Source organism: Poromitra crassiceps (assembly GCF_964638095.1).
Source record: "Poromitra crassiceps genome assembly, chromosome: 3".
Classification (NCBI taxonomy): Eukaryota; Metazoa; Chordata; class Actinopteri; order Beryciformes; family Melamphaidae; genus Poromitra; species Poromitra crassiceps.
The window spans coordinates 21,310,491-21,382,579 of NC_139625.1; the positions used below are offsets into that span (position 1 = coordinate 21,310,491).

At 43.0% G+C, this 72,089-nt stretch overlaps 2 protein-coding genes and 1 pseudogene across 4 annotated transcripts in view; 1 reads left to right on the forward strand and 2 right to left on the reverse strand.

Moving 5' to 3' along the window:
* Positions 1-2,006, forward strand: part of LOC310773018 (bridge-like lipid transfer protein family member 2 pseudogene) — a 6,705-nt pseudogene extending 4,699 nt beyond the window's left edge. The window contains exon 1 of the transcript in view: positions 1-2,006. This exon is cut by the window's left edge and continues 4,699 nt beyond it. The product of the transcript in view is annotated as a bridge-like lipid transfer protein family member 2 pseudogene (transcript).
* Positions 2,007-16,640: 14,634 nt separating this feature from the next.
* On the reverse strand, positions 16,641-37,739 carry ndfip2 (Nedd4 family interacting protein 2). The gene is made up of 8 exons (XM_083633747.1): positions 37,574-37,739; positions 28,946-29,168; positions 25,913-26,043; positions 23,732-23,819; positions 23,012-23,136; positions 22,736-22,802; positions 20,898-21,003; positions 16,641-20,687 (listed from the first exon to the last, which is right to left on the reverse strand). The coding sequence occupies exons 1-7, from the start codon at positions 37,598-37,600 to the stop codon at positions 20,900-20,902; spliced, it is 765 nt and encodes a 254-aa protein (XP_083489873.1). The 5' UTR covers positions 37,601-37,739; the 3' UTR covers positions 16,641-20,687; positions 20,898-20,899.
* Positions 37,740-60,310: 22,571 nt separating this feature from the next.
* The window catches only part of LOC310773791 (gamma-aminobutyric acid receptor subunit beta-3-like), a gene marked incomplete at both ends in the record, with an annotated part of 125,488 nt that continues 113,709 nt past the window's right edge, over positions 60,311-72,089 (reverse strand). The window contains 3 exons of one of the 2 annotated variants that reach the window (XM_083633744.1): positions 60,311-60,679; positions 65,397-65,465; positions 66,489-66,736. In XM_083633744.1, the coding sequence (XP_083489870.1) occupies positions 60,311-60,679; positions 65,397-65,465; positions 66,489-66,736 (686 nt within the window). The remainder of the gene's footprint in view (positions 60,680-65,396; positions 65,466-66,488; positions 66,737-72,089) is intronic. The other variant, XM_083633743.1, reaches the window with a different exon arrangement.

Below are 72,089 nucleotides of genomic sequence, written 5' to 3' on the forward strand. Positions count from 1 at the left end.
AGACTGATGATGTCTATAACCGCAACTGGTCTATCGAGTTGGTCAACTGTCAGATGATGCTACGTGGCGCAGAGACAGTAGGCTGTGTACTGGTGTCTGCAGCCAAGGCCCAGCTGCTGCAGTGTGAGCACCACCCAGCCTGGTATAATGACACTCTGAAGCAGAAAACGACCTGGACCTGCCTGCTGGATGGCATGCAGTACTTTGCCACCATGGAGCCGAGCCCCTCTGAACAGGATGACAGGCAGCTGTGGCTGGAGGTGAAAAACATAGAGGAGCACAGGCAGCATAACCTAGACTCTGTGATGGAGCTGATGGAGAGTGGCCAGGCTGTGGGAGGAATGGTTAGCACCACTACAGACTGGAACCAGCCAGCCCAGGTGAATGAGACGCAGCAGGTGCAACGCATCATCTCCCGCTGTAGCTGCCACATGTACTACATCGGCTACAACCACGACATCGATCCAGACCTGGCCACACAGATTAAACCACCAGGGCTACGGAATAACCATGAGAAAGATGACCTGTTGAAAAAACAGGCTGGGGCTGTGGACACTTTTACCCTCATTCACCATGACCTGGAGATCTCCACCAACCGTGTCCAATATGCTATGATCCTGGACATAGTCAACAACCTGCTGTTGCATGTGGAACCCAAACGCAAAGAGCACAGTGAGAAAAAGCAGCGTCTGCGTTTCCAGCTGGAAATCTCCAGTAACCCCGAGGAGCCACGCTGCAGCATCCTGCACATCCAGGAGGCCGTCAGACAACACATTGCACAGATTAGACGCCTGGAGAAACACATTTACTCCAACATCAGGGCACAACCCGTGGAGCTGAGTGGTGATGAACTGACAGAGATCAACGTGAGACTGCAGAACCAGCTAAACCAAGAGAAGACTGACATGCAGATGAAGAGTGAAGAGCTCAACATTCTCATCAGGTGTTTTAAGGACTTCCAGCTGCAACGGGCAAACAAGCTGGAGGTGTGTAAGCCTCCGGAGGATGTGAGTGTGGTGAGGAGAACCGAGATCTACTTTGCCCAGGCTCGCTGGTGTTTGACTGAAAAGGATGGCCAGCTCGGAATCGCAGAAGTGGAGCTACAGAGATTCATGTACAGCAAGCTGGACAAATCTGATGACACAGCAGAGCATCTCCTGGAACTGGGCTGGTTCACAATGAACAACCTGCTACCCAACGCCGCCTACAAGGTGGTACTCCGTCCTCAGAGTGCCTGCCAGTCGGTCCGCCAGTTTTCTCTGCGCATCTTCAGTAAAGTGCGCCCTCCTGTGGGAGGCATCTCTGTCAAGGAACACTTTGAGGTGAATGTGGTGCCTCTCACCATCCAGCTAATGTACCAGTTCTTCAAAAAAATTATGAGATTTCTCTTCCCCGAAAGAAATGTAGAGGAGGAGGATGTTACTGATGAGGAAGGCAAGTTACGATTGGTTACTACTGGTATCCCAGTCAAGCCACGGCAGCCGTCAGAGGACGCCATGGGTGCTATGGGCCTGAGCAAGGGTGTCGCCCAGGGATTGAACTGCACAGGCGGGGTCAGAAGGTCGTTCAGAAAACCTCCTGAGCATCCAGTTGATGACATTGATAAGATGAAGGAAAGAGCTGCTATGAACAACTCCTTCATCTACATTCAGATTCCCCAAGTGCCCCTCTGTGTCAGCTATGAGGGAGAAAAAAGCAGTGTGGACTGGAAGGATCTGAACCTGGTTTTGCCCTGTTTGGAGTACCATAACAACACCTGGACGTGGCTAGACTTTGCCATGGCTGTGAAAAGGGACAGTCGGAAAGCGCTTGTAGCACAGATGATAAAGGAGAAGTTGCGTCTGAAGCCCGCTGTAGGCTCAGACTTGCGGGGGAAGGCATCTGAACGGAAGGCAGACAGCAACCTGCAGCAGCAGGAGGAAGACGAGAAGGCAAGGCTTCTCATTGGGCTCAGCACGGCAGACAAGAGCTCTAGCAAGAAGAGCATCTTCATCCGACACAAGTGACACACCCACCGCACCCACACACAAACAGACACCAGAACCTGACTGGATGATCTACTACAGCAGCTACCATACCATGTTAAAGGAGAATTTCGTTTTTTTACACCACGGTCCTCATTTCCAGCTTAAAATATTATGTTTTACTCACCGAAATAGTTTGGCTTCATTCGGATGCCCACGGAAGATTTTAGCTCCGAGTAGTCTCCTCAAACAGGCTACTGTATAACGAGAGCCTGCGGCGAGTGCGGGGCATGCTGCACACGCTCTCTAAATGACACTTTTTCTGTCAGATCACGGTTCATTATGGTTGTAAATATAATTATTTAGCTAATAGCTAGAAGCTAAGCTAACATCAACACAACAGTCAACGTTGATCTGCCCCGGATGAGGTTACAGTGCCCATCTTCCCCCTGTGAAACCACACTTCTTCAGAGGAACCACAGAAGGGGGAAGATACGCACTGTAACCCCATCCGGGGCAGATCAACGCCGACTGCTGTGTTGATGTTAGCTTAGCTTCTAGCTATTAGCTAAATAATTATATTTACAACCATAATGAACCGTGATCTGACAGACAAAGTGTCATTTAGAGAGCGTGTGCAGCATGCCCCGCACTCGCCGCAGGCTCTCGTTATAGCCTGTTTGAGGTTACTACTCGGAGCTAAAATCTTCCGTGGGCATCCGAATGAAGCCAAACTATTTTGGTGAGTAAAACATAATATTTTAAGCTGGAAATGAGGACCGTGGTGTAAAAAACCGAAATTCTCCTTTAAGTGTAAGAATATCAGTCTGGCCTTGGATCTGTATGTCAAACTCATTAAAGTCTGCTATAATAAATAGGACTATGGAAAGCACACTGAGAACCACTTAAATGCTATCAGTTGTGAAAATTAAGTTTAGAAATACACACACACACACACACACACACACACACAGTGCACTCCTCTTATAGTGATCACCTTGGTACGGGTCAAATTCATCACTATAAGCTGATGATCATTATAACAGTTTTTTTTATTTTTCTTTATTTCTCATGCAGATTATCTAATTGACATTTGTATATTATGTATTACATGAATACAGTACATATAAAGTAATGTTTAAAGTAATGTTATTGACTTTAAAATACATACAGTAAGTTAGGCCTCCAGCTGTTTCAAACAGTGGTCTCGCGTAGACAGATCTCTCCATCTCTCCACAGACAGAGATGCCGCGATCTCTCAATATACAGACAGACATGCACCGAGTATCGCTGCTGTATCTTGTTGGCTCATTTGTGGCCGTTTGTAAGTAAAATAAATAAATAAAATTAGTGTAGTTTTAAACATGTTTTCCATTGTTCTTGGGTCGGACAAGGCCCAAAATGATCACTGTAAGCGGAGTATTGATCACTATAAGCAAATTATTTAAACAGCATGTGTATAATAGGAATGATTCAGGACCAAGCTTTTTGATAAGCAGATTCCACTGTATATTAGGGTTGCCATGATGGACGATGGCATCGACCATCGTCGATGGCCCGACCATCGACCTCTGACCCTTCTACATCGGACCATCGCGATTAATTATTATTATTTTTGCAGATTTAATAATAAAAAAGGCCAACTCCACTCAACCACGGGGGACACGCGGGCAGCATTAAACAAGCATACCCTGTACTCAGTTTAGAGAAGCGGTAGAGCGGGGAGTAGGAAGGGGAGGATAAGCAGAAGTCAGTTGTGTTGTTGTGAAAATGTTAAAACAAAGAAAAAACTTCACACATTCTTTCCTGTTTTCAACCCAATGTGAGTAATTGCACAATTGTTACAAGTCTTCAACTGTGAATTCAACTCGCCTGTTTCCATGAAGTCGCTCCAAGGCTGCTGCTGCTGTGTTTCTATCTCTCCTTAACGTAATGTTGGATCAAAACTGAGCCCACACAAATCTAACATTATTCTAACATTAAAGGGATAGTTCACATTTTTTTAAGTCTAGCCCTATTTGCTCCTTGCCAATGATTATGTTGATTGGTAGAGTTCTTTCTCAGCACAATCCATCCTGTTCCTCATAGTAGCTCTGGGAAGTTGGGCAGAAACGAAGCAAAGGTCACTGGGGTCACGCTCCTGCATGTACAAGCTGACTGAAGCTCACTGAAGTTTACTTTGTGTGCTGTGTGGATGAAATTTTAGCGATCCTCAGTCAGCTTGTACATACAGGACCATGACCCCAGTGACCTTTGCTTCGTTTCTGCCCAACTTCCCAGAGCTACTATGAGGAACAGGATGGATTGTGCTGAGAAAGAACTCTACCAATCAACATCATCTTTGGTAAGTAGCAAATAGGGCTAGACTTTAAAAAATGTGGACTATCCCTGTCATTATTTGTTTTGCGCCTTTCAATATTGTTGGTATAGTGAGCCTACTGCTTCAGCCGCCTGGCTCTGTGCTGTAGTAGTAGCCTCCAAGCCTGCTGGTCTCTCATGACATGTAGAGCTCAGCTGTCCTGTTGTAAACGTGAACGTGCGGCGCAGCAAAACGGCACTGCAACGACTTCATGAATCATTAATTAATCCCACCCCCTAAACACACTAAAAGCACTTTTTATGCAAGGTATTTTGATATTTTTGTAACAACGATTGTTTCTGTTCAATTACTTGTATAACTGTTGCGTAAGCAAAATATTTCAGTCACATTCCTACTGAAACATATTTTTGCCCTAAACATTTCAATTAAGCGGATCATAACGCAATGGATCGACTCGTTTCGCCGTTTTCTCACATTTATTCTCATTTCAGTCAGGTTCGTTTTCTGTCACAACTGTCGCTGCGTAGGGGTGTCAAAAATAATCGATTATACGATGCATCGCGATGCGGACGTGCACGATTCTGCATCGATTAACAAATATCAAAAATCGATTATTAAAAAAAAAAAAAAAAAAAAAAAAAAAAAAATGTATAATCAAATAAAATAGAATGTAAGTACATGCAGTTGTTTATTTTAATTATGGATCATAATACAATGCAATTCCAAATGCACTTTTATTTTAAAAGTAGCCACACAGTGAGAAAAAAGAAAGTGAGAAAAAATAAATCATGTATTGCGGAAAAAGTGATGCATCGATTTAAGATGCATCGCGATGCATCGTGATGCATCGTTTAATCGAATCGAATCGAATCGTTGACAGATGAATCGTAATCGAATCGAATCGGGAGGCCAGTGAAGATTCACAGCCCTATCGCTGCGCTTATTATTTATCTGTCAATAAGATTGTTAAATCATTGTGGGGGGGAGGGGGGAACTGGCCACCAGGCGGAGCCGTCATCAGTGACCTGGTAACTTTCTTTCGTGGGGACATAGAAGTTGATGTCATCAGTGATGTCATCGGCGATGTGGCCACGTATGACATCATCGGTGACCTGGCCTCTTTCTTTTGGCGAACTGGTCACTTTCTTTCTTTCTTTTGGATAGACGGATATACAGACATATGGTCAGACCCTCTTATAGATACCTCGGCCCATAGTGGCCATGCCGTACAAAGTGTGGCCAGTACTGACATCTTTGCCCATGGATTTTCTTAAATACATCACAACAGCAAATTGCAAATGGAGAATCTGTATTATGGGTATGTTACAACTCTATTAAAGATTTGGGGGGAAAATCTAGGGATGTACCTGGAGGGAAATACCTGGCTAAACATTTGTGAAAGAACACATTTCCCATTTACAAGTAACAAAACCAAGGAAGCCAACTTTAAGTGTATTCATAAATTCTATCTCACGCCCATAAATATGCATACAATTTCCAAAGATAATGTGTTGTGTCCCCACTGTCCCCTGTGTGCTGTGTTGTGTCCCCACTGCCCCGTGTGTGCTGTGTGACTTCTTGCTGGAAGTTGTGTCCCCACTGTCCTGTGTGTGCTGTGTTGTGTCCCCACTGTCCTGTGTGTGCTGTGTTGTGTCCCCACTGTCCTGTGTGTGCTGTGTTGTGTCCCCACTGTCCCGTGTGTGCCGTGTGACTTCTTGCTGGACGTTGTGTCCCCACTGTCCCATGTGTGCTGTCTGTGGGACTTCTTGGGCTTAATGGAACGTTGCACGTTGGTACATTATTCTCAACTGGCAGAGCAGGTGGCATCCACTGATGCTGTCAATATTTGCGGACGTTGAGCTTGTACCAGTGTCTGTGCGTGTGTGTGTGTATATGGGCATGCAAACATCCAAGTGTTGTTCCAGACACACAATGCTGGGAACCAGGGATACATGGTGCAGAAGACAAGCAATTTATGAAAGAAAGAAAGAAAGAAAGAAAGAAAGAAAGAAAGAAAGAAAGAAAGAAAGAAAGAAAGAAAGAAAGAAAGAAAGAAAGAAAGCAAGCAAGCAAGCAAGCAAGCAAGCGCATGTTTTAGGCAAGTTGTTCACTCACGGCTGTATTTGATGGGACATGGACAACAAAATTGAAGCAGGAAGTATGGGGGGACGGGGGGGGGGGGGGGGGGCAATTCTTACTGGATCAGTTTCATCCGTGTCGCACTTCAAACAGCAGTGTTAGCTTCACGACAGCCCAGTACAATTTGATAGCTAACGCAGCGTTTCTGTTTGTTGCAGCTCAACACCATCAGAGGGGCTGTGTGGCTGGTGTTGATTCATCCTCGCTGGTAATTTCTTGGCCTAAATAACCAGTAATTGTTTGGAAATCGAATTTTAGCCTATTTTAATACAATTAATTTGTGCTTAGAGGGAACTATGTACAAAAGGCTGTCTATCGGCGACACACTCACCAAAGTTACATAGCGCAGGAACAGGCGTTAGAGGCGCCATTCTTCCTATTAGAAGTCAGTGTAACCATCAAAATGATTTAAAAGCTGTTATATGAAGGGGAAACAGTTACATATTGTGGCTTTTATGCAGTGGGTTCCACTGCTAAATTTCAATACTTACTTAGGTTTGGGTATTGACAACTTTATTTTTTTAACCATTTGTTTTAGTCTAGCTACCAAATGGTAAAAGTAAACTTTCCAACGCAACAAAATTGTGCCAATGCATTACAAGCAGCCACGAAACACTAGTAATTACACCAACAACAATACTAATTCTAAAATGTAATGAAAGGCTTTGGGATCGTTTCTACATCCCAGTGACAAATTAATATGTCCTCTAAAGAGATAACCTCCAGGTCACTTTGGCGGTAGCCCGCAAGGCCGTAATCTATCTAGATCACATTCGTGGGAAATTACCTATATGACCCTGTGTGTCTGTGTCTCTGTGTGTGTGTGTGTGTGTGTGTGTGTGTGTGTGTCTGTGTGTGTGTGTGTGTGTGTGTGTGTGTGTGTGTGTGTGTGTGTGTGTGTGTGTGTGTGTGTGTGTGTGTGTGTGTGTGTGTGTGTGTGTGTGTGTGTGTGTGTGCGCGTGCAGCAAATGTGAAATGTCGCAGTTCCATGTCATGACACTTAACAACTGACAGGTATATGTTGTGGAAACTGTTCCAAATGGATTCTTCCTCCATGGACGGGGGAGGGACTACTGTTTGTGGTGACTTCTCAATGAAAGAGGCGTGTGTACTGTGTACATGTAAATATCCAAATGGGAGCAGACTAGCTATTCTCTTCTTCCTCAACACCATGTTGTCATGCCCACCTGAAAGCTGTGCAGCCTTGTGCCAAAGAGATTGCACATTTCCTCAAGTAGTACCACAGGGTTAAGAAGCTTGTGTGTCGTTTGTGTGTGAATTAATGGTTGAGTAACAGTAAAACACACACACAAACACAACACACACACACACACACACACACACACACACACACACACACACACACACACACACACACACACACACACACACACACACACACACAAACACAATTACTTAGTGCATGTTTTGCCCTAGAAATACAGGGCCTATACAGTTTTCAGTACTTTAGTAGTTTCTACCATGCAAGTACAACAGGAGCCTGGTGTGCTAAACTCGCGACATAAATCAGATGGGTAAGTTTGAACCCGATTGGGCTAGAAAAGGTAAAGGACCTAAACTAAACTAAACTGGGTTGAACAATGACCTGAAAATCTAATCTGTAGAAATGGGCATTACGAAGTTTATCTTGCCAACCTAAGTTCCTCAGGTAGGGGCCATTCCAAAGCCTAATGTAGATGCCTCAATAGAGAGCCAAAGTGAACATCACTTCCTGCTTCAGCACTGTAACAGAGATTTTCATCCGCCATTTCCCCCCCATAGACATTTCGTACAATGCTTATAAAATTAGTTGTACTTGGTCAAACCAAACGGTTCAGTTATATTTAGAATCAGGAGAGACCATAGATTAGAACATTTCTCTCGGACCAAAAATAAAAAATAAAATTTTCTTTAAATCCGCAACTTATTTGTTGGCTCAAGTGAAATGTTATGTGGTCTCTCCTGTTTCTAAATATATCTGAACCGTTTGGTTTGAACAAGTAAAACTATTTGTATAAGCATTTTACAAAATGTCTATTGGAAAATAAATGGCGGTTGAAAATCTCTGGTACAGTGCTGAAGCAGGAAGTGACGTTCACTTTGGCTCTCTATAACAAATGGGTCACCTTTGCTCTTTAGCCCAAACATGACGACGGTCATGAGGTCACTGCCGGAGAATCCCTCACAGTCACAACGTGAAGCCACAACAACATGAACGTTTTAAACAACTCAGGAAGAGAAGCAGCACCTTTGAACCAACTTTCACAGAGAAGTGTGACAGAGAAGCCACCTATGTTAGCATGATTTTGCAACTGTTTGGAGTAACCGCGGTGGGTGTGATCATTCACATAGTGAGTAAATTTTACAAACTGTATTACATACTGAATCTGATCTTAACCCGATTAAGCCATTGCTAAGGTAATGTCATCAGAATAAGGATAACACAATTACATCTAGATTTGCGCTTGAACTTTCATTTTGTTAAGGTGCCCAAATTAATTCGTCAGATGTGTGTGTGTGTGTGTGTGTGTGTGTGTGTGTGTGTGTGTGTGTGTGTGTGTGTGTGTGTGTGTGTGTGTGTGTGTGTGTGTTCTGTTTGTTTTCATTTCTTTTTAACTGGGCATGTCATAACTGTCAGCAGACGCAGTGATCCCAAAGCTATTTTTACAAACAAGCGCCTGACAGCATCTTCTGAATTTGCAAAGGATTGCAAAGTAAGAACGCTGCTATTAAAGTGTTCAGCACGACGCAAAAAAGAATAAAGCAGCTTGTGATATGTTCACATGCGGACAAGAACGGAGAGGATGTGCTGGGAAGGCTCGTTCTTACATCGGTCCCTTTAGACATACTCGGTGTCAGGTAAGTTGTTACGTTAGTCATAGAAAAGTATACAAAGTTGCCTTTTAAATACTTCAAATACTTGTATCACCGATTCACTGTATCGTCAACCCATCGAATTTGGCATCCAAGTATGATCAAATAAACTATAGTATAGAAAGCATTGGCAAGCACTTTTTGAACCAGGTCTGCTGTTGGCTTTCAACAGAGGCGACCACACACCAGAAAGCAGCCCAACGAGAACAGTGTTGTGCCCGATTCGCTCGCACACAAACGCACGCACAAACACACGCACAAACACACGCACAAACACACGCACACACGGTAGTAGCCAGGCAGCCGAGGACCTCAGATATGCTGTTGACAGAGATTGTCAGCACTGTTCTCTCCCTCTCTCGCACTGCCTCTCTGCATGTGACAGAGTTGACTTTGGGCTCTAGCAGCTCCCCCTAGTTAGAGCGAGGGAGAGACAGATAGATAGAAGAGAGAGAGAGAGAGGACGAGGATGGAAAGAGGAGAGCGAGAGAGAACATGAGTTCAGGGGGAGGGGAGGGCCTCATAAAGGGAAACATTTGCCAACCGGAAGGGAGTTATGTAAATGGGTTAGTCATTAAGGCCTTCTAAAAGAGAGGAGGCCGGATTGGGGCCAGGGGCAGGCGGGTGGATTGGGGCCAGGGGCAGGCGGGTAGGCAGGCCGGATTGGGGCCAGGGGCAGGCGGGTAGGCAAGCAGGGGAACATAAACCCGTTATGTGAATAGGCTTCTCTGTTCAAAGTAAGCTCCTCTTTCTTTCTTCCTTAGCGTGGATTTTGTTGTGGGGGGTGTGTAGGCCTTACTAAAGGGCCTATATCAGCGATACATTTACACTTCCCAGAATGTCGACAGGAAGGTTGAAGCGGTGGTTTGTTCCTAGTGCAATGAGGCTTTGTACCTGATTCGTCCTCTCAGCGAGGCCTCCCGCTAGAAACGGATGGTTCTTCAGCGTGTCCCTCTTCAGTATCCCTCCCAGTGTCCCTCTGTATCTTAATGTTGTCTTTGGCTACGTTCCACATGGTGAATTCCAAATTGCTTCTTGTACCTGATTTTCTTTGGATGACTGTTGATGATGTCTATCGCAGGATGTAACAGGATGTAACCCATATCCGACCCACACCAATATGATCTGACAGCGACGTGCATTTGCAGCCTAACGATAACAAGAGATGTCATCCAGGCTTCTCTTGCTTGTTCCCTGACTTGTTTGGAACACTTTTCAGGTCCAGTATGTGCCAGTATGTGTTGAATTGAGGCTTTCCAAAAGTCGGCTATTTGGCTCTCCTTCCATTGTTGTGTCTCCTTGTCCTGCTAACGCTAGCTCAGCTGCGATATTCTGACTACCGTCTCATGTAACACGTACCTAGGCCTATTCCATGGCAACACTAGTCGTGTTTCCATTCAGGTTTTGTGCAAATTCTAAACGAGCGTTCCAAAAGTCGACAATGGGGTTGCAAAATTCTGTGCATTTTCCTTAAGCGTTGGTTGAACACGTTAACGATCAATTAATCCGCTAATCATTAACGCAAAAAGAAAAATCAGCCCGGCTCGTATTGTGCTTCTTGCGGGGACGCGACAGAATGGTTCTCAATGTAGTTCAGTAGTCTAGCTCACGAAATCCCTCAGAGCCCACCACGTTTTTCTGCACTATGTCGTTTTCCACCATAAAGCAGATCCTCTGAGTTATTGTCTCTGCTGCGTGCACATCACTACAGCTTCTTCTAACACAGTCATGAGTCTAACTTTCGCCTTGCACTGCAACCTCGCATCGGGTACAACATTGATGATGCAGGCTACTGAGCTGTCTTTGAGAACGGCATCGCAATATACATTTCGCATTGTCCTCTTTTCTTACTGTGGAGGACGTAGCGCGTGGGAAGATCACGCTATTCCCCAAGGAGGCACTAGTGCAGCGACCAGGACTCATACTCCACCGGCTTCCCACCCACAGATACGGCCAATTGTGTCTGTAGGAAAGAATGGCCAAGCCGAGGCCAGGCCAAGTGCCGCTGCCGGGAATTGAACCCGGGCCTCCGTGGTGGTACGCAAATGCTTTTACCTTTCGAGCCACACTACCCAGACGCCCCTCTGCCTCCACCGCTGACATAAAAAAGGTCAATATGAAGCGTTTTGGCGTCTATTACTGATTAAAGTCATCTGCTACATTTTCATATAAATAAATGTGTTATGCTACTCTCTTTTGCCGAGTGATGTAGTATAATATTGATTCAATCTATACCTACCCAGTTCATGAAAAATAAAAGAAACATGGGTCTTGTAGATTATTAGTTTAAAGAGGGCCTTCAATTTAATCACCGCAAAGGTTCTATCATCTTAACTTTATTAGATACAAAGCGTTGTACTTATCAAGTAGACATTGCAACGCCAACAGCCAGTTCTTGCAGTTGAAGCTCGAGAGAGAGACACAGAGAGGAACAGAGAAACAGAGAGACAGATAGAGAGAGATACATAGCTCTGTTTACACATCTCTGTATTAAAACAGGGTAACATTAATAGCTGTGCTAGATTTTTGTTTATAATTGTGTTATTATTATTATATTATATGTTAAATTGTATATTATTATTGTGCATTTTTGTTTTGTTTCACACCTGCTTTGGCAATGTAAACATGTTTTCCATGCCAATAAAGCCTTTTTTAATTGAATTGAGAGGAACAGAGAAACAGAGAGGAACAGAGAGAGACACACACACACACACACACACACACACACACACACACACACACACACACACACACACACAGAGAGAGAGGAACAGAGAAACAGAGAGAGGAACAGAGAGATAGACACACACACACACACAGAGAGAGAGAGGAACAGAGAAACAGAGAGAGGAACAGAGAGATAGACACACACACACACACACACACACACACAGAGAGAGGAACAGAGAAACAGAGAGAGGAACAGAGAGATAGACACACACACACACACACAGAGAGAGAGAGAGAGGAACAGAGAAACAGAGAGAGGAACAGAGAGAGAGAGAGAGAGAGAGAAAGAGAGAGAGAGAGAGAGAGAGAGAGAGAGAGAGAGAGAGAGAGAGAGAGAGAGAGAGAGAGAGAGAGAGAGAGAGAATGCGTGCACAGGCCAGGGCTTTGAGGCTAATGTGACACCTATCAAAGCCTGGTGTATAATTGACACAGGAAGGGAAGAGCAGCAGCTGAGCCGTGTCTGTCAGGAGGCAGGAGACAGCTTGTAGCTTCAAGGCTTTCAGTGTGAACGGGCAAATGTGATCTGGCAGGCCTCCTCTCTCAGGCACACAGAGACATGGCCTCCTCTCTCAGGCACACACAGGCATGGCCTCCTCTCTCAGGCACACACAGGCATGGCCTCCTCTCTCAGGCACACATAGACATGGCCTCCTCTCTCAGGCACACACAGGCATGGCCTCCTCTCTCAGGCACACACAGGCATGGCCTCCTCTCTCAGGCACACACAGGCATGTCCTCCTCTCTCAGGCACAGAGACATGGCCTCCTCTCTCAGGCACACACAGGCATGGCCTCCTCCTCTATCAGGCACACAGAGGCATGGCCTCCTCTCTCAGGCACACAGAGACATGGCCTCCTCTCTCAGGCACACACAGGCATGGCCTCCTCCTCTATCAGGCACACAGAGGCATGGCCTCCTCTCTCAGGCACACACAGGCATGGCCTCCTCCTCTATCAGGCACACAGAGGCATGGCCTCCTCTCTCAGGCACACACAGGCATGGCCTCCTCTCTCAGGTGGGGTAGTAGTCGAGTCTAATCTCGGCCTTGAGTTTAGTACTGGTCATAATTCCAGATCTCTATGGTCTTTGGGACTCAAGGTTATTGTAATCTTCAATGTGTTCTATTTTCATCAATGTCCTTTTCTCTGAGGTGACAACACAATTCCTTCCTGTGGATCATTAAAGTTTCATTTAAATCTCAAAATAATTGTTTTGACTTGTGTCATCTATCGCTATGTTTCTTTGTTTGCACAAAATGTACACAGTTCTTCGGAGAGAAAAGAATGCCTATGCTCTCCATAGTGTAGGCCAGAGGTTTTCAAAGTGGGAGGCGGGCCTCCCCAGGGGGGGGGGGGCTTCCAGGCTTGGGGAGGCCCACAGTCTCAGACTTTGAAAACCTCTGGATCCAGACCAGAACACCGTGATAGGAATGCAGTTGCACAATATTTAGTGTACCCTGCCTTTAAATGTTCTGGTCTTGAGAGAGATCAGCTGTTCCTGTCTGGGACTTGGCTCTAGACTCGAGCCAGTCCTGGTCCTGTCTAAGACTCGACTGAACTTATTCTCTACAGCTGTGAGTATAGACTAGTTCTCAGGGGGAATGTTGCTCACTGACCAACAGAGTATCAAACTGTGAAATATGGTAATACAGGGCTCCACTTGGCTCAAACTACCGTAGGATGTCACTGTTCTTCAGTACCTCGAAGTCCGAGGGGCCAAGGGGCGAGATGGAGTGGGATCCTTGGTCTTTGCTTTTTTTTCTCAATAAAGATCGGAAGCTGCGGTAGCCTGAAGGTTATAGAAACTCTCCCTTCCCTCAACAGCTGCCAGCAGTGTCCATGAACAAGGCACCGCCCCCATAACTACTGAAGTCAGTGGTCTGGTCTTCCTGGGGAGCTCCAGGGTTGATGTGCATAACCCTGCCTTCCCACTGGTAAAACATGGCCTCATGCCATGCTTACCAGGGCTGGGAGTAGATCTAAAAGACTAGTCTGTAATTTGACATGCATTCAAGAGGACATGGTGCTGCTCACAACAATGGCCAAGAGAGGAGGACAGTGATTTATAAATATAAGCCCTTAGGTAGCTTCTTCACGAGAATAAATTAGGCTCTTTATGAAAGGATTGCAATCTGACCACTAGTGAGACGCCTCCATGCTATTTTAAATACGAGAGACATAATTACAGGACCTTTGTGCTGAAAGGAACACCTTGAGACGGAGAGCCACATGAAGCTACTTTAACCATGATCCACTGAATGCGCTGCCTTTTGACCAATACAATCCTTTCATGTAAAACAAAGCTTTTTGATGTGAAGAAATATGGGCTTTGAGCCAGCTGTGTAAGGAGAGAGGAGCTAGCTAATAGCCTGAGGCATTGGGGTTTGAAGAAACACTGATCTAGCAGTAGTGACAACTATTCCCAGCAGTGCAAAGAGGCTAGCTATTTATCAAGTCTTTCTGAGCAGGGCCACTAGGTTCACTGGTTAGGTCTACTATCTTGCTACTATAATTGGAGAGCTGTCTGTTTGTCCGGAGTTGCAAGGCGCACTGTTGCTCCGATCGCCTCCTAAATTTGCCAAAACACTTTTCAGCGGTCTGGAATGGAATGTTCCTCCACGTGCGCTACGTCCTCTCGGTGAAACTCCTCGCTGTCAGGTGAAAAGAAGCAACTGGTGATTTCACATGCGTCGAGGAGGCATGTGAGTGTCTACAGTACCCTCCCCAGATTGGCAAAGGGGGTGGAGCAACGACCAGGACCACATAGACAGGGGAAATTGGCTATGTACAATTGAGAGAAAAGGGGGGGGGGGCTCTGAAAATACTACTACTAATGTTGTAATAATAACAATAATAATAATAATACAACAATCAAATTAGATTTTATAGATAAAACATATCTTCTCATCAAATACACAAGAGCTATAAACTTCGCTGACTCAAAAGCGGCCTGGCATCTGCACTCACATCCCGGCGTTTTCCAATTTGTAAATACAATTGTGAAAAGGTCTATTGGCTCGTTTCATGAATCTTTCAACTGATAAAATAAATAATTATATTATCTGAGCTATTTGGCCCTGACAATTATGATCTTCTTGATGAGAGAGAGGCTGAAGACAGACAGGCGAACAGGCAGAAAGTTGACTAATTTAGTTGGACAGGAAGGCCAGTGAAGGGAGACACATGAAGACACGATGTTTGTTCAGAGGACACTGCCAGTTGTTTCAGTGGAGGAGGGATCCACTGTCAAATAAAGGGACAAATAGGTGAACAGGCTGCCAAAGACACACAGGCAACATGCCTTGTATAGTAAGAGAGGACACTCTAGGGGTGGAGAGCGAGGCTTTCTCTGGCACAGACGAGGCTAGACTCTGACAAGCTATCTCTGGCTCCATCTAGTGGAATTAATAAAAACTGCTCCAGTGCTACCACGGGCAATACTACCACATAGGTGTTGGTAAGGTAGTTTCATCAACAGGAGAGCACAATTTGCTGAACGTCAAGGACAGGCAAATAAGCTATACAGGTGGGCTAGTTCTTTATTTAACCAGAACAGCTCTTTAAGTGTGATGCAACTTTACATTTTTGGCTGTTCTCTGAAACTCTGTGCAGAAGGTGCGCACGCTGCACAGTAGCATCAAAATGCCAAATAAAAGGTTTGGTACCGCTAGAGGGAACAAGAAGTTAATCTAGAAAAGTACTCAATAATTCATACAGTACACATTATTGTCAGTATGTACATGACAGATGAGTTTCACTAGACTAAGAGCATGGCTAAATTGGTGAACTGTTATCAGAAAAAGTTGTCTTTAAGCTATCAAATTAAATGAATGAATTTTCCTCAAGAAACAAATGAAGAATAATTTATGAATTGACTTCTTGAATTACATAAATATGTGAATCTGTGGCATATGTTTGAAGCTTCACTTCACATTACTTGCCTTGTGGGTGAACTTGTTCTTTGTCCTTTGTAGCATAGGCCTAATTGAGTTCCCAAGCATGGGGGGACAAAAAGTACAATAGAGACCTTGTCAGAGAATAGACCCTTCTCACGGGGGCCATTTTGTGTCGAGAAGCCAGGGTAAACACAGGTGCAAGCAAAACACTAATGAGGGTTTCCAACTTCCATGATTGGGATTTGGAAACCCTCATTAGTGTTTTGCTTGCACCTGTGTTTACCCTGGCTTCTCGACACAAAATGGCCCCCGTGAGAAGGGTCTATTATGAGGACAGTTTAAAAAAATAAAAATATAAGATAAAATACAATAATCGTTCACTAATTGTAATTGAGGTAAAAGTTTTAAATAATCGTGATATTTAGTCACATCGCCCAGCCCTAATGTAGCCCTTCTTAGTTGTCAATTAAAATGACTGAGGCACAATGAATGACAAAATAAAGTCAAGACAAAACCTCCTTTGACTGTTTTGTAATGACATTTTGGATATTTGTTTTATCATTAAGTCCTTTAGACATGAAACTAAATCAATCAGCCATTTGATTCTGATCATTCACGGGTAGCCTTCTTTTTTTTATCGTTACGTATTCAAAAACAATTTTATTCATGAGTGCTATGTAGCAAGACACCGAATCAAACATGAAAACTTGACTGCAGGCTTTTGAACTTTATTGGCATTTTTGCAAGACATCACCTTTGAGTTTTATTCCAGTTACATGAATGCATAACAACCATATCTGCTCTAGAGGATGTTATGAGGATTATCTTGGACAAAAATAAATTTGGTTGTTGTCTCTTTTCTTCTTTTATTTACAAATAAATGCAATTGTACTTCTAACCTTGTATATTAACCCACTCAATCAGGTGCATAAATCATGCATCAGAGCTTAATTCATTGAAAGATGTCGAGATTGCTGAAAGAGGCTTTAATGGGATATGTAGCATTTAAAAAAAAGTTTGGCAATACTTAAACTGTCACAGTTTAGGCTAAAAGCAACGAAACAAGACACACAATAACAATATTATCATTTTGGAAACAAAAAGTGCAAAAGGCAAAAAATATCCATTTGGGATGATTAAGAATTCCAGTTGAAAAACTTGGATGGCTAAGATAATTTTGTCTACCCACCACATCAAGTTAAGCAGATTCACAAATCATATACAGAAGTTCTTGAAAGTGCAAATATCATGAATTGGCATAAGCTGGTATATACATTTCATTTTCTGGATGAAAACGTAACAAAAAAGAAATCGGCAAAAATCACGTCTTCTTTGTCCAGGAGGGCTCCATTTTCATGGTGCACATGATCATAGACATTATGAACTCAATAGCCCATTCACAATGGATAGTAACCCCCAATTCCCTGTTTATCACTGTTGTGCTCACGTGTAAATTGATATCTTGTGATATCATTCTGATGTTGCAAGTTCAAAGTTTGAGAAAGGTTTTCTCCACACAATCCAACTGCAGCCTTCATTGTGCTGCAACCTTCTCAATGGGTGCTCACTCCATGAAAAGACAAGAAAATAAGTCAGGACAGAAAGAAGATTTAATTTAATCTAGTCCTAACAAGCCAAATCCAAGAGAGAGATCCGCATGTAGTACTGTAGGACAGCTTTTCTCTAAATCATGCCGAACATGCAGACCCGGTCATATTTAAAATGGTTTAGAACATTTTAAAACGTTTTGTTTTACTTTTGTATTGCTCATCTTAAGATTTTTTGTTTTCTCTGAGAGACTCAATCATAAGGATCTTGTTAACAATGTCTATGTTTATGTCTATAAAGATTCAGAAGAACTGCTTGTTCAATCGATAGCACCTCATCCTTGTCCAAAAACTCCTAAACTCTTGACTCTGGATCTGATGGTCAGATTTGGATCTCAAATTGGGATTGAACTCCACCTCTGACTCAACTAAACAATTCAACTATAGCTAACTCATTATCACAGGAATTGACATTCACAATTAGGTACTTATGAAGGACTAAATTGCATAAGAAGACCCCCCCCCCCCTTTTTTCCAAAGATTATTTTACCCAAGCCTGGCGAGTAACAGTTCTGTCAAAGCCTATTTGTTCTACTTCCATGACAGCCCAGTTGGGCGATGCACTTGCATGAAGTCCTGCCTCGGTGCCACTCTCCATCGATTCTACATTAAGCAGAGTGCTTGACTGTGTGTGCTGCACTCCACTGTGGCCTAAACATAATATTTCAACCAAAGTACCTCCCCTTTGATACGCCGTGTTCCTTGCTAGCATACAGATACTGTGTTGCCAGACATACAGATACTGTGTTGCCAGACATAGCTGGCAATCAGTTAGGAGAAAAACAACATATATGAAGCATGCTGATGCCTACCAATGAAACAAAGTACTCTTCTCTATTGCTGTAATATCACTGGCGGGTTCTGGTGACCTGCAGAGCACTTTTTAAAAGCTTTTAAAGCTATTTGAGAAGAACTGGTACAATAGATTGTGGAATTGTCTATCTCCTATGTTGCAAAACATGGCCAAGAACAAATGCAGTTTTGGTTTCACTAGACAGCCGGTGGTTAGGCAAGCTTAGTGGAAACATTCTTTTGATTAGTCTTTGATTTAATCAAGAGAGATCGCTGACCAAACAATAGGGCAGTCATTGTCATAACAGGAAGCCTGTTATTAGATGAACAATGGCTGGACGGTGGAAACATTTACCCACCGCTATTTAAAAAAATGTCATGATGGGAAATGGATAGTGCATAGGTCTGACCACAATGACAAAGTTCTCATCGAAAGTCGAGAGCAATCAGAAAGTGATACACTCCAATCTCTTAAAAGCTTTTTTGCTGAAGTGTGTGTTCAAAGTTTGAGTTAACTTAGGTTTCCAATGAGGTTCAGGTAAGAGTTGAGTTACATTTAGCATCAACTTCTTTACGTAGCAAGTTCAGGCATTCTAGATCAAGGTTCTCATCCTGGACCTGAGAGATGTGTTCTTCAACTCAACTCAAGGGCAATTTGTACGGTTCGCTGTCTGCGGGCCAAAAGTTCTCCGGTCAGGGCGCATACATTACTTCACTTGATCCGTTTACCCCCCCAAAAAACATAAAAGGATGATTCCTCAGCAGGCATATAGTTTAAATTAAAAGAATATAAAATGTTTTCAGTCCTGTGTTCTAAATATTCTCTGCCATGTCTGGCCATGGTATAGCAAAAGAGAGTAGATAACTAGAGTCAACAGGATTTAAGCGCCTTGGGAACGTTTGATGCATTCAGTCTTGAAAACTAAACAACTTCAGAGTCTGTGATATGTAAACAGATCAATGAATATCTCTTGGCTTTCACCGTCCACTTCATGCACATGTGTAGCCCTAGCCGACTTGGCTCACGCTCACGCCCCCGCTCCCCTCACCAAGCCCCGCGCTCCCCTCACTGAGCCTTCTCTAGACCAGTGGTTCCCAAAGTGGGGGTCAAGACACACCGGGCGGTCGTGGGACACCACTGGGTGGGTCGCAAGATGATTTCCAGAATGTGTGAACTACAAAATGTGTGAAATACAAATGCATAAAAAGAGCACATTTTAACCATAATTGTTACATTATGTGTGTTTTGTTTACGAAATTCTCATGTGCACAAAAACATTTGCACGCTTCAACCACGTCCGGGGATAGTGGGGGTCGCGACCCTCTGGCACCGTTATTTTGGGGGTCGTGGGCTGAAAAGTTTAGGAACCCTTGCTCTAGACGCAAACCTCGCCTTCTAATCTTCAGCTTTGTCAGGGTGGACGGGGTGACATGTGACACATTTTCCATTTTGAAATTATTCCCCAGACATCCATTTCTAGACATTGGAGATTTATCATTCAACTCAAGGCTGATAATATTACCGTTTCTTACTGCAGTGGTGTACGCTAGGCAACTCATTCAATGCACAGTGTAAATTCAATAAATGTGGGTAAATTCATTCAATGCAAGGTAAAAAAAATTATAATAATAATTACTGACTTTTGCTCAACAATATCATGTTTCTTATTTCGATTTCCCATACTTTGGAGACCAGCTTATTACCCATGGTGGGAGTGCTGAAACAGTATCACTCTTTGAGTCATCTGGATATGAAGACACCATTTCCAAGATGCTACACTTTTAGGGTGAAATATAGAGAATCCAATTGGTTTAAATATTGCTTTGTCAATTAAGGACTCAAGTGACCGACTAGCCTTCAAAACAAGTGGCAGAATTTGCATGTCAGAGTTGATGTCACTCTTTTTCAAATGTTGGATCTCTCCTCTCTTCGTATGCTCATTTTGGAGGAGTGGTTTCAGGTAGACACTCCTGCTCTTGAGATCCATGACGCATATGGCAGCCGGGTATTTCAGACGATTCCAGCACAGACTACATAGATAGATAATAGACTATATAGAAGATAAAAGAAGCCAAGGTCAATGGGGAGGGGGGGTAGTTTTGAATCAAAGGAGAGGGGGGAGGGGAGGACAACACAAAACAAAACAAAACCAGGAAGAGATATGATCATCATAGAGATGCTTGAGCAGTAGAAACTTCAGAGCGAGTCATGTTAAGTTTTTAATGAGACCGGTGACACACTCTCCCCACTTCTTTCCTTCATTCCTTCCCTACCTCCTCTCTTCACTGCAAGGCTTTTAGGTCAGGTCATTCAGGGGGGTGGAAAGGAACTTCACATTAGGGAGGAATGGAGATGGTGTGGAAACCTGTGGAAATAGACAGACTCATCAGGACTTCCTATCATCTACAATTGTTCCCTTTAAAAACACCAAACTTTTTCCAGACCTTCATATCGTGACTAGATTTGAAGATCCTGGTTAGTAATCGGTATGATGCATGCTGACATAGGATGGGCAATATGACAGCATGACAAATAGGACACTAGATTCTGTAAGATCGGACATAAGAGCCTTTACCTTTAGTAGAGGAAGAAAAGGCGTGTTCGATGAGAGGTGGCCATGTTCTCTGACATGTTGCGGACTTTCAGATAGTTGACGAAGCCCCTGAAGAAGAGCAGCAGACCTGGGGGGGGGGGGTCAAGGTAGTTATTATTTACTCATACGCATCATCACAACAGAGTCCACTGCAGAGTATGGATGGAAGGATATTATATGTGTACTATACTGCTAATATCCTGACACGGTGTGGGGTAACAAGTAAGCAACCGTGAAATCGCACAAATCATTTTTATTTTATTTTTCATATTAGCAAGTTGAAGTTGAAGAACACACTCGATATAACAAACAGTTTTAGGATCACTAAATGCTTAATTTGTTAGCAAACTAAGCTTGTTCACCAACTGTATTTTCTCTGAATGTTGCTTTTAGGAGTACAAACATTCAATTCAATTCTTTTCCGATTTCAATTTATGAGACGTCATTTTAAAGCTTACAATGTGCACTTTCATAAGCTGTAAAAACTGAAGACCTTGGCCTACCCAAACACCACTCCCTGATAGAGTTCCTTGTTGAATCAGACATAACCCCCCTCCCCTTTTTTTTAATCACTCAGACTATTGAAAATTGAAAATGTCAAGTGATACGGTAGAACCAGTGGGCAAGCTCTGCACTTTTCCTATGAGGACGCGGAAGTAATCCTGAAAGCTGTAGTTCCTCAAATGGCCACTTGAGGCAGAGCCCAGAAGTGATGTTAAAATGCCCCACTTTGTAACAGTGATTAAGCAGCTTTAAAGCCAGCAGACTCTCGCATTGGTTGGCTTTTATATACAAATCTCTCCTAAGGCATGGTTCCTTCTTATCTGTGTGTACGGTATACATGTGTAAAAAACAAAATCAATATGGCCGACGTTCTCATAATACTCTTCAGATGTTAGTCCCCAGAGCTAGAACTGAATTAGGCAAAAAGGCCTTTAAATACGCTGCCCCTTCCTCCTGGAACAATGTAGGGAAGGACCTGAAATTATCACAGCTGATTACTTTGGGGGAATTTAAGAATTTAAGTCTTAAAGGATCGAGAAATGAGTACTCTCGATCAATGTAACTGCCCCTAAATTCTTAGTGAAATAGTTGATTGTACCTACAGTATATGCATCACTGTATTTTTGTCTGTGACCTTATGAACTGGATACTGTGTTCTCCCTTGTGTGATTGTGTACTTATCTGTTGTATTGCTTGTGTTTTGTTGTAACAAGGTTTTATGCTGCTCTCTTGGCCAGGTCGCTCTTGGAAAAGAGATTTAATTTAATCTCAGTGAGACTTTTACCTGGTTAAATAAAGGATATTGATTGATTGAAAGCCTGGACCAAAACACGGTTGTGGTCTAGAGTATATAGCTAATTTCACCATTTCATAACAACTGTGGGGGGAGGGGGGGGTCATTTTTTATACAACTCGCCCATTTGGGTAAAATAGAGTAGACAATAGAAAATGGGGTGATTGACTTTTCGCCTGTCCAGTGATCGCGCAGCTTTCCGATCACAGACCAATAGCAGGCGGAGCTGTGGCTCTGGGAAACCCCCATCTCATGTGAGCTACGCAAGGAGCCCAAGATGGCGACAGACAACACTTTGCTCCAAAACGTGAGTCCAAAAAATAGTGGATGGATTTGTCCATATTATTTAGGTCAGTTGGTAGAACAGATACTTGGGGATGGTTACTGCTGGCCTCTAGAGGGCAGCATTGACTAGTCTATCTATGGCACTGGTCTATGGCTGTACCATGGCTACCCGGTGGGCACCGTGGCATGTACAGAATCTGTGCTTGTTTTGTTTTTTTAGATAATACTTTGTACTCACCAAGCAACAGGAAGATCCACCACAGCCAGTATTGACCATTGAAGTAGCCAGTGAAGTAGTCAGAGAACTGGAAAACAGGAGGATAGATCGAGACGAGACGTAAGGATGAGTATATTTCATTGTTAAGTCTTGTATTTTATGACAAACACTCACAGGGATAATGAACAACCAATCAAGACTGCGCCGTCGGAGTGAGTGCAACCAAGTTGAGGCCAGTGTATATTGAAAACTCTGTACATGCAATGCAAAGCCATAAGTTCTCCGCGCTTCACGTACCCTGACGATGAGAATCCACTTGATGAGGGAGAGGCCAAAGCCACAGATGGCTCCGTAGCGCCCTGCGATGGTATTGGTCAGACAGAAGGACAGGCAGAACCCGATCCAGTTGAACAGGAAGGCCACTGGAAGGAGAAACATGAATACACACATGCACAATTTTGGTTATGAACTCTGGTTTATAAACAAAAAGAAACTGAACAACTGGGACCGCGCTGGCTGAATTCTACTGCATGTAGTACACTGAATGTATGCCAGTACCTCATACAACCTCACATCAACAAATCAGAACTATCCCTTTAAGGTATTTAGAGAGGGAAAGTCTCCCATCTATAGGTGCTTTCGGACCGCAGGAACCTTTTCATAGTTCTAGGAACAGTTGGAGGAACTCTTCCCTTTTTGTTGTGTTCGCACCAGAGGAACTATCGTAGTTCTAGAAAGCCGCTTAGAGGAACCTTTTTATCCCCTACTTCAGGGTAGGTACTTTTCCAGCTTGGCTGTGAAGCTACTACAGTAGTAGCAGTTAGCATGCTAACCACTGGCCTCTCAGTTCAGCATTCCTATGGTTCCTATTGGCAGTGTGAATGCAAACAGAAAAAAGGCCTTGAAGATATGTAGTTCTCGGGGAACCTCCCCAGAGGGCAGTTCCTCTCAGGGAGTCCCCAGAACTGCTTTACTAAGTTTTGGCAGTCATACAAATCAAACCCCTGATCGACTTACTGAAAAAGGCCAGCATGAAGATTCCATCGTTCCCGACTCGAAGCTGGTCAGCGTCGCTGAAATCATCTCTGGGAGGGAAGTCATCATCCTAGCCCCACACACACACACACACACACACACACACACACACACACACACACACAATGGTCTCGTTAAAACGAAGAAGAATTTTTTCTCAAGTTCGCTCAACCATAATTGACTGATCTGAATTTGGCTCTACCTGCCCATGGTGAAACATCATCAAAAACATCTACTACACAAAGTTAATGCAATGATGCAGCTTGCTCATTGGAGAGCACTACAAATACTAATTGTGACTAATTCTTCCATGTTTTAACTGTTGACTGTATAAAATATGGACGTCATGACAGCTCCTCAAAAGTGAAGCCAAAAGATCTGCATCGCCCCCTGGTAGCTGGCTGCAGTATAAATCCTGGACCCTCAATGCTAGTGGACGGGACATGAGCAAAACAAAAAAGTACACGTCAATTACATTTTTTCCAAAGATGGTTTCTGTCATTAGGTAGTTCTCATCACACCGATGTATGTTCAAGTGAAGAAGCCACTCTCAAAACTCACGGCTGAGGGGTCTCAGCCCGACTGCACTGAGCATACTTGGGTTCCAAATGACGTCACCTGAGCAAGATGGCAGCTCTTGGAAACGAGATGTTTTGGATTCACTTTTGCATAGCAGTGGGAAGTCCATACATTATACAGTCAATGGTTTTACCCTGTATGGAGGGCCAGAAGGGTGGGGTCATTCAGATCCAGTTGTAATTTGCCCGTATGCTTAGCACTGTCCTAAACCCCACCCATTTGGCACCAAAGTTGAACAACGCATATCAAATATTTGCACATTATTTCAGCTAGGTCTGATTTGACGGCACGGAGGCTCAGTGGTTAGCACTGTTGCCTCACAGCAAGAAGGTCCCGGGTTCGAATCCCGGTCCGTCCCGGGTCCTTTCTGTGTGGAGTTTGCATGTTCTCCCCGTGTTTGTGTGGGTTTCCTCCGGGTGCTCCGGGTTTCCTCCCACCACCAAAAGACATGTATGTTAGGGTTAATACTCCTGTCAGTGCCCCTGTCAAAAGAACTGGAGTTGGTCCCCGGGAGCTGCACTGCAGCTGCCCACTGCTCCTAGTTCTAGGAAGGTCCCTAGTAGAGGATGGGTCAAATGCAGAGGATCACAGTGTTTCCCATACATAAAGGAATTTGTGGCGGGCCGCCACAAAAGGATTTTGACCTCCACAAAAAGATGTTGACCCCAAAAAAAATACATTTTTTTTTTTTTTTTACAGTGCACCTGAACGCAACATGCAAGATACCCGCTGAATAAGTGTCCAATAAATGTTCATGTCATTCTGGCCAATACTTCTGTTATAGCATTTCAGTATGGAATATGGAATATCTTTCAATAATCTATGATTTAGCTGCTAAATTGTCAAATAGCGCCATCTGCTCGCTACCCAGGTACTTTAAGTTAACCTAATTAACTTAACCTAACTAACTATCCGGTGTGCACAACATTGTCAGCCTAAACTCCGGCTGACACCCCAAAAACCTACAATCCGCTACAGAAAAATGTATATTGTTTGTTTATTAACTGGCCCCTCGCCTTCTATCATTTCACGAAAGTGGCAAAGCAAGTTGAGTATCCCTGACCTATAGGGAGAAATTTAGTTTGTCATTGTAAACCCACAGCACAGTAATGATGACATGTTCTTCATAGATCTAGCCTTTTAATTTTGCTCTTAAGCTTTCTCAAAGTACACCAAATTCATGCATTTTACTTTAAAATGTTTAAAAAAGAAATCTTGCGGGGGGCATGTCCTCGCACCCCCCTAGGGGGTCTGCGGTCCCCCACCACAAATACTCAAAATCCTGTGGGAAACACTGGGATCAATTTCCCCATGGGGATCAAATAAAGGATAACTTAACTTAAAGTTGCATTATACCAACATTGTGCTTAGCTTAGCATGGAGTTATGCTAAACTTCAAGGGAAGGGCTTTCACAGGCTAAGAGCCATTTTAACATGGTATTTCCAAAAAAGGAAGTGAAAGAAGAAACTAAATAAAGTACAAGGGAGAGATTTATCAGTTGCAAATCAGGCAAGAGGCAAGTGATAGTATGTGTGTGTGTGTGTGTGTGTGTGTGTGTGTGTGTGTGTGTGTGTCCTCCTCACCCTCGGCATCACGTCCACATTGGAGATAGCCATGGAGGCAGCTTTGGCCTTCTCGGCTTCATCGTATGTGGGCAGTGAGGTGGCGACACTGTAGGGCGGCGGCACCGGGAAATCACTTCGGAAACTAGTCTCTGTGGACAAATCAAAGAAGACACAGCATTACTACATATCTAGCTTAGTATTGTGTCAAATGGAAGCCAATAAGTTTGGTAATGCACATTGTCTTATGGGTAAACCTGCACGACACTCAAGTAGTTACCACAAACCTGCCATGGAAGGTAATCCTGTAACCATTGTAGCAAGCATGCAGCCACACACCGTGGAAAAACACTGCGTCTGAGCTGTTGAGCTACATGAACTCAAAGTAAATATCAATATGGCTGAAACATAAATGTGTCCATTAAGGAGTCAGTGAAGCAGGAGTCAGATTTCCACTGAACAGAACTCAGTCTATTTAATCTCAATTCCGCTTAATCCATGTACATGAAACTATAACAGATTGGTTTCAAAGACAAATGACAGGAGCGAATCGTAGGCCTATCGACAGACTAGGCAAGGTGGACTAAACATCAAAAGTAAGCAATGGTATTTTGTAATGTACATCATTCAAAATGTGTGTTCACACACACTTCCCAGAGCTGTTCCACGGGCAAACTTACCATAAGAATATACCCTAGCAGGGCATAGGGGTAACTGTGGATTTGGACAATTAAAACTGCAAACACACCAGATGCTGAAGCATCGCGAACAGCCGCAAAGTGCCTGGATGAGGCGCAGCCAGTTTCCTCTCTGTGCCCTTGTTAGCAGATTTAAACCGCTCAGACTGGCAGTGCCAGCGCACCCTGCGCCGCCACTTTCTGCGTCTGCTCTATTTTTTGCATGAGCCGCGATCAATTGCGTCAAGCCAGACAGGAAGTTGATACAAGTTGTGACCAGCGCGGAGCAAAGCAACGCTCGAGCTGAATTTAGTAACGCTTGGCTGCGCTTTTGGAGCTGGTGTGTTTGCACCGTCAGGCAAGGGAAGTCAGAACAAGCACCTCTGGAGAGCACACCGTAGGCCTTGCCTGATTTGATGAAAATGTACAGAGGTGAAGCTGACATAGATGTACAGTATACTATACTAAAATATCGCTGTAGTGCCACCTGTGGGTGGATTTTTTCCTTTTTGCACCAGATTCATTCGAGACCCCTGAAAAGTGTTTTGACAAATTCAAGCACTTTCAGAGCATTGAGAGCAGATGCTCATGACGTGGAGCGGAGCCAGTGTTTCCCCTAGAAAATCTTTCAGGCCTGGAGGGATTTCCAAAACGTAGCCCGACCGCAACGGTGGGGGCCCTCGCTGGCGACGCTAAACTTTTAGCTAACCTGTTCGCATCTATGTTGGTAATTGCATCCCAAGTATCATCATACTATTATGGGATGCAATGGGAACAGTTGTATTATGGGATGTGCGTTTCCCAGGCAACGACACACGTTGACACGTTTTGGAACATCGCTGCACGCTGGCACAATGCTCCTAAAAGCAAAATGCTTATTGTTTTGAATGATTTGGCATCTTCTATTATGGTCCACTGTCAACACCAGTATTGTTGTATTGTAATAATATGCCATAAAGGTTAATTGAAATTTTGGGGAGAGCAGGAAAAGAAAAAAGAAAAAAAAAAAAAAAAAAAAAATCTGGCCTGGCCCGCCGGGCCCGCCAGGCCTGTAGAATGGTAGGGGAAACACTGGGAGCCCTTTCCATTTCGGGGCCCATGTCAGTCAATCCAGCTCCGCTCCACTCAGCGGTCCGCTCTGTGTCTTGTGTGCCAGGAGACAATAGGACAACGGGATCATCACATTTCAAGTAATAAAAGATTTTTGGTTTACCTGAGTGATTGTGCAGATGAAACGCCAGATCTCACACACACACACACACACACACACACACACACACACACACACACACACACACACACACACACACACACACACACACACACACACACACACGGGCTCTGTCTGCGTTTTTGGTCCCACATTGTGAGATTTGTGATGATTTCACATGATTTGTGATGATTTTGGTCAGTGATGTCACTGATAATGTCACAATGTCTATGACATCATGATGTCACTCAAGCACTCGATATCAGTGATGGTCACTCGAGCAATTGTGATGTCCATGATGATGTCACAAGGTCACCATGACCGAATGTAAATCTACAAATAAACTGGAAGTGAAGTCTATATTATGCAATGTGCGGCCTTTACTTTTCTCTCACTACTGATCACTCACTGACGTGATGTCATCAGTGATGCGAAGTTGAGAGCAATCGTGCGCTGAGTGATGTCACTCGAGCACTTCATGATGTGATCAGTGATGGTCACTCGAGCAATTGTGATGTCATCCGTGAGTGATGTCATCAGTGATGCGAAGTTGGGCAATTGTGCGCTGCACATGCCAATAGAGCAGGCGAGGCCATGCAGCAGCTGAGCTGTGGGCTCGGCCGCACTGCGTATGCGAGCCTGCGCAGTGGGCAAGCCTAGGAATCAAGCGCGCGTAGCGTGAGAGATTTCTAGTATACAGTATATACAGATCCTTTCCAAAAAATTAGAATATCATGGAAAAGTTCATTTTTTTTCCACAATTCCTTTCAAAAAGTGAAACTTTCATAGATTATAGATTCATTACACACAAAGTAAAGTATTTCAAGTATTTATTTGTTTAACTTTGCATAAGTCTGGCTTCCAGCTCATAAAAACCCCCAAAACAGTATAAAGAAATTAAATATCACATAAAACCAATCAAAAACCGGTACTTTCAAAACAGAAATGTCGATCTTCTGAAAAGTTATGTTCATGCCTGCACTCAATACTTGGTCGGGAATCCTTTTACTTTAATTACTGCCTCGATGCCATGATATTTCCATGATATTTTTTGGAAAGGATCTGTATATAGACCGCCCAGTTTTAAAATCCCATCAAGTATATAAACAGATTCTGGGAGATTCTGGGAAGAAGGAAAATAATGTCTTGATATATTATTTTGCATACCAGGTGCAGAAGCGGTGGCTCCCAGGTCAATGGAGGCATAGGGTGGTGGAGGAGCGTCTGCCTCAGCCTGGGTCCCTGACCCTGATGGCTCCTCTGATGCTGGGACAGGGGGTGCTGGGCTGGCCTGGACCTGGGCCGATGACGTACCAGCCTGAGCTGGAGCAGAAGTAGATGGCTGCTCTTCACTGGTGGAGGCCTCCGAGGAGTCATCCTCATTGTGCAACTGTGGAGAGGAGACAAGATTGAGAAAAGTTCAGCTTTATGGAGAAGACTTGGACCACATTTTTGGTGAGCCAAGGATAGAATCATTAAAAAAGGAGAGGAATTTTCAGTGTGGACGGCAAATATTTACTACAACCAGAATGAAAAGAAAGTAGCATCGGCAAAGCTGTTATTAGTTGTTGCTCTGATCATAAAGAGTAGATGTGGAGCATAATTGGCTCTGTTGTTAGAGGTTATGCTAAGTATGTTTGAGAGTTCAATATTCAATATTGCAGGTAGTCATGGAAGAATTGCATTGCACAATCCACTTCTTTTTTAATCAACAAAATATGTTTGAGACTAAACTTTTTTTTTATATATATAAAAAGGATGAATAGTATGAACTTGTCCTTTATTGTGAAGGGAAGGTAATCATCCAGTTAATTAATGTATCGGCTGTTTATTTTATTTACCGTATGTGCTATATAAAAGCTGCTGTCACTATCACTAATCAGGAGAGGAACAGATCAAATAAGTCTGTCTTTCATGATGGTTCCTTTAGGAACTCATTTAGCTACAAACATGATCAGGTCCAGTTTGTGACTCCTGAGTCCTCCCGAGTATGTATTATAGTTTGGTTACTTTCTGAGAATGTATTAAGAGTTTGGTTACTTCTTGCATCCATTCGCTGTAGCACTTTTCCCTCAACAGCACATGTTTGTAAAGTTGGATGAAAACACGGCTCTGTCACCAGAGCAGTAACAGAATGTGCTGCACACTGAGAAACCAATACGGTTAATACTGCCCTTGCTACAGCTGACAGAGTCATTCAAGCCTCTAAGTACATTCATTTCATCAGGCCAAAGAGACAAACACCTAACTCAAATGACAGAGAGGCCATAGTAGGGGTGGGCGATATGACGATGTTAGATCGTTCACGATCAGAATGGCTCCACGATCTGCCTTTCCAGACAGATTGTTAGAATCGCGCTACATGCAGTGCACATTCTATCAGTTGCATTTCTATGTCTGAAAGACACTTCCCAAGTTTTCCTCTCCTCCCCCTTTTCACTTTGCAAAGCGCAGCAGCATGGACGACACAACACGGAGGGGCAGTTGGTTTGACTCACACACACACACACACACACACACACACACACACACACACACTTAACCAGGGCTTGCCTTGACAAGGACCTCCAGTCATCCCGGGGACGTTAAAAATAGCGTTAATTAATTTGGGGACGGAGCCGGACGATAGCATAAACACACACTCTGCTCGTTACAATGAACAGCGTTAAAAATGACATGCCACACACACACACACACGCACACTAAACAGACATGCGGGCACTGGCAGAGAGACAAACAGGCAGATAGAGCGGAACTCATCGCGCAAAAAGTGTCTGAATCTCTGCTGCTCTTTGTGATAGTTTGAGTTTAATTTGCTTCAGTCGGACTTGGCAGTTATTTTAAATGCGAGGACGCATTGCTCCTAATCTGCCCTCATCCTGCTGCCTCGTATTCTCAGGAGAGCGCGTTTCTGCTCCACTGTGTGTGTGTGTGTGTGTGTGTGTGTGTGTGTGTGTGTGTGTGTGTGTGTGTGTGTGTGTGTGTGTGTTGCGCCGCATGTCTCTGCTCTGTCCCCACGCTCTGTCTGTCGGGCTCTCTCTCTCCATTAAATCAATCGCAGATAGCCAATATATTCGTCCCATCGCCCAACCCTACTGTATAAATAACAGTGAACCAAGAGATAGATAGATGGATGGATAGGGATTAGGGATGGGCATCGAATTTCGAATTTTCGAATAATCGTTGTTATTATCAAGGTCGACTTTTATTATTGAAATTCGAAATTCGAGAATTTTTTTTTTTTTTTTTGAGTGAAATGTTGCATTGTCTCCCCTGATTCTAAGTATAGTCAAATCGCTTGGTTTGAGCAAGTAAAACAATTTTTATAAGCATTTTAAGCAAGGTTTATGGAAAAATTAATGGCAGATGAAATCCCATGAAGAGGGAGAGGGGGTGACTTTGGCACCCCTTTGGCACTCAGACCTGAGCCTACTAAATATTTAATGAACCACTCATGATTGTCAAAACTGTTTTTTATTTTCGAAAATGTCAATGTCATGTAACATGTTCTTTACTTCAGTGGTGCAATGCTTGTTTGAGCTAAAAATCCACAGCAGAAGCTTTTTATATTAATTAATAAAGCCGTAGACTTAGAATCAGGGGAGACAATGCAACATTTCACTCACAAAAAAAAAAAAAAAAAAAAAAAAAAAAAGTTTTTTTTTTTTTTTTTACATTTTTTTTTTTTTTTTCGAAATTCGAATTAAATTCGAATTTGGCCAGCGAATTTCGAATAGTGTTTTTGCTAGAAATGCCCATCCCTACTAGGGATAGCTAGATAGCTAGATAGATAGATAGATAGATAGATAGATAGATAGATAGATAGATAGATAGATAGTGTTTGCATACTTGTGAACATTATTTTTTAGCACATGAATTATTGGAAACTCAGCGTAAATGAATGACATGAAAATATTTATAAAACAATTTGTATTTTAAATTTCCATTACTTTTCTAAGTTTCTCATGGCCGTACGAACCCTGAAATTAGTTTGGTTGTACTTGTACTGTTCAGTAACTTGCAAAATAGTCTTAAAAACCAATATGAAAAAGAATCGTGATAAGATCGTGGATCGTGATCGTGCCTGAAAAAATTGTTGATATGATATTTTTGCCATATCGCTCACCCCTAGGCCATAGTAAGCTCACGGTCAGAGAACAGCTGGCAGGAAATCTGTGGATAAAGTGAAAGAGCAACAATCGCATCTCTTCAACAACTCCTGTCAAGCTGCCCTTGAGAAAGTCAACTTACAGCCCAGTTGCTCCGGTATGATTTTATTAGGGATGAAACGATAACCGGTTTTACTGATAAACATGATAAAATTCCTTACGATAACCGTGATAGAATTCCTTGCGATAACCGTACGCTTTGAAAAACATGGTAAATACTGTCCATCATCAACCAAAGTTGGCAACCGTCTCCGAGATGCAGACATGCAACCTTGGAGAAATGATTTCAGTGAGTGTATCAATCCTTTTTGGGTCTGAGTTTTCAATATAAAACTTGGTGAAATGATTTCTGTGAGTGTATTAGTACTCTTTGAACATTTTCAGCACATTTTAACAATACCGTGACAATACTGATAACCGTGATAATTTTGGTCACTATAATCGTGATATGAAATTTTCATATCGTTTCACCTCTAGATTTCATTCATTTATTCTAATATTGTGAATGATGTCGTCAGGTCAACAACAACAGTGACAGATATGAGGTTGTGGCTTTGCGATATCGAGGTCCTTCTTGTTGACTGCCGTCTCCACCAATCCGTCATTCAAATTCCTGCTAGTAAGGACAATTTTGCATAAGATGATACCAGCCAGTAAGTATGAATTACATTGCCGGGATACGATCAGACACAACCAAGGCTTAAAGAATGGCTTTACCGATAATCAACTCACTTTGTATCATTATCATCTCAATATAAGCACATGGGCAGTGTTTACCTTCTCTCTCTGTTTTCCTCATGGAGAATTCTCTACCTGCAGAAACTCTGCCGGAAGTGGAGGATTTCTGCCACCCACCATAACGCTCGAACTGCTCGAAAGATGCGGAATCTGCTCCGAGGGCTGCTGTTATTGTTTATTTTAATTTTTCAAGTATGTGCACATCCAGGAGAATGCATTGAGAGCACTGGAGAGCCTTAACGAGCCTTAAAGGATGGCTTTTCCGGTGTGAATATGAAGATCTATTAAATGTAACGCACCTATGGAGTTGGAATCCGTTGAATTTTTTTTATATTGGTGGTTCCTAGCCAGAGAAATCAAAGAAAATCCACTCTGTGGGGAGGGGCGGGGAGGGGAGGGGAGGGGAGGGGCGGTGGTGGGTGGCAGAAATCCTCCACTTCCGGCAGAGTTTCTGCAGGTAGAGAATTCTCCATGAGGAAAACAGAGAGAGAAGGTAAACACTGCCCATGTGCTTATATTGAGATGATAATGATACAAAGTGAGTTGATTATCGGTAAAGCCATTCTTTAAGCCTTGGTTGTGTCTGATCGTATCCCGGCAATGTAATTCATACTTACTGGCTGGTATCATCTTATGCAAAATTGTCCTTACTAGCAGGAATTTGAATGACGGATTGGTGGAGACGGCAGTCAACAAGAAGGACCTCGATATCGCAAAGCCACAACCTCATATCTGTCACTGTTGTTGTTGACCTGACGACATCATTCACAATATTAGAATAAATGAATGAAATCTAGAGGTGAAACGATATGAAAATTTCATATCACGATTATAGTGACCAAAATTATCACGGTTATCAGTATTGTCACGGTATTGTTAAAATGTGCTGAAAATGTTCAAAGAGTACTAATACACTCACAGAAATCATTTCACCAAGTTTTATATTGAAAACTCAGACCCAAAAAGGATTGATACACTCACTGAAATCATTTCTCCAAGGTTGCATGTCTGCATCTCGGAGACGGTTGCCAACTTTGGTTGATGATGGACAGTATTTACCATGTTTTTCAAAGCGTACGGTTATCGCAAGGAATTCTATCACGGTTATCGTAAGGAATTTTATCATGTTTATCAGTAAAACCGGTTATCGTTTCATCCCTAATAAAATCATACCGGAGCAACTGGGCTGTAAGTTGACTTTCTCAAGGGCAGCTTGACAGGAGTTGTTGAAGAGATGCGATTGTTGCTCTTTCACTTTATCCACAGATTTCCTGCCAGCTGTTCTCTGACCGTGAGCTTACTATGGCCTAGGGGTGAGCGATATGGCAAAAATATCATATCAACAATTTTTTCAGGCACGATCACGATCCACGATCTTATCACGATTCTTTTTCATATTGGTTTTTAAGACTATTTTGCAAGTTACTGAACAGTACAAGTACAACCAAACTAATTTCAGGGTTCGTACGGCCATGAGAAACTTAGAAAAGTAATGGAAATTTAAAATACAAATTGTTTTATAAATATTTTCATGTCATTCATTTACGCTGAGTTTCCAATAATTCATGTGCTAAAAAATAATGTTCACAAGTATGCAAACACTATCTATCTATCTATCTATCTATCTATCTAGCTATCTAGCTATCAAAGGGGGTTGATTATCAGTAAAGCCATCCTTTAACGATGTGTCGGAGCAAGTTTACCTTGTTCACAGAACTTCACACCACTATGACAAATGTCTGACAAACAAGACAGACATGGATCAGTGTCTGATGGTCCTCTAGACTTTCAGCAGCCAAGGAAAAAGGTATCGGTAGAAGAAGTTGGCACCTTTCTTGTTGCGGTTGAATAGAGAGGAAACCCACTTTGTAATGACCTAGCTAGCGACCATGCAAACACACCTCTCAAAATGCTGGACCTTCACCCCCCCCCCTCCCCCCCAACAACTATGATGCAAACCTCGAGCAGCAGCTGGGGGTCGATGTACAAAGCAGTGAGTGAAAGAGAGGCTGATGACTGGACAGAGGATATCACAGTCACACCCCCGCGCACACCACACCACACCACACCACACAGCATCATTACATAAGAGCTTAACAACATAGCCGCAGGCATCCTCGTGTCCAAATATACACAAGCCGAGGCCTTCTCAGCTTCTCAGTAGGGCTGCAGCTATCGATTCAATCGAGTGTTCTACCGATTATTCCAACGATTAATACACCAGCAGGGGTGGCCACACTTTTTTGGAGTCATGGGCCTCCGAGCTGTCACGTCAACGTTCGTCGAATTTAAACAGCCATAAAGTGCAGTTATTGCAGAAATAGTCTCGATCACAACAATTAAGCGAGTGCAGGAGTATGCAACAGCCGAGTTCCTCAGGGCGGAAATATGTTTTCGCCGTTCTCCCGAGTGGATTTGGATTTGACTGGATCCAACGCTGATTGGCTGAAGGAGTTGTCTGTCAAGGCAAGTTCACTCGCCCAACTCCCGGCCAACTGCAAAAACACTGGGTGAAAGCTCGACGGTGTGGTAGGAGGAAATGAAACGTGGGTTCACGTGACCGGCTGGTTTACCAGGCTACTTTCAGCGGTGACTGACAGATAACGTGTTGTCTGAGAGTGTACATGATGTAGCTACCCCAAAGCCCAAGATGATAGTATTATCAAATGTCTTCTTTTGTCCTGATCAACAGTCTACAACCCAAAGATAATACGTTTTATAGCTGTCATAGAAGACATTTGAATTTGTGTTTTTTTAAATGAGTCTTAAACGATTATCGATTATAAAAATGCTTGACGATTAGGCTAATTAATGGTTGCAGCTCCACACAACAGTGACATCATTTAGGGGAGAGTTGGATAATGAGAGAGACGAATAGAAAGATAGAGAGAAAGATGTGGGGAGGAATGAACAGTGTGTGTGCCGTTCTCAACTATTACATACACTGTGTGTGTTGTGTTGAGAAACGTCACTGCGTCTTTAACACGCTAGTCCAGGAACGTCACAGAGCATCTTCATCTGAGTAACTTCAGCTTGCTGGAGAGTCTGAAGAGAAACACTCCCCCTCGGCAAGTGACAAGAGGTCTGCTAAGACCAAGAATGTTGTGATTTTATCTTTATCTTTTTTTTTGCTATTTGTACTGTTTTCCTTTTATCTTGGAATACTGCATACTTACACTAAGACAAATTCCTTCCTTGCATAGCATGGCGATAAAAGTTATTCTGATTGATGCTGATTCTAAGTTGTGGCTCGACTGTACTGCCTTCCGCATAAACACAGGAAGTGGTGGTGACATACTGATGCAAAACCACAGAGTTGCTTAGCGACCAAAATTGCAACTAACATAATTTGGGGCAGAGAGTACAGCATTATTTCAAGGAGGATTGAAGATGAGGTTGTCTTGTCTACACTTTGTGAGCAAACGTCAACATCAGATAGTGTTATCAGTTTGGCCAGGGTTTGTGACTCAGGCCTAGTTTACACTACAACGCTCCCTGGATAAAGCAAACTTTTGTATGTTGCAGTTTGGGCATTCTGTTTCCATGACAACGGCGTTATTGGGGCCTAAAAACACAAAAACAGACCTGCCAACCTTGAGAAAATATTTTGAGTACGACACACCGGCGCCCGAGCATCGCGACTCGCGTGTGATGCACCGTGGTGTGTTTTTGGCACACACAAGTCAAAAGTTTGAGTACAGCGGGGGGGTTGGGAGTTCCAACTTACTGAACAAACACTATTTCAGTGATTGCTGTCAGAATATAGAGCCATTTAACTGTTACACTTATTTGAACACAAAAACATCACTGAATGCAACTTTAAGATGGCAACAGATAGCCTTTGACATTTGACATTGTGCATTTATTGAACTTGAAAAAACTTTCTTTGAACTTTGAAAATATTTGAACTGAAAAGGAGAAATACATGTAAAAAAAAAAAAAAAAAAAAAGTAAATGGACTAACTAAAATAAATTGTATATATATTTTGTATATCAGTTATCTTGTTTTCATAATTGTGGGAAGCCAGAAATTTGATTAATTGTACAGCCTTAATGCTATTTGTCATTTAATTAGCCTGTAATTTACAGTTGAAGTAGTAGGCCTATTGTTTTTCGGGTTGTTTTGGGAGTTAGGTGGTCCCCGAATTTTTTGTATTGGTTAAGTGGTCCTTGGTCTGAAAAAGTTTGAGAAACACTGCAATACAAAAGGAATGCCCCATTATTTTCAAACCTCATTACCCACTTCCACTATTTTACTTACCTTTTTTTGCTACAACCACCGTCACTCTCATAATTAACGTTAGCTAGAAACGTAGGTACTGAAAATGGGTTAGTTTCCCTATAAGTAACGTTATAAGTATCGTTGTATCTCGTTGACAATCACGTTAACTCAAACTGTGTCCCTTTGGCTACGAATCACGCTAGCTTTGCAAGACAAGGGTTCGCGTGCTTGTTGGTTTGTCAACGCGTTTGAGATATTTTCTGACATGAACGATAATTTATCTTCACGAGCTTTCAAGTTAGTGTGTTGCTATTAACTATAAGACATGTTCATGGAAGGTTAACTCGCAAGGCCTAAGCTTAGCTAGCTGGCTAACGTTAGCCTAGCCAATGCGGAAGTGCTTCATGAATGGCAAGTTGTCAAAACAATTCGAGTTAAAAACACACACAAAAACACTCACCTTAACTGGCTAACGTCATCCAAAAGCTACTCGCATTTCAAGTGAGCAAGTTGTACTTGTGAGTCTAGAAAGAAATATCCCATTTCGACTGAATGGCATCATTTTAGCAATACCTTTGTCGTTCGTTAGGCCTTGTTTCCAGCATTGACAGGCAGGCCAAAGTATCAAATAGCGTTAGTGTTTTGATTGAATCTGGCCACACTCACCACTTGGTATCGGCTTGCTGGGTCCATGTCGAGAAGATTCAGCTGGCAAACAAGCCAGCCGACAAAACAAGGAACAAATCTAGCGTGTCACTCCCAAATTTATTTAGTTACAAGAGATAACGTCAATCCTCTCAAACAGTGTTGAGAAACAGGCTAAAGACTTGTGAAAGAAATGGCCGAAAACCACTGGCAAAGCAAAATTCCGTTGGGAGGCGGAGAACCGAGTCAAGCTAGCCTGAAAAAGTACGACTTCAACAGACTTTCAAAATAAAATAAAAACCCAAACCAATCTGGGAACCCAGTCATCAGTCTGATAGACTCTGGGTGCCCAGATTGAATTAAGATAAACAACAGAAACATCAGCAAAGTCAACAACTATCATGTACTTGAATGAATGTCAATGCACTTTTCTGCACTGTTTCCCTCCAGGGACAAATAATGTAGCCTAATCTTGACTCTTGAAGCAACTATTATTATTATTATTATTATTATTATTATTATTATTATTATTAATAATAATAATAATAATAATAATAATACTTATATATAATAATATTGTTGTTGTTGTTGTTGTTGTTGTTGTTGTTGTTGTTGTTGGAGGAAGAATTATGTAATAATCAAATCATGTACGTCATATTCATAGCCATATATCCATATACATTTGATACATTTTTCCATTTTGTATCTTTGAATTATTTGTGTTTTCTTTCTAAAGTGACAGGTTATGCTTTAACTTTGAAGGCAAAACATGACATTTCCGGTCTTAGTTTGACATGTCCTAGCTAGCTTGATGCAGTTATGACGCAAATGGAATATACGTAAATAGACCACGAGGTGGAGCCAAAGCCCACTTTAGAGCATTGGCACGCACGCACGCGCACACACACACACACACACACACACACACACACACACACACCACACACACACACACACACACACACACAAACACACACGCACGCACGCACACACACACACACACACACACACACACACACACACACACACACGCACACGCACACGCACACGCACACGCACATACACACAAACACAAACACACAAACACACACTTTATTAATAGATATTAGATCAACTTTATTAATAGATATTAGATTAACTTTATTAATCCACAAAGGGGAAATTGGGTTCCAAACAGAGTAACCCCTTGTTTTGCACTTATTCCTGAGGTCCACTGATTTTTTCAAGACTTTCTCAGAGGAACAGATTCTTCACAGTCTGTAGAACTGACTTAAAGGAAGACCTTCTTTTAGTGGTTTGGGATGAAAACTGCTCATTAAAAACTGCTCACTCAATAAAGTGTTCCTGTCAATGGTTTTAGTATAGTTGTTTCCAGTTTGTGACCATTTTTGATTAATGTCACATCCAAAAAGTTAATTGATTCAAGACTGGAATTCATGTCAAAGGTGAGAGTTGTCCTCAAGTTGTTCAAATACAATTTGAATTCTTCCAGTTTTTCAAAATCAACACTAAACACAAGAACAATGTCATCTATGTATCTGCCACAACATTTATGTATTAGCTCTAGCGGATATTTAGCATCAGGGAGGTATTACCAAACGGGCCCAGGCCCAGGGGCCCAAGAGCTCAGGGGGCCCATAAGACCAGGACCTCTTCACAGGGCCACCGCGCATCTTGCCTGGGCCCGGGAACCAATGATCCCTTAGGGACCCAAACCTTTATTTTTGGCAAAATGTTCCATAAGTTTATGAACAATTAGGGTTATTGTGCTTTAATTGAGTGTACCTGTGCTGTAAATCCGGTGTTATTGAGACAGGGTCCAAAATTAGCACCAGCCACCAGCCAAATGCTGGTAAAATATGCAAGTGGCTGGTAGACTTGCTTCACTCACCATCCAAAAAAACAATAGTAATCTATTGAGTGGCTGGTAAAAAATTAACATTCACTAGCCATTTTGACTGGTGGTCAAAAAAGTTAATTTTGGAGCCTGTATGGAGATACAGGTGAATTTATTTATTGTTATTGCGCTTTGAGTTCAGGTGGCTGTGTTGTAAATCCTGTTGACAGTCAGGTGAATGTATGTCTTAGTTATTATTCTAGCCTTATGTGCGCTGTGGGGGGGGGGGGGGGGGGGGGGGGACATTATGTGTCCAGGCCCAGGGGCCCATCATGTCATAATCTGCCTATGGTTAGTATATTAGGGGTCATGCATGATCCCATAGAAGTTCCATGTGTTTGAAAAAAAGGACTCCTCAAAATGAAGGTAATGCTTGCTTGGTCAAATTCATCTCAGTTAACTTAATCACAAAATCTACAGGTAACATTTGGTTCACATCATTGGACAAGAAATACAGTGTTGGGCAGTAGCTTGCTACAAGTAGCGAAGCTACATAGCTTAACTACATTTCTCAGTAGCTTGGTGGTAGCTTCACTACTTTTGAACCAAGTAGCTTTTTCAGTAGCTAAGCTATTTATAGACCCAAGTAGCTTGTAGCTTCCCGCAAAAGCTACAAGCTACTTGCCAGAGAAAATCCATGAGCAAAGCACGCAGTGGAGATTTCTGCTGGGGTTTGGATTAAACAGACATTGCATGTCAAGTGTGCCTGTGTAGCCAATAAAGCACTTCCAGTTCCATTATAATGGACAACAAGTGCCTATTTGTTTGGTGGAAAGTTGTTCTTTGACATGAAGTTGATTCAATGTGAGAAAAAAAAGTAGGCTAGCTTTGATGTAGCAAGCTGCTTTTGCCATGTTGCTCGTAGCTTAGCTTGCTACATTTCTCTGGGGATAGCTTCAATGTAATTTAGCTATATTTAATCTAGAGTAACTGATAGCTTAGTTTACTACATTTTCCAAGTAGCTTGCCCATCACTGAAGAAATATTGCAAAGCATTTATACCAGTGAATCATTTTCATCAACTTTATATCACTGCATTTTTTCTACATATCTGTGGTGTCTTGTATGTAGGAAGGCTTTTACAAGGGTCTTGATGTGAGAGTCCACAAAGATAGATACATTTTCTGTTCAGAGCCGTTACAGACCCGTTGCTCTGTGGTCTTGTCTTGTCCTACCTTAAATCCATCACAGACCTACTCTTGGACCCCCTGCAGTTCACCTACAGAGACTACTACAGACAACAGGTCTGTAGTAGACAATACTATAAACATGGCCCTCCACGACATCCTCACACACCTGGACACTGCAGGAACCTACGCAAGGATCCTGTTTATGGACTTTAGCTCAGCCTTCGACACAATCATCTCAGCCCTGCTACTACAGAAGAAGCTCTTCCAGCTGGGTGTGCCCGACTCCATCTGCAGATGCACCACAGACTTCCTGAATGACAGGAAGCAGGCAGCACGTGCGCATACAGGTCACGTAGAATACGGCTGGATTAAATACAATGGCCCATCTACACCAACATCACTTACAGGGGAGTTACTTACCCATTCACTTCAATAGAACTGTCCCCAAAGTCTATAGCCCCAATCTAGCCCCAATGCAAGATTTGAACGTTGTGATGAGAGTTATGTCTCTTCCTTCACACAGAGAGGAAGCAAATTGTTGCATTTTAAAGTAAAGTCCCACTGATTGTCACACACCTGAGTGTGTGAAATTTGTTCTCCCCATTTGACCCATCCCCTGGGGGAGCGGTGAGCGGCAGCAGTGCCACGCTCGGGAATCATATGGTGATCTAACCCCCCAATTCCAACCCTTTTGATGCTGATTGCCAAGTAGGGAGGCAAATGGGTCCCATTTTTATAGTCTTTGGTATGACTCGGGCGGGGCTCAAACTCACAACCTCGTAGTCTCAGGGCGGACACTCAAACCACAAGGCCACTGAGCTGGTTCAACTATGTCATTCTATCATGTTATTTATGAGGGCTTTAAAACATGAATGACAGATGAATGGATCTGGGACCAGGGCTATAAAAAAAAACACGAGGTCATGACCTCGGTGTCCTCAATGGTACGTCCATGCTCCCACTCTGCTGACGAAAAATCAAGATGGTGATGGCCAACGAATCAACTCCAAACGGGAGACCAAAATCAATGGGATAGCTCTGTCCATATTTTTAGGTCAGTGGCTATAATACAGCGTGCACCATAAGCAATCAGGTAGTGCTGATGAATTCTCCTTATCTAAAAAAAGAAAGGAAAAAAAGTGTTGAACTCCAGTTTGTCGTCAGGCAGCCTTCTTGAAACCATCGGTCACACGATCTATCAGATGGATACAGGTTCACCATTCCTTCAGCTTGACCAGACCCGGGCAAAGCCAGCCTAAACAGGACCAACAATGAATGCACGGGGAGGTATTGATAAAAAGCTCTTCTTGAATTAAATATTAATCCCATTTGCTAAGAAGGGATTACTGTACTACATGTATCAGTTAAGCAGCTCAGAGAGAGAGAGAGAGAGAGAGAGAGAGAGAGAGAGAGAGAGAGAGAGAGAGAGAGAGAGAGAGAGAGAGAGAGAGAGAGAGAGAGAGAGACACACACACACACACACACACACACACACACACACACAGAGACACAGAGAGAAACACAGTGGAAACAAATGTGTCTTACCAAGGCAGACAGCCCATCCTCTTATTGCATTACTGCATTATCCCACATCAGTGGTTCTCAATGTGGGCTCCGGGGAGCACCAACGGTCCTTGAGGGGGTTCCAGGGGGTGCCCAGCAAATTGCTGAATTGTTAAACTTCACTATTATTTCTTTTGACGTTAACACAATTAAAGAGGAATGATTGTTTTTGATAGTTCCTCTATTATCTCTCTACCTACAATATAGAGATAGTCTTGGAATTCTGGACAAAAATCATATCGGACAATAAAAAATATTCTCAGATTTATGTCGGAGAGAGACTCATCAAATGGGGGTCCGTGTGACTCTAATTCCGACTAAATGAGGGGTCCTTGATGTGAAAAAGGCTGTGAATGGCTCACTCTGCTGTGAGTGCGTGCTTTGCCCTTTGGAAGGCAGCAGACATTAGCAGCATTAGGGATGAATGTGTAGCAGTGGTACGTGTGCCTTCCTTCCTGTCTGTGCCTCTCCAAGCACTTACCTGCATGAGAGTAAAGAGGCCTTGGAGTCATTTCCCCAGCTGCTGTTACAAACCCACTTTTAGAGCCTGTAATGGCATTTCAGAACATTCGTCACCCACCGATACACACACACACACACACACACACACACAGGCACGCACACGCGCACACATGCACACGCAAGGACCCACACACAGACACAGGCACGTGCGCCCACCCACGCGCACAAACACTCAGGATGTAGTTACTTGGCAACATCATAAGGTAAATAGGTGTAATAAAAAAGGTGTTATATAAAGAAACGGTGGGCGTCTCTGTCAGATGCTGCTGTTTTTCACAGACAGGCTCGTTCTGATGCTGTGAAAGCCTTGCTATTTGTTCACTGCTGCAAACTTACAGCAAATTCACAAGAGGTGAATTTAGAGGCTGAGTCATGTATCACTTTTCACAGAAACAATCTGCTATCTACATTTTGGGTGATACATTTTTTTTAACTTGACTTTTATGAAAGTCTTGCCTATTTAAAAAAAAGTGTGTCTGTGGTGGTGGTGTCAGTCACGATTGTGATGTCATCAGTGATGTCATCAGTGACGTCACTTGAGAATTGTGACGTCATCAGTGAAGTCACTCGATCAACTGTGATGTCATCATTGATGTCACTCGAGTAACTGTGATTGCTCAGCTGTGATGTCACTCAGGAGTTGTGATGTCATCAGTGATGTCACTCGAGCAACTGTGATGTAGTTTGAGTCGATGGCGCACAGTTGCACAAGGCTAAGTGGGCTCTGTCTGTAGTGGTGTCTGTAGTGGTGTCAGTCATGATTTGTGATGGAAGGGATATATCATCAGTGATGTCACTCGAGCAACTGTGATGTCATCAGTGATGTGATTGCGCAACTGTGATGTCACTCAGGCAGCTGTGATGTCATCAGTGTTGTCTCTCGAGCAACTGTGATGTAGTATGAGCCGATGGCGCACAGTTGCACGATGGCGCCTAGGTGGGTGGGCGGTCTGTCTCTCTGTCTGTCAGTCAAGATTTTGTGATCCCACGGAGTGGGCGATTTCCATAACTGCAGCCATGGCGCATCATCTCCAGAGTCTCTACCTAGATTCCTAGTACTATACAGTATAAGAACGAATGGCACGAAACAGCTTCTTATGAAGGCAGCAAAATAAGCCTTGATATCTCCAACTGCTGCCATGAACATGCTAGCTCGTAAACTGAATACAGAATATCTGGATGGAGATAAATATGACAACCAAAAAGCTATAGACAAATGCATCGGTTTCGTTGCAATATAATAACATTGTAAATGCTACCATAATGAGAGATCCAAAAGCACTATACAAATTATGAATTGAATGAAGTTAAAAACTGGTCAAACTTGAATTCAGTTCAACCATGAAACCAGGCCCTTGTGATAGTTAAGCTAGTAGCTGAACGCATGCAGGCAATCTCTCCTCAACCCTGATGGTAATAGGAGGAATAGAGAGGTAATTGAAATGAATCAATGAGCAGAAACCATGTCCTTGAAATTGGCCCCTGTACAGTACAGTCTATAAACATGGAGTAGCCTAATTCAATGTGTAATTACTGTGTATATGGCTCTACGACACACAGGCTAAGACAAATGTCTTTCACATGGCCGCCTGTATGAGTTACAGGCAGCTCCTAATTAGCAAGAAGTCTGGAAACAGGGAGCATTAATCACACATGCACGCCTCTCGCATGTGTGTGTTTGGTGTGGGGGTTGGTTGGGGTGTGTGTGTGTGTGGGGGGTGAGGGGGGATACAGTACCTGCATATTACTGTACACACTTGAGGCATCCAGCAGAGGGCATAAAGCACAAAGTAATATTTCCCCAGCATCCTGCAGAACAATGTCTCAATAAACCATTTGATGTCATCTTATCAATTGTATTTTCATGCATTTTTGCTCAGATTGATATAGTTCACATTGTACTAATATAGTTATTATTAGCATATTGTCTGAGGAAACCTGTTACTTGGAGATGCAAAGTCTTTCCCATCATCCTTCATTTTCTTCTTTGCCAGAGAATGTTTTGTGAGCGAGTAGCCTATGCTCTTTTCATCAGTCCCCCCCCCCCTTCCAGATTTTTCTGGAAGTCGGTCATCACACACACACACCCCACCCAACATACTGTATACACACATTCAGTGACACTTTCCCCCCCCAATGGGCTATCCTGGGAGCAGAAACATGATAACACAATAGCGACATCTTGAGGCTCAGGCTAGCTGCCACAAGCACAGTCTTTTACTGATGGTCAATTAGTCTGGGGCCGGGAATGGCAAAAAAACAAAACAATTCTGCTCTGAAAACAGGGCGTCATAGTAACGTAAATAAATGTGATGCGCGTTATCTAGCTATGTAGCTACAAAAATAAAATGAACTAACACAAAACCATCCTTCTATGGTGGACAAAGCGGAAAGACCACTGGAAGAACCACCGGAAATACAACTGGGGGGCGGGTCTTAGTGCGGATGATCAATTCCCTGTAGTAACTCCTCACTCCTTTGAGGCTCTCTCTCCTTTGAGAGAGCCTGGTGACACGAGGTTACTGGTCAATAAGCAACAGTATAGTTGAAGTACTTGAGTTAAGAGGAAGGCGTGTCTCCTTCATTTCCCCCACGTTTCATTTCAGATTGTTCCCAGCTTTGAACGACTACCTCTGGCTCTGCATGGGTCATAAGGCCTCGATTGCTCAGCTCCTCAACACTGCTGCTAAAGCTCCCACTAGGCTTTATTCCCATGGTGGCCATTTTGAAGTTACGCCTCGCTCCCGGGGTCTGAACGTGCATTCATGTGCTCCTCGGATGGTTTGATTTTCCGAGTTGGCCAGTCGTTCTTCCGACGCACGGGTGTTCATGTGCTTGTAGTTTCAGGAGGATCGGAAATATGGAAACCATAGCAACCAGCGCCCAAAAAATAGAAACAACGTCCCACGGCAGTCATTTTGCTATCCACATAGGCTGAAACAATATGGAACTTTATATTAGTGGTTTTGAACTAGTCTGCAAGCAATATCTGTGGGAATGTAACGTTACTGGTGGAGGCGCACCATGCAGATAACTTGATATTGCTCCTACCTGAGTTGTTATCACGCAAAATATACGTTTTCTAAGTAAACTAGGTCACTCTAGGACGACAGCAACTAACAGTAATACCATATTAAACGACATGATGACATGTGAGCAAATAGCTGATGCAAAATACACTAATTACATAAAAAGTTTCTTAACATCAACAAAACATCCACTCCTGTCCGCCCATGTTTTCTGCATATATGACGTCAAGTCGGCAACTCGTGTACCAAAATTCTCACAGAGTTGCCAACTTGTTGTTCCGACTTGAGCGGCCGTTCACGTGAATTTTCCCTCTCGGAATCATGTTTTTCCGATGACTCCGATTGGCTGGGCTGTAACGGAAGTTACGTCATCTCACCCGGGGTCTATTTAGCTGATGCACACATTCCGAATGCACCGCCCACGAGGTCCGTGGTTCGTCACTTCATATGTCTGTCAGTAGCTGTGTTTCCATTACAGTTTTTCGCAAAATAATTGCGATATTTCTACAACTTCGACAATGTACAATTGCGACTTGTAGGCGTTTCCATTGAAGTTGGCAATTCCCATTAGCCTACCAGCAGCTGCCTGCCACAGTGGATCTGCCCCATATCCCGTCCCCTGCATGCTCAAATCCAACCAATGGTCAATGCAAATCACAACATGAAGTTACAACACATATAAACGAGCCTGATTATCAATTCAAAATAAAATTAGTTGCAAAATGTTGCTGGCTGCGGTGAATGCAGTGAGCGCGACAGGCAGAGGAAAAAAGCCTAATAGCCTAATAGCCTACAACTGGTCCGATTTAGAGATGGAGGGGGGAAAAGGCTGATTTGGTCAATAATCACAATTTTGTGTAGCTATTATAATTATAACACTGCACCTGAAACGTGTGTAATGTATTACTCACAGTCACTGTATTCACTTCAGTCAGAAGCACGCACCGCACCGGTGTGTGCATGCTTTTCATCCCTTATCTCGCGCTGTGCCAAATGCGCGCACACAGGCAGCCTGTCACCATGGACCGATTTCTGCCATTAAACATTATCTATTTTATATTTATTTTGCATAACACTCGTCTTTCTGCTAGCGTTGCTTCAAAGTTTTCCATTGCTGCGGAGGTTTTGCCACGGCTTATCGAACCGTTTCTTCCTCATTTTTCGCTGCTTTTCCAAAGCAGAATGGGTCACATGACGTGCTAATGCGAAAAAAGTGTTTCCATTACACTTTTGCGATAAACTGCTATATCGACACGTCTGAAAAACCACCTCATGAGAGCGCAAAAACGTTTTGCGATATTTGGGAGGTTTTTCGAAATTTACGTGTTTCCATTACCCAATTTCTATTGCGATATTTAGATTTTGCGCATTTATGAGGGTAATGGAAACACGACTAGTGTCACACATCCTTTTTTTGTCTTGGGGGGCGGGCGCTAACCACTTATGACTGGCTACTGCGAGTCTGCGAGACTAGTCTCGCTAGCCAGCCTCCTCTCCCTTCCGTCCGAGGAGTCTGGCGCCGCCGGTCTCCATAGTGGGATTGCGATGGGTGGCGCTTAGCGGCAGTGCGCTTGGAAAATAGTTTCCAACAATCCAATTAGCCGTTTTCAGCGTGTAGCAACGAGCTAGCGTGTAGGTTTCTGCCGTTAGCTTGCTAGCTAGTTAGCGTTGTTGTTTTCACTGAGGCGGCAGGGCACTATTTACAGTGAAACACAGGGAGGAGGGAGCAGAAACCGCTCTGATTGACATGGTCGGAGCCAATGACAGAGTTTGTAATAAGCCGGGAGCGGACATCCGGCAGCCACTGAAACAGTCGTTCCAATGGGAGAGCAGCTGTAGAGCAGGGGAGGGCTTATCCCAGTTGCCTGTATCCGTGGTGCCAGACTCCTCGGACGGAAGGGAGAGGAGGCTGGCCAGCGAGACTACTGCGAGACTAGTGACACCCTGTTGTTGGGGAAGGCATAAGAAGCCAGCCGGTGTAGGTACGGATTCTACTCGGGTTACGGATTCGGCTGGCCGTACCGGAAGTACTCGGCTCGGGGGCCACAACAGGGTCTAACCCTAACCCCTAACCCTAACCCTGATTCATATGTTTAATGTCTATCCTGTCTGATAACATCAGTATCTTAACGTTAGCTTGTAATCTAAAGCAGTCGGCCCTTTTGCCCACGTTAATCCCACCACGTGCCCGACAGCCAATCAAATGCCTAGCCGAGCTATTTCTGAAGGCGAGGCAGATCTGCACCGACACCGGCCCCAAATGAGGCACATGATGTGACCCTGGAAAGGATCCGAGGCGAGGAAAGGAGGTGCGTGGGACACACATGTCCCCTCACTGCCACTCCTCCAAACTAAGAGGCAACTTGGGTTTGTCAATTATGACAAGGCCACTTCATCAATAAGCAGACGTCCATTTCTGATGATGGAACAGCCAATAAACTCTCCCAAATGACCACCAATTTCTCTCTTCTCCTCCTCCACTGTTAGCATATTTAGCATAGCAAAATAGCATTTTGATGCTGTGTGAAATATATTTGACATTCTGGTGCAGAGAATCTGTTTAACGATTCCAGTGTCATATGAGAGACAGAGGCAACCGTTTGGAGATATGTGGCGAGTGCGACATATAAAACTAAGATACATCTCTGTCCAAACTCATCCACTATCTCTCTCCTCCCGCTGGCAGCCACAGCTCACTTTGTTCTGATCATAATGAGCCGAGGGAATAGAATTGCTCCTGTCATGGGGAGAACAAATGGGAGGACAGGCTGGGATTGCTTTGCATTGCTCTCTCTCTCTCTCTCTCTCTCTCTCATGCAAACACGCTGTTCGGTGAGGACTTTCAGGATAAATCACAAAGAGCTGTAATGATGTCGGAATCATTTAATCTCGTATTCTGTCTTAAAATCGTAACAATTGGGGCGAAAAAATAATGTGACAGTCAGGTTTGATCATTTCATCAGTTTCCTAATGCAGCTTGTTCCAAAGTAAACCATTATTAACTGTGATATTATCTACAAAAGGATTCGAGGAGAATCAGATTTATGTTAAGATATTGTCTTTTGTGTATTTTTTTTAAACAATAAACAATAGTAAATTGTCAGTAACAATTGTCAGTTTAAACAATAGTTCAATTATTTCACCCCATTTGCCAAATTTTCTTCACTTGTTTTCAGACTCATAAATTATTATAATTGAATCAGTTCAGTCACAACCACCCGGAAATGGGGAAGTGCATTTTTACCATTGAATTTCACTGTCCAGGGCGATTTGGACGATTCTGGTGTCAAATAACAGGTTTCTAACTATGGAAGATTGAAAATTATACATCAGAAATCCTTTTTATATCTCCTTCCGCCATTTACTCTGCTTATTTTTTTTTAGGTAATGTGAAACATATCCAATAGAAATTATGTAGGCTACAGAAAATTTACATTTTATTTGGTTTACCAGGAATGTGCCGTGGAATCTGCACTTGTTTTTGTTTAGTTCTGCCTCTCGTTAGTAGAGAAACACATTCCAGTTGGACAAAGCAAAAAACTTTTCAATATTCTATTTTCTTTATCTCAAAGAGTGCATTCTTCCTTGATCATGATTACTACAGCGAGTGGATGTAACTCAGGACACGAGTGGCTTCTGGGTCATCCACAACAGGGCTGTTATTCTCCATAGCATTGGCTACTTGGGGAATAGCCCTTTTATGTTGAATGACTGGGAGATATAGCCCCTACAGTGTAGGCTACTTCTTCAAGGAAACTTCATTGGCAAGAGACTCGAGTGCGCAACGGAAAGCCTGGTTGTTGGAATGGAGGGGCCCATCATTGTACAGTAAATCCTGTTGCAGGAAACGTGCCTGGCAGCTGATACAAAGAAATGTGTCCAAAATAAAGGGCAAATTATGAGAGACGAGAGAGAGAGAGAGAGAGAGAGAGAGACAATAGTGAGTGACAGAGTTTATTCAGAGATGAGAGGCATAGAGGGAAAGAGAGAGGGAGTAAAGGGAGAAGTAGGCTAATAGCCTACTCTTTGCTGCTGCTGTGTGTCAATGAGTTAATAAAACAGAAAGGCAGCATCAAAAAGCACATCGAAGAGTCAATGTAGGCTATTTCCCCTAGTCTCTCCAAGACAGTCTTTTGATGCTGAAACCATCTCTCTTGCTCTCTCTCCCATCGCTCGCTGTGCTGCTGTTGAAGTCAAAGAAAGTATGTCAGTTGGCAGGCAGGCAGGGAGGCGCGAGAAAGAAACAAGAAAACATCAGAAAGAATTCATTCAGTGAGTTTTGCCGCCTGGCACGAGTTTCTGGGGCTAGCAGCCGCTTATTTGGGTCGATCATTTCGCTTTCCATTGGTGTGCCAATGGCGCTTTACGAGCATGTTGTGCAATAAAGTTCCCAGTATTAATTTAGCGATATTATATGAACAGATAGCTTAGCTCCAGTTCTCAGTTCCGAATGGCTGATCCCTCTCCACTTTACTGAAACGCTGACGGATAGGGTAACAATTGATTTAAAGTCATACTGAACAGGACTCCCCCCCCCTTGAAATAGCATCAAATCCAGATAAAAAATATCCTACTCAATCATTAGCCTACTTATGGCCAGTTTTGCCAACTTGTAACTTTGCCATTAGACTTAACGCCTGGCGACTTTTCAGATGCCCCTGGCCACTTTATTTCTCAAAAGTGACTAGCGAGAAATCTGGCAACTTTTTCCGACCGTGGAAAACAATGTTAATGTGTTGAATCCCAAAGCATTTGCCAGTGATCCATGTTAACTCATTCTCCGCCATTGGCGTCATAGAACGTCATTTAAGAGACAACGCTTCCCCCGCCATTGACGTCATCGGACGGCAATAAGTGTTTTCACGGTCATGTGATAGATGGCTCTCTTACTCACCTTGTGAAATAGTACAGCACGTCTAAAGGTGTACAGGATCGACCACGATTGTCTAACAAAACCAGGAAGCAGAAAAAAGCAACAATCTCCCATCAGAAAAGGTCCATAGCACAGCTCCATGGCACGGCTGTGCCCACGGGCGAGTTAGACCGTTAGGGGAAACAAAATCATTATGGGGTTCATAGTTGAGTGTAACACCGCAGTATCCGCCATCAAAGGCATTTGTGAATGTTGAGGACGTTCAATTGTGGGCGTCAGCATTTTAGATATGCACCTGCAACCAAAACGACTGCTGAATCCTCAAGCTACAAACAAGAGTTCTGGTCACAGTGTCTGTTTTGAGCTGGCAGCTAGCTATCATTTTTATCTTCGCTCTAGTAAAAAAGCTGATACCTTGCTAGTTGCTGGCTAAGCTAACCGGCACCTCCAACAGAAAACAAATTCTGCATCACCCTTCATCCCATTCTGTCCTTTAGTATTCTCAAACAGATCAACCCCACATTCATTTGTTTTGGAATGAGTCTAGTCTGCTTTGTGTTTCTCCTCGCTATACTTGGTTGACAGAAGAATGATTATTATTACCATCATATAAACCAGGGATGTCAAACTCATTTTAGTCAACGGGCCACATGGGACCCAATTTGGTCTCAAGTGGGCCAGACAACGAAAATCAATGCATAATAACCTATAAATAACAATACCTCTCAATTTCCCAGTTTCTTTTAGTGTAAAGCAGTGGTTCTCAACCTTTTTACACCAAGTACCACCAACCTTTTTACACCAGTACGTACCACCTCAGAAGTACCATGAAAGTATGAGAGGGAGGGAGCCCCGTGTACCACCAGTGGTACACGATTTAGGCCTACAGGTACATTTTAACGGACACCTTTTCACATAGGGCTATCTCAGCTATAGGCCTATCCTATCAAATCTACTGTCTGTAACTGTGCATTACAATTGACAGCAACTGTGCAATTCTTCTCTATATTCAAGGGTAATGAAAATAGTTGACCAAATTTTAGTGAATCGGCTACTTGATATTGTAACTTGTTCTAAATCCTGAGCTTGAAAAATTTGATTTTTCATTGCAATTTTCATACTTTGCAAAATCATCTTGTGGGCCGAATGGGACCCTTTGGCGGGCCATATGTTTGACACCCCTGATATAAACCTCCCCATTTACTCTATTCTTTATATCATATTTTCATTATCTGCTGTGGCGACTTTACCCCTATGGGGATCAGAATGTTTCATCTCATCTCTAATATAATTATAAATAAGTGATTTATTTCTCTAATTCCTCCTGCTGTCTTATGAAAGCAATAAGTCACAGTGATTTTAGAACAGCCCAGAGGCTTCAGTCACTCCTCGTGCCTAACAACACCTCTTTAGCTGTTCTAAAATCAGGAGGAAGCACAGCCTCTGCTGGCGTTATTGCTTCAATGAAGAACCACTCATCATGCAGCCACACACACACGCTGCATATCTGAGTTATGAATGTGAATTATTGGAGAAATGGTTGAGATCGGGACCCTGTGTGGTGGCTACTGTGGTAGTTCATGATGTCAAACCTAAAGGCTGCACTTCCATCCATTTGGAAATAGCTTGTCATATTGCTTGGTTTTCCCCATGGGAATGGTTTGCTTTTACATCTCTTCCAGAGCTAATGATAAAATCAACGTGTGTGTGTGTGTGTGTGTGTGTGTGTGTGTGTGTGTGTGTGTGTGTGTGTGTGTGTGTGTGTGTGTGTGTGTGTGTGTGTGTGTGTGTGTGTGTGTGTGTGTGTGTGTGTGTGTGTGTGTGTGAGTGAGTGTGTGTGTGTGTGTGTGTGTGTGTGTGTGTGTGTGTGTGTGTGTGTGTGTGTGTGTGTGTGAGAGAGAGAGAGAGAGAGAGAGAGAGAGAGAGAGAGAGAGAGAGAGAGAGGGAGGGAGGGAGGGAGGGAGGGAGAGAGAGAGGATATAGCCTAGGGGTTGTAAAAGGAAGGTTTTTTTTGTGATAACCTTTGGTTGACTTTTACTTTATGGTCCTCTCGAGTGCTTTTTATCAGAGACTTGGCATCTTGTTTGCCAGGGGGTCATCTATCTTCTCAACAACCACCTCGTTCCTGTGAGGCACAATACAAGGCACGACTGGATGAACGCTCCAGTATGAAACATCATCCGTTTGAATGGGTTTGGATGTTCCAAAATAAGGGCTGTGGGACAGTTGCTTTCAACACTGCAACAGAAATTGACAATGTAGGAAGAGGTTTTTTTTTTCCAACTCAAAGAGAATGCTAGGATGATGTGGGACCTGATGTGCTGCTGGAGACAGAATGCTAGGATGATGTGGGACCTGATGTGCTGCTGGAGACAGTTTGATGCTAGGATGATGTGGGACCTGATGTGCTGCTGGAGACAGAATGACAGCAGAATGACTCATGCAAATCTGTGCTTTCATAATGGTAGCCTACTACAGTACAGAGGCAAGGCAAGACTTCTGCTGAATCGGTTGGTTTGACTGAGTAAAACTGTTTTTTTTAGAAGCATTCTACAAAATGTCTATGAGAAAATAAATGGTGGATGAAATCACTTGGTGCTCATGCCTACCCCGGAAGTGGGTGTGACTTTGGCTCTCTAGTCTATTCCTTTTTCATGCACAGATTTTCTGAGCTAGCGTGGGGATTTAAACCAGTGACCCTCCAGTATACTCCAAGTATCCTGCTCATAATGTTTAAGCTCGTGTTGCCCTTATAACCCCATTGCCACTCTATGAAAAGTCAATCCTCAACACAGCTTGTTCTCGCTGTCCAAAGAATACCAGCTGTTTTTCTACTGGTATGCGGGGTTGAGAGAAAACGTGTGCCTTGCCTATGAACAACACAGCTGCGCTCACATGCCTCCCACAAACTGCTGAACAACGATATTCTTGAATGATTAGTTTAATGATAAACTGTGCAGAATACCTTGGGGTTAGAACCCCTATACATTATAAAGGCTCCAAAGGAGAGAGAGATTAAAAATCTATCACACCTACCCCCAAGGGTCTCATATAATATGAAGGGGCGGGGAGGAAGTGGACAGCCAAGCTCAGCATTTTCATATGCCATTATGCATAAATAGCGTGTGATAGCCTATAGCCAATATATTTCTTTCCTTGCCTGAAAATGAAGGATTCCACCACTGCAGCCTCCAGGCACTGTTTAAGGCTTCTCATTTTAATTCTAGGAAGATAGTTAGGGGTGGAAAATGATTTTTTTTTATCATCGCTGTTGGACAAAATCAATGTATCTGTTGAAGAATGATTGCTTATTTCCTTAATTATCCATAATTATACCCATGCATGCATTCTCATAATGATATAATGGGATTGATTGGCTTTCAAGCGGCCAAAGGTCAAGAATCTCACTCCATTCCTACAACACTCTAAATTCAAGTTAAAGAAAAATCATGCATTCATGATATTCAACCTGAGTACAGTTCTGAAGCAAGATTACAGAACAGTCTTCCTGGATTTAGCCAATAACTCCTTGACATTTGTGTTAGAAAATTGAGTAGAATTGAAGCATTAATTTATTCCAATATTAGATATCCACAATTTGAACAATTGCCTGCTCTTACAAAAGGGATAATAAAAGGGATAGTGGGGGGGTTCTTGGCTGACAAAATACTAACAATAGAGGCGCTATTTAATTCAAATGCAGTTTGGGATTTGAAGCCATGCTGCCATAATGGATGGGAGTAAAAACAGTTTAATGGGCCACTTCAAAAAGACTGAACCCAAAGAGAGGCCTGCAGCACACTGGAAAATAGATTTAATAAGGTGTAAAGACTGACGTTTTGGCGCTCACAGCATCTTCTTCAGAGTCAGAGTTTTGTTTGACTCTGAAGATGCCGAAACGTCAGTCATTGCACCTTATTAAATCTATTTTCCAGTGATATCGTGTGCTCCAGTCCTCTGTTTGGGTTCAGTCTTTTTGAAGTGGCCCATTGAACTGTTTCTAGTATTTAGTCCTGTTCTGAGAGCACTGACCTCCCGCTGTGGAGGGGCTGAAGTGCAAGAGATTCCTTCTCTAATGGACTGTAGTGTTTCACTTCTGTATAAGTGTGTAGATACAAAAGCACCAAAACCAGCATGGCTCTTCACGTCTTGCAAAAGTATTTGCAAATAGTTTTCTTTATGTTTTACGTTCCTCTACCCGTGTGCCAGATGGTTGGCCAAGTAAAGCTGTGTGTGCCAGAGTCTACGCTAGGCAATGATGGGATAGTATTTAAAAGTCGGTAACACTTTACAATACTGTAACACAAAAAATGGGTAGTTATTGAGGAACTAGTCAGGAACTAACCATTAGTTCATGAATAGTTAATGATTAGTTCCTGAATAGTTCATAGGTAGTTCCTTAATGGTAGTTACTTAGGAACTGACCATTAGTTACCATGTTAACGAACCAGTAAGTAATGATTACTTCCTTAAAAATATATATATATTTTATTTTTTATTTCGCTAGTTCATGAGTAGTTAATGGGTAGTTCCTTAATGACCCTTAATGGTAGTTCCTTAAATATCCTTAATGGTAGTTACTTAAAGGAACACTCCGCCCATTTTCAACCAGCTTTGTATCATTAGAACATCAGTAGTATATCAGAAAACTGTAAATTGTTTTGAAGTCTGTCATTTAATTTGACAGTTATTGAGTGTTAAAGTGTGGACCAGTGACATCACTGGTCCACACTAACTCAAATTAATAACTCATTAACTCAAATCAACTCTCAATAACTGTCAAACTAGATGATGGTTTTGAAGTCATTCATCTAGTTTGACAGTTATTGAGAGTTGATTTGAGTTTGAGGTTTGAACAGGTAGGTAACTACTCATGAACTAGAGAAAGAAAAACATTTTTTTTAAAGGAAGTAATCATTACTTACTGGTTCGTTAACATGGTAACTAATGGTCAGTTCTTAAGTAACTACCATTAAGGAACTACCTATTAACTATTCATGAACTAATGGTTCGTTCCTGACTCGTTCCTGAGTAACTACCCAATTTTTATGTTACAGTATTGTAAAGTGTTACCTAAAAGTCTATTCATGACCAATTGTGCCCTGCTGCACTACCCGGACACCCGACATCAAAAACAATTCTGTGTGTGGGTCCCTATGGCGAGTGACTGACCTCCTTCCTTTGGCCTAATTATAATGATTAGCTTTAAAGCAGGGAACTCCCAGTCCCTTTGTAAACCCATTACACTCTGTGCCTTTGGAACTCCCTCTCATCGATCCACTAATCTGAAAATCATCAGAGGTGGAAAGCTGTAACTGCACCTGAGCTGCGTGCATGCTTGCAATACCAAAACACACAGGTAGAATGTATATCATTTATTTGATGGTGTAACATGATAATCTATTGAAAAGGGGAAGAGAAACATACATAGATATACAGTATAAATCTAAACCTAAATACATTTTGTGGCAGCACAGAACATTTCACATTCCATTATGGGACCAAGGCCATACAACACCCCAAGTCATTCACGACTCTATTTTCTTGTCTTCTCTCTTTAAGGTAGGCTCACTTGGCATGATGTCATCTCTAAAACGAGCAGTTGGCAGCTCTTATAGATAAATGAGTTTGCAAAATACATTTCTTGTCGTTTCCCCCAGGAACACATTGTGGTTGCATGCATAAACACATACCTAGGGTTTGCAAAAGTTGCCTCTCTCTCTCTTTTAAACTGTACTGTGTAGTTTTGGTAATAAAGACTCATTCAATAATCATTTGCAAGCATTTCACACTGATTTCAAAGAGAACCGGTAAGTCTAAGATGTTTCTCTGTTATTAATGTGGTGGGAGGACGGTAACCTTACGAGGCAGCTGGACTCGTGAGGTCACCATCACGCGAGAAATCCTTCCCGCCGCGCTGCCAGATATGCGTTTGACTCGACTCCACCAGTGGAGCGGACGAATCAGCATCTGAGGAAGGAGGAGGCCGTCCCAAGTGTTTGAAGTTGGCCCGTGATATAAGATCATTCATCCAATCACCTGCCAAGTATATATATTTTTAAGTGCCTGCCTTTTTCCCAGTTTCCAAGGACGAGTTTCCAGACGGTTCGGTGTAACAAACCATCTGGCCGTGTCAGGTTAGGAGGGCAGAACCACAACATATAAAATGGTTACATTCCTACCCGGTCTCACCACCAGGGCGTCAAAATGCGGTGATTTGCCACGCCACCTCGGCGTCATTATTGCCAACGCGAAAATGTAGCTTTCGTGTCGTAATACTTATGCCGAAGGACCGTCTGGAGGTCAGCTTATGACGACCCCGATCCTGCGATCATCTGTGCCATCCTCTTCCAATATCATCGACTGTTTTGACATTTCATAGGTTCGAATTTCAGCAGCTTTAAACATCTTTGGACAAACTGGTTCTCTGTCCATGATAATAACGTCACACCACAACATTCTGCCTTGAAATGCATGAGACCATGAAACATTGCTTTGTGCCCAAAACCAAAGGTTTGCATCCCAAAGTCTATGGTGAGATGTCTCGGCTTATTTACAGATCAGACAAGAGAAAACACTCCGATGTTTCATTGGTATTTGACACTCATCTGTACAGTAACTGTAACTTAGCCCCCTCTACACAGTACTTATCTGTACAGTAACTGTAACTTAGCCCCCTCTACACAGTACTTATCTGTACAGTAACTGTAACTTAGCCCCCTCTTCACAGTACTCATCTGTACAGTAACTGTATCTTAGCCCCATCTACACAGTAGAAAAGGGGACTGGAGACCTGCGCTCAGTTGAATGTGGAATAGACTAGAGCCCTATATTAATCAGGGTTGAGGTCAATTCCTTTTCCGTACAATTGATCCAGAAAGAAAATTGTGCAATGACGATACATTCAGTTCTTTGTCATTAGTCAGACTGGACACAACGAGAAGCATTTTACATCATACAACTTTACAATTTACAATAAAAGTTCCCCTCCTGAATGGAAAGAGCTGAAGGTGAATTGATCCCAACTCTGACTGTCCACGGCTCTTGTGTAGACCGACATTGCGAAGCATCAGCCAGCATCCTCACAGTCGCACCGAAACGCAACGTCATCAAGTAGCAAAAGATTGTGTTTTTCCACATGTATTCATATACATGCATGGATAGTGGATGTGCATGAGATTACAAGAGAATGCTTCAAATTTACATCATCGTCCGTGAGTTGCAACTGGTTGATTGCTCTGCGACCGATGGTGGGATGGCACAGTTTATCATAAGAGTCGAACAACAGGAGAGCTATTTTTTATCACAAACGTTACATTTGTCCATACAGTAGTCGAGCAAGCAGCACAGAAAATAAATGGTCTATCCACACCCTTCCTCTCCCTATGCATCTCCCAGTGTGTGTCTCTCTCACTATCTCTATCTCTCTCTCTCACACACACACACACACACACACACACACACACACACACACACACTCTTCATGCTTACTCTGTTAAAGGTACATTCAGCGATGTTTTTGTGTTAAAATAAGTATTAAATGGCTCTATATTCTGACAGCAATCACTGAAATAGAATGTTTGGTCAGTGACTTGAAACCCCCAACCCCCCGCTGTCCTCTGTCTCTCTCCTGTAGTCCTGCATGCATGGCGGACGTATCTCTGACTGCAACCGTAACTCATAGAGACTCACGGATGGTGGCATTGGATTCGGGGGATTGGATAAAAATTGGCGCCGACCTCAAACTATCCAATCAGAGAAAAGTTGTCATTTTCTGGGAAACGGAAAGTCACATCGCGATGCTTATAAAGGACTATGTCTTTTTTCATCCCGAATCCAATGCCGCCATCTGTGAGTCTCTACGAGTTACGGTTGTGGAGATACGTCCGCCCTGCATGCAGGACTACAGCAGAGAGATAGAGGACAGCTGGGGGGGAAGGGGGTTCAAGTCACTCACGACTCACCGAACACTCTATTCCAGTGATTGCTGTCAGAATATAGAGCCATTTAACACATTTTATATTTTAACACAAAAACATGGCTGAATGTACCTTTAAGCGTCACTCGCAACACGAGAACGGGCATGTTACATTCAGATGGAGAAATGATGACCATGGCTCATTGTCCTCTCCCTGAATAATGGAACTGATACATTCAATGCTAGCATGTGCTTATTAGTGGACAGGCATGGTCCGTCCGGTCGATGACATCCATTACTGCATCACTTTGCCACAATATGGCCGCTCTAAAACACAAGAGTGATGCACAGTGTCTAAAGTGGAATGTCATGATGGTCTGATGGTCTGAAAAGAAAAGAGAAATATTTGGAGTGCCCCTCAATGCTCTGAAATGTCCCAAACTAGAGTGGTGTGATTATGTCGGTATTGACCTCTTTGTTAGTTTGAATTCAGGTCTTTTTTCTTCTTCTTTTTTGCACTAAATAGTCTGACAATTAATAGTCAGTATGACAATCACAAAATGCTGAATATGTTATCATTTCCATTTTTGGTTGTACACACAGTATATATAGATATATATATTATATATGTACAACTACATGTGCTTATGTACAAACAATGCCTGTCATCCCTCCAGTAAACACAACAGAGTTCCACAGTTTGACCTCTCTGAGAGTTGTGAGCATAAATGTGTTTTTCAGCAAGACAGGTTAGGAAACAAAATGAATACCTGAAGACACAGAGTACAAAAATATTAGAATATTTCCTGGATTGCGTAACTGTATCGCCCACAAGGCCCTTGGCAGTTGTTTTCAATGAAAGTAAGACAGTTTTAGAGGAATTTGATCAATTTGAGTGCAATTCTGTCATGCGATCACTTGAAGCGCTGTTGCGGAAAAATGGCAGTTTCATCTACTTTTGTGCTTTTCCCCCCCCTATCAAATTACCGAAAGATATTTCAGCGACACTTTTCTTTGTCAAGAAAAAGATGCCAAATAGCAAAATTCAGAACCTGAGTCACAATCATCCTGAAGAGAGGACAATGTCCTCAACTTTAAATAAATATGTTTGGATAAAGGTTTACCAGATCAATATGTGATATAGTTAATAACAACTATAATATCAATACTATACACAAATACACATCAACAGGATTCTGTCTTTGAAAAAAGATTCTGATCTGCACTTTGAAGATGTAGTACAACCCAAGGCAAAAAATTATCCCCCCCCCACTATGGCTGATCATTACATGCATTATTAATACTGCATAGGGTACCAGTCAAACATACATTAGTTTGTTCAATGGAATCGTGTGCATTTATCTGACCGCCTGTGTAGTATAAAGTTTATTCACTTTTTTTTACGATAGTTGATTTGATTATAAAAATCTGCATTTTCGTGTCTGTTGTTGATTTTTGCAAATACTGTATTGTGTATTCAATTGCTGGCTCTGCATCTCTCTATTTACAAATTACTGAGAGGGCAAATATTGAGAATTGACATTAACAAGTCCCAATTATAGTACATACTTCTGAAAAAAAAAGAGAGAAGAGTTTGGTACGAATGATTCAGAGACTGCAAATATATAAAAAAGAATTTTGACGAGAAGTCTGTCCAAGCATTAGTAGTCTTTCAGTCAGTTTTTTCTTATATTGTTGCAGTCTTTGTTTTCTTGGTAGATTCCATCATGTAAAAAAGCAACAGAAAAAAAGGACAAAAAGTAAAACAAAACAAAAAATCAAACAAAACAAACAACAACAACCAGCTAAACAAAACGACGGCCCGCTCAGACGTAGTAGAGCCAGTAGACAAGGTTGAACAGCGAGAAAACGGAAGGGAAGATAATCCGTGACCAGCGGTCGATGGCGTTCACATCCGTCAGGTCGGGGATTTTGATTTTGAGCTGGGAGGACCGCCGCCGCAGGCGGCTGCGCTTCACCTGCGCGGCCCGGTCCAGGCTGTGGCGGCTGGCGGAGCGCGGGCCCACGCCCCCACTCTGCTTGCGGTACTGGATGTGCTGCGAGGCCGTGCTGTCCAGCTGCACCATGGACTGAGAGTTCCTAATGTCCGCCAGGCTGGTGGTGACCTCGTTCCCCGCCACCTCGTTATGGATCTCCAGGGTGGTGAGCAGGATGTTCCCGTGCCCCGGCTCTGCCTGGAGAGAGAGAAGATAACGAGAGAGCTAATTAACATCACTAGAAATCCGAGCGTTTCGCGTGCAAATTTACAGGGTGGAGCTTCTGGAGAGGATGCGCCATGGGAGCACTTTTTTGGGTGTGACCAAACTCATGTCAACTGTCACGGTCACATCGTTCAGTGATTGGTAATGCTGGCTGTCAATCAAAAGTGGGCGAAGCTTAGGTTCATTGATGTGACTACTGGGGTCCTTATAGAGGCTGCTACATCAGAGTTTGCCCTTCCCCTCTGATTTCAAGCCAAGGCCAAGATGGCGTTGGTGCGTTGCGATCGCCGAATAATTAGCTTGTTACATTCTATCTGTTTGTAGGTGTCTTTTGTTTTCATGTATCATCTGTCCACAAATGAACGAGAGAGTGTTCGCTGTGACGGAACAAGAGTGAGCTGGCCAGACAAGCAGCAGCAACAGTTAAGCTAGCTATCCATGAGAGCTAACCCAGGTGAGTTTGGTTCAGTTTGCAATATTGACAACCTTTCTACTATGATCACGGCTCAATATGATCACTTCCCCTCCCCCCGGAACAGAGTGACCAGAGGAGGCACTAGTGTTGTGACCAGGGCACATACCCCTAATCCGGCCTCCCACCCGCGGAGCAATTGACCTATCGCTAAGCCCCACCCACTGTGCTCACTCGGACAAACACAGGGCAGGCTGACTAGAATAATGGCAGCCGTCACTGTCAAAGTTATATCCCAACACGCTCTTCACAACTTTTTGAGGCCTGATATCGTCTAGAAGCCATCAGAAAGTACTTCACTATGCCATGGAGGGCGATGTACAACATTGAAAGCTATCGATAAAAAGAAATGCGATACATGCATGCCTGGAAACGGCTTTAGCTAATCTTTAATCAAACGTTTTAATGGAGGAACACAGCGGGTGGGGATAACAGGCAACTCACATCCAGAATTGACATTCACTAGAGTAACCTCTTTGTGGATTATATAGCCTATATGCCGAATTGAAGAGTGGCACCTGGTAATCTATTTCATGTACCTCTGTATAATCAAGAAACGTTAATAGTCTAGATGTTTTTCATAGCGAGACAACGGCACGCACGCATGGGTGGTGGTGTAGCAGATCAGCAGAGGCATAGCTTACAGCTTTTAACATCATGTTTTCCTCCTGGATCTTTTCTCTTTAGACTACCTCACATTTATTTGGGGAACGGGATTAATTCCCTCGTTTTGGGGTTTGACTGGTGTCTGGCGATGTTATAATAATCGCATCAATCCTCCTCTTCACTAGTCTCGCTGGTCAGCCTCCCCTCTCTATCTCTTCACCAACTCCATTGGTATAACTTAACCACTTAACCATTGGCATAACGTAATGACCGGAAACTCGCATAATTCAGCATTTTCTTTTGCCGACTTTCTGAATACCATGATGATTTCATGATACCTTTTGGATCATGGAAGCCAAATGAGGGAGAAGACTCGTCATCTTGCTGTCACCACGATTGCAGATTTAACTCCAAAATAGTAGCATTGTGGATGTGAGTGGATCTACATCTACTAGTTTAATATGATCAATTTCCTGGCGTCCCAGGATACCTCGTAATGTTGCATTTACCCCCATGCACATCGTTTGACCATTTTTTCCAATTTATAAATGTATAAAACCCCATAAAACCAGAGGAAACTTGCGTTTTCTAGTGCTTCTCTATGGAACTCTAAGCTGAGAATGTCAGAGTGTATTGTAGAGCTGCACACGCTGTGATTGGCTCATCTGCGTTCGGGGCGTGGCTTAGCGATAGGTAAATTGTGCCTGTATGGATGCCTGACCAAGCCAGAGGCAACACTCGAACCTGCGAAACTCATGTTTGGAGGAAGGAAATCTACCATTGCACTACCCAGTCGCCCAGAGAGATAAGATCATGAGAGAGCTAATTAGCATCATTATGAGCACATTAAGTGGAGCCACTAGAAAGAACACTTGCTTGAGGTTTCAAACCAACCTCTCTCTCCTGAGGTTTCAAACCAACCTCTCTCTTTCCTGAGGTTTCAAACCAACCTCTCTCTAATGAGGTTTCAAACCAACCTTTCTCTCATGAGGTTTCAAACCAACCTCTCTCCTGAAGTTTCAAACCAACCTCTTTCTCTCATGAGGTTTCAAACCAACCTTTCTCTCTCCTGAGGTTCCAAACCAACCTCTCTCTCCCATGAGGTTTCAAACCAACCTCTCTCTCTCCTGAGGTTCCAAACCAACCTCTCTCTCTCCTGAGGTTTCAACTCAACTTATTTCTCTCCTGAGGTTTCAAACCAACCTCTTTCTCTCGTGAGGTTTCAAACCAACCTCTTTCTCTCCTGAGGTATCAAACCAACCTCTCTCTGTCCTGAGGTTTCACACCAACCTTTCTCTCTCCTGAGGTTTCAAACCAAGCTCTCTCTCTGTCTCTCCCCTGAGGTTTCAAACCAAGTAACCAACCTCTCTCTCCTGAGGTTTCAAACCAACCTCTCCCTCTCTCCTGAGGTTTCAAACCAACCTCTCTCTCCTGAGGTTTCAAACCAACCTCCCTCCGTCCCCCGAGACAGGTGCCACGAAACACCGTTGTCATGGAGCCGTGTGTGGGCATCCAATGGAATGTTGGATGAAGTCATGCTTTTGCCATGGCAACAAGTCTGCACTGAGAGTCTCATGCACTTAACTGATACACATTTCCATGACAGCACCGTCTCACTTTCTATGGCAGCCATCTCAAGCTGACCAATCAAGATAGCTGACTGACACACCAGCACTTTCCACTCCAGCCTGGTGTCCACTTCTACATTTCCTATGGCTAAAATCAGTTATATTTTAAGTGCGGTTTATAGTACAGCGATGTATGACAGTCGCCACCACCTACCATGATCATATTCTGTCATCGATGTTGATGTCCATTGGACATGATATGATAGAATATGATGATGGTCAGTGGTGACCATCATAAATCGCTGTACTATAAACTGCCCTTTAGATTGATAAAACATTACATTTGCTATGACCAGTGTTGTTCACTCGAATCCAGGACTCGAGTGAACGATTGGACTCGAGCATTCATGCATTTGGACTTGTTAATACTTGTAAAACTGCTTTTTGTTCTTTTGTTTATGTTTTTTGCAATAGGCCCTATAATTCGGCATATGACATTGATATTGATAGCTACATTAATACCGTGACATTATTCTATTTTGTGCAAAGGCAGGCAGGCACATGTGTTCTACCTACATGTGGACTCATGCTCGTGTTCAGTAACTCTGGACTTGGAGTCAGGAATCGACTTGGACCGTTCTTTAGTGACTTGGACTTGGAGACTAGACTGGGACTGGAGATGTAGTGACTCGACTTGGACACTAGTGGCTACCACTATGAGGTCTGCTGCCTTGTATAACCGTTGGAGCTGCAAACTGACAAGATTCAAGATACAATAGCTGACAAGACAGAGTCCTCCTTATCATTTCCCGCTGGAAAACAAAAGAAGTCACAGCTCAACACTTGAAAGACACAGGAGGTACAGCATACTATAGCATACTCCATGCTTGTGATCATGTCTGCCACAAAACAAATAGAGTGACGTATACAGTGGTGATCATTCATGCAAACGTAGCCACTGTAGAAGTCCCATAGCTTCCTGCATGCATGCAGTGAAGTGGTGTGGCAAAACATTCAAATAGTATCCATTTTCAGCCCAAATCAGTTTATATCTTTCAAAAGGTCTCATTCCAAAATGCTATAGGACGAATCAGCGTGGCGTCACTTGACATCTAGAAATGCGCAACCCTGCGGCAGTTAATAGTATGAGTAGTGCCAAACAAACGTTAATATCTCAAAAACTATACATCACATCGCTTATATTTTGAAATTCCGAGTGAGAGCAGAAGTAGCTCAAGAGTTTGATGTATAATATATACACGTCGTGTTAAAGTTGTGTGAACTGTCGCCGTTTTTAAAATGTAAACAGAGTTAGACGGCTAGAGTCAGACACACAAGCCTCGCGCCACTTGGGCTCCATAGGGTCCCATTGCCGTTGCCACCCAGTGACACAGTTTGTTTACCAAAATGCTGCTCAGCTGATCCCTCGTATAGACATTTTGGAGAAGAATTGTTGCCATTGTTCAATATAGACAGATAACTTCCTAAAAGTTTTTTATTCAAACAAAAATCTTCACTTGGAAAACAATGCTAGCTGCTGCTACTAATGGGGGGGGGGGGGACTTGTACAGTAGCTAACCACAGAAAATGTACACTGATTTGCCCATCCTGACGTGGGCAATGTCACTGTAATGACAGCTTTGTGGGAAATGTCTTTGGTTTTGACAGTATGGCATTTCAACAATGAATTGAGTGATGAAGACTGCAGATAAAGTAGCGTACACAGAGGCCATGCACTCTGAAAGTAGAAAACAGGATAGTATCCAAAACAGCATGACTACCATGTCTTTCGTCCAATGTGGAAAAAACATGTTGAATCATAACGAAGAAGTGGTGAAGTCAGACGGAATACTCCCGGGATTATGACAATGTTATGGAAATGTCTGTAGTCATGTCTACAGTGTAGTCATGTGATTCATTCCATGGATGAACAAACGTTATGCATTATGGCTATAAAGAGAAAGAAAAAACATCCATGTCAGCTGATGGCGATGGCGGAGTTGACTGAAGAATATTGAAGAGTCCCACTGAACAAGCAACTCACCGAGCGTGAGTGGCGAAGACCTTTAACCTGATTGGAGCGTTTTAGGGATGCGGTCCTACTACCTGCCTCCTGAGGAGATGGAGATATTCAGCCACAAATCATTGAGAATGGATTTTCTCAAACCTTTGGCTACTGAAGCCTCCATCGGCGTGGATACAGATGCTTATGAATAATTGAATAATGTAATAGAGTTAAATTATGCAATATGTTTTCCATTTGCTGTTTCGTTCGTCATGAGCTGGGGAAAAAAAAATCTGTATAGATTTATCACCATGGCCGTTTTATCACCCGTGTCCTGTTGGGAAGGGAAAAAAGAATCAAGTTGAATCTTTGTCCTTTCCACCATGCGCTCCCGGGGCGTTCTCCTGTGGAAGTGACCCAGCAATAATAGCATGTTTATGCCAACATTGGACCCACAGGCCATCGTGACAAATATTTTAATTTCACCAGGAATAAGGAATTCAAATTATTCATCTTGAATCTCTTAGTGTGTACCTTCATTCATTCATTCATTCATTCTTTCTTTCTTTCATTCGTTCAGCCAAGTTAATTCATTCGTTCATTTATCCCTCATTCATCTACCCGTTCATACCAGTCAAGGCCCATTCACATATAGAACAGTACATTTAAAGATAACTAGAACTGTAAAAAGATTCAAATTGTAAATTGAATGGCTGTGTTCCCACTACTGCCATATAGTACTATATGTTCCCACTACTACTATACAGTACTATAAATATAAAATCATCCAAAACGATAAACGATAACTAACTATAATTTTGCATCGATCTGAGAGCGAGTTTTTGGGATGCAAATCAACCAATCAAGTTAAAACTCTAAGAAAGAAGGGGTCGGGACAATCTGGCAGCAGTGATGGCTTTGTTTGCTGAGGAACTTATCAGGGATATCGTTGTAGTGTGAACGTATCATTATAGTTATCTTATAGTTATCATTATGTGAAATGACTTTCAGTTTGTGTGTTGCTTTCAATTTCCAACTGAACAACTGCTCGTGTGCCGTTCTAACCGCAGAAAAAATTTGACTTGAGTATGACTTGAGAAGCATAAATCCGATCACCAAATCCCAACTCACCCTGGCAGAGTCGTACTTGGCTGCCCTCTCGTTGTTGGCCTTCTCGGCCTTTTCGGCTAGCTTCTTCTGCATCTGCGGGCCCCTCCCGAAGAAGATGTAGTTGACGAAGGCGTACTCCAGCAGGGCCAGGAAGACCATGACGAAGCAGCCCATCAGGTACATGTCGATAGCCTTGACGTAGGGGATCTTGGGCAGCGTCTCTCGCAAGTGGGTGTTGATGGTGGTCATGGTCAGCACCGTGGTGATGCCTTTGGGGGGTGGGTGGAAAGAAATATGCCATTTTAATGATGATAGGAATCATTCTTATTGGAAAAAACAAATGTACAAAACGATAGGAGCCTGCTTTCTTCTCAGCCAAGAGGCATCTATTTCTTCTGTGACAGTATTCATTGAAGAGAGGTGGTAAGGTATGCTTTGATTATTTTGACAGTGTTCAGTTACACTATAGGGTTGGGCGATAGGACGAATATATCGACTAGCTGCGATTGGCTGAGTCCATCACCGGAAGATTGTTTTTGGGAAGTGATTTTTGTCATTTAATTTGCTAATTTAATTTGCTAATTTAATGGTAACTAATTAACCTGTAAAGCACAATTCAAAGCATGCGTGAATAGGTTAGAGAATGAGTTCTATTGCCACTTCGACAGACAACGCAGCCATGACCCCATCCCCTGCGACACCCTCCCCCGCCTCCCCAAAAAACAGGCTCTTTAAAACCTCTTGCAGTGCACCGTAACACGGGCGTTACGTTTCTGATTTTTTGCTGTTCATCTGTCATTAACGTGATGAATTAGGTGGTTAATTCTGAACAATGCTGTTCATGCTACATACCAAATTAATCGTCTGAATCTTGCGCATCGAACCATGTCTTCCTTTTTCGGATCAGATCAACACAATGGAAGTTATAGCCGTCTTTGTACAAAGACAAAGACAACATTTCAGATTATTTGGCTTTTTCAAATGGCTTTTTGGAAATCCGCCTAGGTATCTCCCTACAAAAACCACTGCCAAATACTCATGTTTTGGTATTTTTTCATCTTCTTTGAGTTGGGATGTGGTAAGGCCTGTGGCTATGTCTCCATTGGGTTTCTAGCCATAAATACAACAACCACAGGTAACTGTTTACACTCTAAAAGTGTTTTTTATTCTAGGCGAGAATCAACCACTGTGTTTGAGCTGGTGTTACTCAGGGTCAGTAACACATAGAGTCATTCTGACACTTGGAACAGAAACTTCAAAGTTTTACCTTTCAGAAATGGTCAGGCAGTTGTCTGTAACCCTAGCGGTTCAACCACCGTAAGCATTTTAGTTTGGGTATGTCGTTTTCACCATTTTATTCAGAAATACAGTAGGTGGCTTTAGAAGAGGCTTAGGCAGAAGTCGCGAAAGTCAGCCGGACCTGACTCTGTCAGCACTGTGCTGATTGGCTGGCCCCAGTGTTCACCGACATCTTCAACACCTCATTGGGGACATGCTACATTCCAGCCTGCTTCAAGTCCTCAACTATTGTCCCCGTCACCAAAAAGACAAGCGCCATGGCACTAAGAGACTCAAACCCGTCACCTTGACCTCTGTGGTCATGAAGTCCTCATCATGGACGCACTCCTTGACTCCCTGCAGTTCGCCTACAGAGCCAACAGGTCTGTCGATGATGCAATAAAAATGGCCCTCCACTACATTCTCGCGCAGCTGGACACTGCAGGAACCTACGCCAGGATCAGCTGGACACTGCAGGAACCACAGCCAGGATCAGCTGGACACTGCAGGAACCTACGCCAGGATCAGCTGGACACTGCAGGAACCTACGCCAGGATCCTGTGTGTGGACTTTAGCTCAGCCTTCGATACGATCATCCCGGCCATGCTGCACGAGAAGCTCTCCCAGCTGGGTGTGCCCGACTCCATCTGCAGATGGTCCACAGACTTGATGACAAACAGGCAGCACTTTATAAATTGTGATAGTTTTTCAATATTGCTTCATCTCTGCTATTGATGTGACCGCTGCGCTGCATACTTGCACTACGTCAAATTCCTCGTTTGCAATCTGATTACTTACTGTGGATATTCAAGTGAATCTTGAGTCTTAAAAGAGAGAGAGCAGAAACGAGTGCTCACCTGGGGAGTACGACAGCACCGCCTGGAGAGGCAGGATGACAGCAGAGATCATTACAGGAGCACATTTAAAATAACTGCCGAAGACTGAGTGAAACTTGAGCTAACACAAAGCAGGCCTGTAGTTGACTGTTACATGCACACTTTGCACTGTGAGGAAGAGCTCTGCTCTACAGTATCTGCCTGTCTGTCTGCCTGTATGTTTGAGAGCAGTGTATAGGCTGTTACCTGTATGTTTCAAAAATATGTTTTTCTTCTTCCTTCAGTTGGATGTTTGAGCTTCAGTGTGCAGAATGATGTGTGTGCAGTTTGACACTAGAAGGCTGTTTTCACAATCATCTGCTGAAAGTGGAAAGTCTCTCTGTGCTCACTGAAAAGGCAATTTTCAACGAGCATGATTTGTGACATTACAAATACTGGAGCCAATCCCTGTCCAGTATTCAGCAGTTAAAGCCCTTGTTTGTATGCTGTGATTGGCTAGGTATGTTCTAGTTAACCCTGATTGGTTGCATTGGATTTTTTTATGGGGCAGAAGGAGGGGAATTCATTTGAAGGATTTTAACAAGATAATTTAAATGAAGCCTGCGTTAGTTCATTCAAGACATGATGTCATAGGCTACGCCCCAGCTGTACCAGCTGACAGCTTCTGTTTGGTTCACCGTTTAACCAATTCTCCAATCACAGTCATTCTCACAACAAGGCGGTCCGTTTAAATATGGCAGCCTCTCACTCACTAATCTGTTCCCCACCTTGCTGATCGTTGCGGCTGCTGGCAACGTTTTGCTAATCTCACGCGTTACTTTCATTGCTGCCGTGCTGAGTTTGGATGTCAAATCTAGCCAGGTATGAAGTTCAGTAGGATTCTTATGCTTGTTCATTGCACTTACTGTCTCTGGAGGAAGGATCTCTCATCGCAGCTCCCGCTTGGCTAGTAGCTCCTCCATTGATAAAACCGGGCAGGCATTAAGATCCTCAAAGCGTTTCGCCAATATCTCCGCATCCTGACTGGGGGCAGCCACGAAGAGCTGTTAAGTTGTGCAAAACTTTCCATCTCCAAGCACAAGTTTTCAAGGAAGAACTGCACTTGCTCTGCTGTTTCTCTTCTGCTTTAAGCGGTTAGCTCCCCTGCTAAACAGCAAGACTCCCATCATAAATGTTACGCCGGATGAAGACCAGTCTGTTCTTGCCGCGCCGATCGTTCAGTAAGAGGCATGTCCGCCTCCAGGTTTGGAAACACCGTCTCCCACAAAGAACAACTTCAGGCCATGGCTGCTGGCTATGCTACTGCTAGCAAGCTATCGCTAATCACAACGGCAGCCGGAGTGTGCCCCTGAGTGATGTCACTTCACCGATGAGGACGCTGGGAAATGTAGTCCCATCGCTGAGTTTCTTCATTAAAAGCTGAGTATTCAGTTGTGTATGCTATCATAGGTTCAAGCATTCAGCATGTACTGTTCCAGCTGGTGGCCGAGCGTCTATATTCTTGTAGTGGTTTAAGCTATTATGTTGATGTCGTGTTTGTTCTGACTGTTTCTTAAACAGCAAAGCCAAGCCAGGGCTGTCGGCTACTGCTGCTAGCAGCTAACGTTAGCTAGCATCAACGTCAGGTGTGTGGGGGCCCTCCTGAGTGACGTCACCTCACCGACAAGGACGCTGGGAAATGGAGTTGCATGGTTCTCCATGGCTGCGTTGTTCTAAAGTTGAGTATTCAATCAAGCATATCATTTCATGTAGCCTGGTGGATAAGCTACTATGTTGGCATGTTGATCTGTTTGCTAACAGATTGATTTCGGCAATATCAAACCGATGTTTACTGGCAGGTATTCATCAGCACAACGCTGGCATGATGTAGCCCTCTCTGCAATATTATCTTGTGCCTCTAGCTGAGCCCCGGTGCACTCTGGTGGCGTTCTATTGTAACTGCATCAATGCAAATCACTCAGTGCTTTCAGTGGTTGTAAATCAAGCGCAGCTCAATTTCAGCGATTAAGTTGGAAATGCTTGATCTTAACCATGTTCAGGAATATGCTTTATCAATATATTTATTGGAAGTGCTTGATTTTCATAATTGTTTTTTTTCAAATGAAACTTTGAAAATAACTTCTTAAAAGGATAGATGAATGGATGGATAAAGTGCTTTGTTATGTATTCTGGAAATTAGTAAGCATTAAATAATTCTGATCAAACCATTTAATCAAAGTAATATGAAGCAGCTGGTAAAATATAAAGTAATGACTTGCATCATTGCTGCGGGTATAAGGGATATAAGCTTTATTTTCACATTGAATTTATAGTAACAATTAAGATGTGTCGATATAGTCTTTGAGTCTGTAAAATTTGGTTGGTACTTTTTATATTATTATAAAAAATAAAATAAAAAAGCTGCATGAACCTTTGAGAAATATATGTGAGGATTATCGAGTTCAATAATCTCTCGGCTTCATCCAAGTTCTTGTAAGGATGATTGCCTAAGCATATGCGGCTGAATTTCACGTGAAGCTCGATAAACTTTACATCTTGGGCTATGGCAGTTAGTCCGACGCAAGGGTGCGTGTTGAGCACAAGAAGCTCAATACTCTAAGGTATAACTATGTCATCAGTTTTATATTACAAGACAAGTAAGGGGTGATTCATGTCTAAGCTCGAGAAGGATTTTGGGATAATTAATATTGCTGAGTATGGCAACAGCATTTTAGTACATTGTCTCATCTGTCTAAGCAAATAATATCAAGAATCGTAAAACAAAGTCAGTCTGCAGGTGTAGGTTAGCTGAAAGTGATTTTAGAGGTCGGTAAAATAATTGTCTATCGTCACCTATTTTGCTGTATCAGTAAGATCAAATAAAGCTAAAAGACGATACTTTGCAATTCTAGACTAAAATCTCATCTTCATCATGTTAAGTCCTAAATCCACTGTCATTTATGAGTCTCCTCATATAGGAGGGGATACACCTGTAGGTGACCTGTATTTCTCCACGCGACATCTTGGGACGGCCAGTCTGTTATAGAGTTCCTTGTCTGGTGAGTCCTCCTCCCTGAGGAGTATGAACAAGATATTCGACAACAAAGCTAGCGGCTAGTCCATTCTGCTGGAACACATTCATGTTGAGGATGGCTCCTCTCCTTGCTATTGTTTACTAGTTACATCATGGCATGCTGTCATGAAGGTCAAAGCTGGTAAAGTAACTTGGACATCTATAGGCCATTGTTTGGCCAGCATATGTTAAAGTTAGAAGGGATTCTGCTGGATAGGATAAAACAGTGGAACTTCTCAGATAACCATCTTGGTTTAAGTTAATCATGACTCTGCCGCTGACCTCTATCCTTAGTTCTTTTCTGTATGTTTAATCATTGAAAACAGCTGTCAATCAGGAGGAAGTCAAGTCAGTTTTCTCAGTATTATTATAGGTAGTAGGGCTATCATCACAAACATTCAATTAGCAGTTGATATTCATGGTTCTCATCTGCGGTCATCGCTGTCAGTTGCAAGA

Excerpts from the sequence above, each read along its gene's own strand:
- ndfip2 (XM_083633747.1), bottom strand. The coding sequence starts at position 37,600 with ATGGACCCAGCAAGCCGATACCAAGTG. Across the intron at positions 29,169-37,573 it reads CAGCAAGCCGATACCAAGTG|TTGCACAATGAGGATGACTC; the intron begins GTGAGTGTGGCC and ends TCCTCTCCACAG. Across the intron at positions 22,803-23,011 it reads AGTGGATTCTCATCGTCAGG|TTCTCTGACTACTTCACTGG; the intron begins GTACGTGAAGCG and ends CCTGTTTTCCAG.